This window comes from Enoplosus armatus, chromosome 3 (genome assembly GCF_043641665.1).
Source record: "Enoplosus armatus isolate fEnoArm2 chromosome 3, fEnoArm2.hap1, whole genome shotgun sequence".
Taxonomy (NCBI): Eukaryota; Metazoa; Chordata; class Actinopteri; order Centrarchiformes; family Enoplosidae; genus Enoplosus; species Enoplosus armatus.
Window position 1 is genome coordinate 28,223,683 of NC_092182.1, and position 72,089 is coordinate 28,295,771.

At 43.3% G+C, this 72,089-nt stretch overlaps 2 protein-coding genes and 1 pseudogene across 2 annotated transcripts in view; all 3 read right to left on the bottom strand.

The window, feature by feature from the left end:
• The window catches only part of ppp1r15b (protein phosphatase 1, regulatory subunit 15B), a 6,757-nt gene extending 1,570 nt beyond the window's left edge, over positions 1-5,187 (bottom strand). Inside the window, exons 1-2 of the mRNA XM_070903375.1 lie at positions 3,205-5,187; positions 1-996 (exon numbers count right to left, since the gene is read on the bottom strand). The exon at positions 1-996 is cut by the window's left edge and continues 1,570 nt beyond it. Of these exons, the coding sequence (XP_070759476.1) occupies positions 781-996; positions 3,205-5,187 (2,199 nt within the window). The 3' untranslated portion in view covers positions 1-780. The remainder of the gene's footprint in view (positions 997-3,204) is intronic.
• A 4,232-nt stretch (positions 5,188-9,419) lies between these two features.
• Positions 9,420-42,030, bottom strand: pik3c2b (phosphatidylinositol-4-phosphate 3-kinase, catalytic subunit type 2 beta). Its single transcript, XM_070902132.1, has 33 exons — positions 41,592-42,030; positions 41,173-41,555; positions 39,521-39,621; positions 37,870-38,030; positions 37,284-37,404; positions 32,919-33,030; positions 31,111-31,190; positions 30,838-30,901; positions 30,202-30,348; positions 29,941-29,974; positions 24,291-24,486; positions 21,599-21,721; positions 21,160-21,327; positions 20,467-20,581; positions 20,185-20,327; positions 19,860-20,048; positions 19,687-19,780; positions 18,629-18,723; positions 17,381-17,561; positions 16,444-16,551; positions 16,022-16,114; positions 15,799-15,928; positions 15,485-15,621; positions 14,960-15,129; positions 14,428-14,584; positions 14,027-14,136; positions 13,603-13,804; positions 12,589-12,713; positions 12,382-12,499; positions 10,966-11,041; positions 10,442-10,548; positions 10,084-10,212; positions 9,420-9,747 (listed from the first exon to the last, which is right to left on the bottom strand). The coding sequence occupies exons 1-33, from the start codon at positions 42,028-42,030 to the stop codon at positions 9,556-9,558; spliced, it is 4,800 nt and encodes a 1,599-aa protein (XP_070758233.1). The 3' UTR covers positions 9,420-9,555.
• An 11,093-nt stretch (positions 42,031-53,123) lies between these two features.
• Positions 53,124-64,182, bottom strand: LOC139283326 (protein FAM107B-like; annotated as a pseudogene).
• Positions 64,183-72,089: the final 7,907 nt, after the last annotated feature.

The window sequence follows — 72,089 nt, forward strand, 5'->3', positions numbered from 1 at the left end:
CTGACCCCAATCCAGGTGGAGCTGAAATGATCACAATAATCGATTCATCAGTTTTCTCAAATGTGAATATCTGTTTTTCTTGATTGATTAGTCGATTAATCAAATGACAGAAAATCAATCTGCAACTATTTTAATACTTTGTTTTGACTCATTTTTAAAGAACAAAATTCACTGGTTCCAGTTCGTCTTTGTGTTCTGACACTGAATGTCTTTAACAAAAAGTGGTCGAGACGTCACCTTGGACTATTCTTTGACAATAAATGATCCATCGATTAAATGTCTTTTGTTGATTTCGGTTTCATCTGAAGGATTCTGGAGGCCTGAAGAGGTGAAAGATTTTACGCCTCAGATCTTTCAGCAGCTGGTTTCTGAGTCAGCATAAAAACTGAAAGTGTAAAATGAAAGATTACATGAGAGGAACAAACTGAGGTGAGGAAATACTGAAACTGGAAGCAGCTTCTTTGTGTCTCCAGAAATAAAGACTGTCTGTCTTTTGTCCCGACGCAGTTCAACTAGAACACAGTGAAGCCACAAGGTAAGCCCTTCAAACCAGTTAGTGTTTTACCACACGAGTCAGATCTGAAGAGGCCCTGATTCAGCTGCAGAAACACAAACAGACGTGGACTCAGTCTGAACCACGTTAGTCAGTAAAGAGTCCAGCAGCTCTCAGTCTGTCCACCTGCTCTCTGTGTCTCTAGAGTGTGAAAGCTTTCTGTCCACACCTCAGCATGACTACGACACCTCAGGCGTCCCGGACGTAGAGGACGGATCGTCCCGTCCTCAGGCGTCCTGGCGGTAGAGGTCGGTGGCGAGGCGGCGGGACACCAGGCTGCGGTGCTGCGGCTGCAGGCAGTAGGCGATGCTCTCCTCTACCTCCTGGCAGCGCCGCAGGAATCGGCAGCGGTCCCGGGCCAGCTCCTCCCAGGGGCCCCGCCGATCCTCCTCCTCCTCGCCACAGCTGGCAAAGAACTCCTCCACATCGTCACAGAAACGAACCTGACAGGAAGAAGAAGAGTCCTGCGTCAGTACTGCTGGTGCACATATTCATATAAGGCTGGGAGGAAGTTTTCATTGTTTATTGAACTCTGGTAAGCGGGTACTTCAGAAGTCCAGACCAGATTAAAAGACGTACCCTGACACAGTTGAATGAGCAACATAAGTAAAATAATCAACTTGTAAATATATCAATACCTGTGGCTTGTTGAGGAGCAGCTCAGGTGGAGGGAACAGTTTTTGAAGTTTAATGGATCATCTGGCTGAACAGATTTCACCACTAAAATATTTCAGTCTCATCAGGATTTTGTGTCCATGACGTACTTATTTAAAAATATAAACATTATATTATATTATATTATATATACTGTCATTTTAGAAGCTCTAATGTGGGACAAGGCCAGTATAACTTGACAAATCAATACGTCTGGTTTAAATGATCAGTAAACATTTTAATGTAAGTGAGTCTATAACAGATGTTGTAGTTTTCAGTTGAGCCACAGGGGGACGACACAGGGATGAAGGAAATGTGTTTTAAATAATTTATTAAATGCTGTTCAACAATAAGAAATCAAGACTCTCCAACATCTGCTGAAATGAAACAAATCAAACATGTTTCCTGAGGTGGTTGTGACACATCTATTTATTAATTATTTAGAATTAAAGCTGCCATTGATCCCAGAAATCTGTTTATTTTCAGGTAATTGTGTTTCATAGTTTAAATCAGTCTGACCAACGTTACCATGGAAACTGATCCTTCAGATTCACCTGGTCCTGGTCAGGTTACTGTTCAGGTTCAGTTTCACCCCAGACTGACCCAGTTTTACAATCCAAAGTCAAATATAATCACATTTTCACACGAGATGAACTTGTATCTTCTCTACAGTCAGTGCATTAAATAGCATCTCTTTTACTAAAACAAACTGAAACAGACACCCAGAAATCCAGTCTGTAGTACTGAGATCATACATCGACTCTCACTTAGAATATTTATTTTGTTGCTACAATAACGAGTCACCTGTCTGAGTTTGTTATTGACTTAAAAACAAACATTAACAGCGACTTGATGGTCTCAGATCAGTCCAGGTCCCGTCAGTCTCCAGAAGTCCTCTTCTGCTTTGTTTGTTTTCTTCTACCTTTAAGAAGCGCTGCTCGAAGTCTCAGGTCTGTTTCAGTCATGAACGAGCAGCTTTTAAATAATGGACTGGACTGATCAGAGATCAGTCAGTGTAAAGGTGCGCTACAGGGCCTCGGAGCAGGGCTCAGCTCTGATTGGCTGCTGACTGTGTTTGAAAAGACAACAAACTCATCTTTATCATGTATGAACTGTTGCCCTGGTGACCTGCTCAGTTGTTTATTCTACTTATTTTATTGGTTTAGGTTTTATTAAAAACATGCGTCAACTCTCTACAGGACACGTGTGTTCAGACCGTATCTGGACTCAGAGTAGATCATCTGTCCCAGGAGGGTCCCAGGGCCTCTGTCCTCAGTCATTACAAACAACCTGGTCTGTAAGTTTCAGTTCAAGTCAAGATGTTTCATCACACAAATAGCTGCAGTAAAATGAGTAGCTCTAAATCCAGAAACCAGGAAGCAGAAACCCCAGAGACCCAGGGGAGGCGGGCTGTGTTTCAGGTTCAGGACAGAACTGACAACACGTTTCAGTTTGGATACAAGAACAACCTTCTTGTGTTGTTACTTTTTGACAGATCATTAGTATTGTTTTTGCAGTTAACACAACACATGACTAAAATAAAGGCTTTTATGAAATAAAGCACAATTCAAATGTCTAGTTTAATCTTGTCCTTGCTTTTCAGAGAAGTAGGATATGTGATTTCTTCCTGATGAAGATCTAAGAGCCACGTCTACTAAATCACAGGTGATCTCAGAGTGGACTAGAACTGAAACAATTAATCAATTAATCGATTAGTAGACTGACATAAAAATTAATCTGCAACTATTTTGATTTGATTAATAATTTTAAGTAAATCATCTCTGGTGTCTCAGAGTGTCTTTGTCTCCAGTTCGGATTGTTGGTCTGAAGACAAAAACACAGTGTGTGAATTCTGCTTTGTATGTTCTTCAACTTGTTGCTGCAGACACATTCACCGAGTTGTCTAAACTCGGTTTTCGTGTAGCACCTCCTGTGGTTACTAATATTAATATTAATATGAATGTGTCCTGGAACATGACAGAAGAAAACATACTGACCTTTTTGGTGGTGCTGCAGCTCTGTGAGGTGGAGGAGGTGGAGGGTTCAGAGAAGCCACTGTCAAACCTCTCCTCAGCCTCCTCCTTCCTGTACTCAGGTGGAGATGCTGGGTTATGGTGGGGGGAGCGAGTGGGAGTCTGGGAGGCCTTCTTGACCCTGGCCCTGGCCCGGGGCCCAGCCTCGACACGCTCTCGAGTCCTGAGCGGGGCCTGGAAGTTAAAGGGGCTGTAGGGGTCTGAGGAGCAGCTGAAGGAGCTCCAGAGGCGGAGGCTCTCTGCTTCGTCCACCTCGCTGGCTGAGGTCGAGTCGTCCCAGACGTCGTGGCCAGAGGGCGGGGAGGAGGAGGTGAGTGAAGGGGAGGCTGCGAGGGAGGAGAGAGGGAGCGGGGTGAAGTCAGGGGAGGAGGCAGGGGTGGACTGAGTGGAGGACGGAAGTGTGGAGGTCGGGACGGTCCTGGGTGGGGTGCTGCTGGTGTGCAGCTGAGCGGTGAAGTTTTGGGGGTTGTAGGGGTCCAGACTTTGGCACAAAGACCTCCAGAGTCGCTCCGCCTCAGAGTCTGCTTCGCTGTCAGAGTCTGAGGCTTCATCATCGTCTTCATCATCTTCATCAGTGGAGTCGGACAGATCAGACGAGCCTTCGCTGTCAAAGCCATCATCATCGTCATCACCGGACTCCCCACCTGATAGGCTGCTGTCGTCATCACTGCAGGGGCAGCCCATGATGAAGGCGATGGTTTTATTCTGGCACTGGGGGGTGTTGAGCACCGCCGCCTCTGCACACTGACCCTCCTGAGCGGCTGCTTCCTGTTCTTCCTCAACTTCCTGCTTCCCCTCCTCCTCCTCTACCTTTCCTGATGTAGACTCTCCCTCCTCTTCCTCCATTTCTGGTCTGACAGCGGACCCAGTTTCAGTCAATTCTGCCTCCTGCTGCGGCTGCTCTCCACCCGGGGCTTTCACCATGTACATGTGGCACATCTGGAAGTGTTCCTCCTCCAGACTGGAGTAACCATTGTCCTGATCAGGGGTCAGAAGTGCCACCTCACTGCAGGCGGCAGCAGCTCCTGAACTGTTCAGGTGGTTACCGATGCTGAGCCGGTGGTCTGGTGTAGACCCCTCTCTCTTCTGGACTATTTGAAGGCTTCCATTGTTGGCCGGCTCCTCTTTGTGGTCAGACGGTCCAGTGTTTTCTCCCAGTGTCGATCCTCTGCAGCCGCTCTGGACAAACACATTGGTTGTTTCGGCAGCAGGGGCTTTTGTCTCGGCCACCGGTTGTTGTGGACAAAGCCGGCCTGTCTCTGTTCCCTCCTCAGCCCAGGACACATCTGACAACAGCCCATTCTGAGAGCTCTCCTCACCGCCCCAAAAGCTGCCCCACCACGTCCTGCTTTTACCCCCGCTGCTCTTCACTGAGGAACTCACCGCCTCCGTCACCCAGTCCTTCCCTCCTGGGGGTTTTATTTCCTGAGAAGACACCGAGCTCAACCGAACATGGCCGAGGAAAGCCCTGGCAGAAGAGAAATATCCAATCTGAGTTTGCTGGCAGAGATTTAGGTCAATTTCTTCTGCACTTTGAATCCCTATTTCCCGTAGAGAATCAGCGGTGAGCCACGATAAAGTGCCGCCGCCACTCGGCTCCAGCGGGCCGGCGGCCCCGTCGTGCTGACACCGCAGGTAGGTCAGGTGAGGAGCCGGGTGCTGCGTTAGCGGCATAATGTCGTCCAGCTGTCTTAAAAACTCATTTTCTTCATCAACAAAGCTGGTTTTAAAATCCCCTCTGACCCACTCGTTTCCTTTATCAGACAGGGCCGGGTTTCGGGGTCGCCCCGAGAGATATTTTTGCAGAAATGACAACGCAGGCCTGGACACCACGGACAGCAGACCGATCCACGAGCTTTCCTGACTGTCCAGCACGGGAGAAGTGACTCCATGCTCGGTCGGAGAGGACGAGCTCTGCCCGCCGGATACATGTCCCTCCTCGCTCATACTTCTGAACATTTTCTTTTATTATTAAGTGCAAAATAGAAATGGTGTGACATTACCTGAGCAACAGTGACAACTCTGTCGGCAGGTACTTTATAGTTTATTTAAGTTAACTTGACAGCTGTCAAGTGTAGGAGGCTGCAGCTGCTACAGTCCAGGTCAACAGGAGCGGTTATTAGCGCTTTCCATGTTTACAAGTCAGGTGTTTTAGTGAAACAGTCTTTACTCTGACCGGCACACATTCCAGTTGTCACAGCAAGAGGGAACCCAGGAAATATCGTCCGTGACACGGGTACGCTCCGCGGCGTTGGCGCTCTGCTGAGGGTGGTGGTTGGACTTCTTTCTTGTGGAGAATTTCGTAAAGACGGTGACGGAGCTGGAGTACAAAGAAAGGCAAAACACACCAGATTCATAGTACGAGGATATATCCACGTCTGAAGATGAAAGAAGGGCCATTTTGTCTGATTTTAATCTCCGTGAAAAGGCTACCGGCGGCTGGGGGTCTCCTTCGGCTTTCAACTGTAGCCGGTGATGCTAGTAGGTTAGCTTAGCAGGAGCACCTAGCTTAGCGATTATTTACCCGGAGAGCGACGGTAGATTCAAAAGATTACATCCAAAAACACAATTTGTCGGCTTCGCTATCCGGTTTAGACGGGGTTCTCTCCTTCCGGTGTTAATACGGCTTCTGTTTCCCTCCAAAGTATAATTTTAACCGCCGTGTCGCTTCCGTCTGTCCGTCTTTATGCTTCAGTTTGAGATTTCATCAGAAAGTCAAGGGGCCGTCGTCAATTACTCGCATTTCCTTTTACGGTAAACCCGCGGCCAGGGAGCGTCGCGGTGTTACTGAAGCTTAGGGAGCGTGTTACAGCCCCACGTGCACTCTGCTGCTCAGTTTCATAATCAAAGTGAGTCCAAGGTCTGAGTCTGCAAACCGTCACTGCTGCCACGTGTTTATCAGCCTGTGTGTCCACACGGTCCCTTATTTAGACCGCAGGTCTGTAGGAAGCTGCAGGGCTCCAAGTGCACTGAGAGCAACCTGTTAATGACTTCCTGTTCAAATATGTACAGGAGGAGGAGTATACATTCATTCCACTTTTCAGTTATATTTTTATATTACTTGTTTAGCATTATAGAGAAGAGAATGAATGTATGAGTATATAAATAAAATAACAATTATAAAATACAGTTAAGGAAGGAGCTAATATTCTTATATTGAATAACAAACTGATATTTTTCATTTTGACTTCTTATTTCCCAGTTTGAGGATTTAGTGCAGTGGTTTCCAACTTGGGGTTCAGGCCCCACATGGAGTCCCAATATAAATCTGAGGGGTCACAGAATGATTAAAGGGACATTAATATTATCATTATCTTGTTTAAATGTTCAAATGAAACAGCCGTAGAAGGAAATATCACAAATCAAGTCCAGGTGAAGGTAAGAAGGCTCAGACGTATTATCAGTAAAATGTCAACGACAAACACGTATATTTAATTCATGCAAATAAGGAGAGAAGGTGTGAAAGGAGGAAAAAAGGAAGAGAGAAGAGAAAAAAGAAGAAACTGTAGGAAGGAAAACAGGAAGAAACAATAAAAAGAGGAAGGGAGTGGGAGAAAGAAATAAAAAAGAGGAAGCCAATTCAGGGAGAGAAAAAGAAAATGGAGGAAACAAGGACAGAGGAGAAGAAAAGGAAAAAGATGGAGGGATGAAGTGAAGACAGACAGGAGGAACGAAAGACGAGATGTTTCAGAGGAAACTCAACTTTTTTCAGTTCAAGTTTATTTTGTAGTGCAAATAATACAAAACATGTTTCAAAATCAAAGTTACACATTAATAACAGCCTGTAAGTCAGAGCGGTGGGTCAGACAACGCTGCAGTGGAAATCTAATCACATTTTCATTCACTTCAGTATGTACAGTCCAGATCCAGTTCACTTTGAATTTACATTCTGTCCCTGTGGTCTCAGTGTTTCACAGGGCTCAGGACTCAAACTCACCACCGTCACTGCACAACACTCCTTTCCATCCTGTGTGTTTCCACATCATGACAGATGTGATGTTGTCATTCAGACTCATCACTGAATTCCATTTAAAAATCTGCATTTTTTTTAAAAAAGAGTAACTTCAGTTAGTCAGGTGGGTGGGCGTGTGGTCTTCATTTGAATATTTACTATTGAAATAATACTTCACTGCCTCGAAAGCTTGCATTGTGTTCTGTCTGGACACAGTAATGGTATCTAACCAGCACTATGATTCAATTCAATTCAATTTTATTTATATAGCGCCAAATCACAACAAAAGGCATCTCATGACCCTTTACAGATAGAGCAGGTCCAGACCGACTCTTTATAATGTTATTACAGAGACCGGTTCCCACCACGAGAAGCACTGTGGAGACAGAGGAGAGGAAGAACTTCCTTTAAGAGGCAGAAACCTCGAGCAGAACCAGACTCTAGGTGGGGGGTCATCTGCTTTGACTGGTTGAATATCTATATTTAGTGCAGCTCGTCTCATAGAAACGCCCTGTCAACCGTTGTCAACCTTTGTCAACCTTTGCCATGGGAAATGCCCACTTAAAGGATCAAAGATCATGGCTCCACTCCCGATGTTATCAATATTTAAAATCAATGCTGTTTAAAGCAAACTGCAGCTCCCAGAGGAGTACAGGAGAGACTACGTCAATATCTCAGGAAAAACATTTAGACTTGAGTGTTTCTTGACTTTTCCTTCTCAGAATTCTGAGATGAATCTGAATTTCTACTCAAGCTTTTGAACATGTTTTTGGAACAGAGTGTTGAACGGATCAGTGGAGTTTGTTTCCTGCAGGTTCCTCAGTTTGTCTCGTCTACAGCGCAGAAACAAGCTGCAGGAAAGAGCTCGGCTCCCCTTCAATATTCACTGCAACCTGGATTATTAGAAAAAATGGCCACACATCTTTCCCCAAAAGTACAAAATTAAAGATGATTAAAAAACCAAGGAATGAAATGTAGAAACAAAGAGCGGACGGCCCACGCGGTGATCCATCCTTAAAGATACTGAGCAGACTATTAAGAGCTGAAAGAAACCAGAGCCTCCTCCTCCTGACAGGCACACTTTCAGAAGCTCTCATGCACCACAGATATAAAACCGAATCCACATCCTCACTATAAAAATATCCTGCGGCCGGCCTCCTGTCTGTACAGCGCTACATGTCAAGAGCTGAGCTCGACTTCAGCTACTTCCTGTTAGCAACATTTAGGCTAAAGCTCTGTATGTACAGAAACTCTCCCGCAGCTCACAAAGTTCAAACTCTTCTTCTTTACACTGTTTTTGTGCTCAAATCACAAGTTTCTATTTTCAGGACACAAAAAGCTGCAAAACATTTCAGCCCTGGACTCAACTGGCCACAAACGTTTTCACTTTTCTCTGACGTGATGCATCGCTTTGATCACTTTTGTATTAAAGAATGTTTTTAAAAAAGTTTCTTTCTCAAAATGATTTACAATAAAAATTGTGAACCAGCTTCTGAACAGTAAATGTGCATTTTCTCCATCGTCACTCTCTTCACCTTCAACCATGATAACATGAATTTGCCAGCATGCCTCTGTGCTGACTGAAAAATTATGAGATAGTAAGTCTTTTAATTGTTATTATTATTATTATATTCATTTTGAACCTCCCGTCCATGTTACTAGATGATTCCATCTTTCATGTCACAACTTCATTCATATCACAGTAAAACGTGCAGAGAGGAAGAAAAGACAGTGAATATTATTCTGAAACAGAAATCATTTCATCTCCGAATCACCTTAAAACATGAAGAAGAAGAAACATCAGAGAGTCTAAACAGGAAACTCCTTCATCTCTGTCTTCCCTTCAACATAAAGGCATGACTCTTTTCTTCATTTGAAAACATTAAAACTATCTGATATCTGCATCGTGTGGACGTGAGTTTAACACCAAGTTAACAAAACAACCAGTTAGTTTTAGTTTAACTTATTCATTCTCAAGTGACTTCATTGGACTAAAATCACAAATCAGGAGAATTTTACATTTTGAAAGTTTAAAGGACCTGATCATGAAAATAAATCTGCCTGAAACATTATTATTACTATAATTATTATTAATCCAATAAATTATCAATAAAATTCCAGATTTTGTCTGTTTCTGAGTCTGTGTTCAAACACTAACCAAACGTCTCCAAAACAACGTTATTCTCATGACGTCAGTGAAGTTAAACTGCAGCTTTAAACTCGACACTAAACCTAAACTCCCTCACACACAGAGGGAGGATCAGCCACACGGCTTTTACTTTGAAAGGATTTTCCTTTTGTCTTCTGTCCTCATGAGAACTTCTTCTCTTCCTCTAAATCCACCACTTCCTGTTTCCTGTCCATTAGTGGGCGGAGTCTGAGCCGGCAGCGCCCAGATGGTGCCAGTCCACCCAGTGCTGACCCGGGACCAGCCTCTTCAGAGGGATGAAGGTCTCTCCCAGCAGGGTGTTCTCCCAGAAAGCCCCGTCACCAAGAACCCGCAGGTGGATCACCCTCTGGTCCAGGTCCCCCCGAGGGATCCGCTCATACACCAGCTGGAGGGTTTATATATTATAAGATAAATAAAATGAAAAAATGAGACAGAAGAAGAAGAAGAAAAGAAGAAAACCCCTGGATCAGGTCTGTGGTTCTTAATGATCATAGTTATATTTCATTCAGCTGGACGTCATTTTATGACAACAATCTGAGTGAGTTGGGGTGTTTTTGTGTTACTCAGAAGAGCAGCTGATTTCTGATGGGCTGGCAGGGGCCAGGACTTCCTGTTTCTGTGGTATAAAGTTTAATATCATCTGCATAATAACAAACGGCTGCATACTGACTGATGAACCAATCAGAGCCTCATATTATCAGACAGGAAGTACAGTTTGTACCATCTCGTTGTAGGTGGGGTTACAGGTGCGTCGTGCTGCCTTGGTCTTCCTCTTGCCGGTCTTCTGGGGGTCTGGGAGGAGGTAGAGCTTCACGTAGGGATCTGGGTCTGTGCCGTCCTGAAGGGGCTGCTGCATGAACAAGAACATAAGACTCTCAGCTGGGTTCCACTAGAACCAGCTGATGTTTCCTACGAGCAGTTTGAACGCGATGTTTGTTATAATAAACATCTGTTTCAAACAACAACCCCTGTGATGTCACAGAGCAGTTACCTGGCAAGTGTGAATATACACTCAACACAACTGCACAAATACAAACACACACACACACACACACACACACACACACAGTGAGACTGACCAGTCCTCGTATGTGCATGACCATGATGAAGAGTTTATCGTTCTTGTAGGAGATGGACAGTTTGACCTCGCCGAGCTCTTTCCCTGAAGCTGGAGACCACGAGATCTCTGTAACACACACAACACACACACATCAGTTACTGAGCAAATATAACATGAGAAACACAGCAGCTCATTTCACCTCCTCTGTTACTTCACTTTGAATGAGTTTGTGTTTAAATAAAGCTGCAGTCAACAGATGAGCCGCTAACATCTTGTCTCACCACATTCACCTCCACTGTTGTGCCTGTGTGATACAAATAAAGTTTATCATCATTATTGTCCCCTTATATAATCAGTGTAACCAGTGTAACCAGTGTAACCGCAGACAGTGAAACACTCCTGTCTAAAAACTGAGTGTGACTGAGCTCCAGCCGTGACCTGAACACACTGATCTGATCAGACGCTGGAAAACACACTGGACTTTAAACCCTAACTGCCTAACTGTGTGTGTGTGTGTGTGTGTGTGTGTGTGTGTGTGTGTACCTGCTGGTTTGCTGCTGGCTGTTCCTGGTCTCTCATCTCGGGGCAGCGGGTGGAAGAAGGTGTAGACAAGGTCACACTGCAACACACATTTCATATTTTCAATGAAATGTTTAATTAGTTTCCATCTGAACACACAAAGATGGAAAATAGACGTCATATTTAGTCACGACTTTATTTTCTTGAGTGTTTAATGTTTTTGGTCATTTAAGGGTTAATGATAAGGGTCTGACATGTTGTTTCCTGTCATTTGGAATCATGTCTGATCTTTTATTGCACTCAAACATGTTTTATACTGTTGTCTTCAGTCACTTTTATTGAATTTTTTTTTTAGATCATTAACAAGCTGGACCTGCAGCATGAATCTGCTGTCAGTTACAGTTACAGTCATAAACCTGCTTTAGTGACTTCTGATTTGGACATTGTGACAAATTCAGTCAATAAAAGTTGATGATCAAAGACATTTAAATGTGTGTGATGTTACTGTGGACGTCCTGAAGGGTTGTTTCTACAGAGTGAAGCAGAAAGTTAAATAAACTCACTGACAATCAGTGACAATAACCTGCAGTGCAACATGTGAAGTCATATTTAGAGTATGACAAGAGTCAGCAGCAGAGAAAGAAAACTCTTCGTCCTGCCAAGTTTCTAAAACTGGAAAGACCTGATACAGCAGAACTGGTCCACACCCTGAGACAGAGAGAAGTGTGTGTGTGTGTGTGTGTGTGTGTGTGTGTGTGCGTGTGTGTGTGTTTCCTCACACTGAGAATATTTCTAAGAAACCACTGAGTGAAAATGAAACTGTAATGAGACGACAGAGACAGACACACTGAGGCTGACTGATTACAGCAGCTGCAGGTACGCAACACAACATGAAGACATGAGGACAACATGAAGACATGAGGACAACATGAAGTTAACATGAGGACAACATGAAGATAACATGAGGACAACATGAAGACAACATGAAGATAACATGAGGATAACACGAAGACAACGTGAAGACGTGAGGACAACATGAAGACATGAGGACATGAAGACAACATGAAGATAACATGAAGACATGAGGACAACATGAAGATAATATGAGGACATGAGGACAACATGAAGATAACATGAAGACATGAGGACAACATGAAGACATGAGGACAACTAAAATCGTACTAAAACCCTGCTGAGTTCTTCTTCTGTGCACAGTAAACATGTGTCTCCTCTCATAAGACAGGAGGAAGTCTCAAGTTGCCCTCTCGTCTTCAGTATGGGACGAAGATGCAAAGAACACGTGAGTGAAAAATGAAAAGATAATGAAGACATATGAGAAGCACCTATAATATCCCTCTAAAGAGTCGTGCTCCAGTTAAGAACCAGAACCTGTAAATACTGAAGGACACACAGTCCACCTTCATCACAGTTATTCATCACCTGAGCAACATCAGGGGCAGCGTGGATCAGGTGCCACACGTAACCGTTCAGCTCGTCTTTCCTCCTATCAGCCGTCGCCTCACCACGGGACCGACCAATCACAAAACGGCTTGGGAAACTGTGGGCGGAGTAAATGATGTTGAATTCTATAATAAAAATCTATTATTATATGTGTGTGTGTGTGTGTGTGTGTGTGTGTGTGTGTACCTGGGTAGTTTAGATGAGGGGAAGATGAGTCTCAGTTTGCTGTGAAGTTCATGAAACTCTTCAAACGTCCTCTGAACCAGCAGCGCCTCCTGCTGACCGTCACGCTCCACCTTCACTACAAAGGCCTGAAAAAAACACACACACAGCTGTACCTCTATACCTGTGAGGACCCTCAGTGACTTCATCCCTCTCCTGTAACCTTACCCTGACCTTAATGCTGTCTCATCCTTTAACGACCTGTCCTGTGTGTTAGACCATAGATTGTATATAAAGATGGCCGACATGACAGCTCCCCAAAAGTGAAGCCAAAACATCTCAATCGCCCCCTGGTGGCTGGCTGCAGTATAGGTCATAAGCCCCGCCCCCTCCATGTTAGCAGATGGGACATGAGCCAAACTAAAAAATCAAAGTACACATCAAACACATTTTTCCCAAAGATGGTTTCTGTAAGTGCAAGATGGCAGCGGCTGAATCCAGGTGAGTTTGGCTTCATTTTTGTGTAGTGGAAGGAAGTGGAGACACAGTGTCCATCTATACAGGCTATGGTGGAGACACAGCGTCCATCTATACAGGCTATGGTGGAGACGCGTCGGCCATCTTTATATACAGTCTATGGTGGAGACACAGCGTCCATCTATACAGGCTATGGTGGAGACACAGCGTCCATCTATACAGGCTATGGTGGAGACGCGTCGGCCATCTTTATATACGGTCTATGGTGGAGACACAGCGTCCATCTATACAGGCTATGGTGGAGACGCGTCGGCCATCTTTATATACAGTCTATGGTGGAGACACAGCGTCCATCTATACAGGCTATGGTGGAGACGCGTCGGCCATCTTTATATACAGTCTGTGGTGGCAACACGTCAGCCATCTTTATATACAGTCTGTGGTGGCAACATGTCAGCCATCTTTATATACAGTCTGTGGTGGAGACACAGCGTCCATCTATACAATCTGTGGCGGAGACGCGTCGGCCATCTTTAAATACAGTCTGTGTGTTGGACTCACGTATCCTTTGCTGGGGTTGGCGGTGCGGATGTGTCTGCAGATGTAGAGGTTTCTGATGAAGCCGTCGCTCTTCGCCGTGTGAACTCTGGGCGCGAATGACAGCGTGGGACGATCCTCCGACGAGGCGAACTTCATCTGAGCCAGATTATGGATGAAGAAATTGAGTTTGGTGGCGACGCTGCCCAGACTGGACTCAATCAACCTGCTCAGGTCACACAGACACAGGTAGAGAGGGGAGGGTTATAGGACTAGTTTGCTGATATTACACTCTGAATTAACTAACTTGTCATTTTTATTTACTTTCTTCTTCTACTGATTTCTAATATTTGTTTTGCTGTGGTGTTCCTTTTATTTTGTTATTTATGTGTTTTTGGGATGATTTTCTGCCCTGCATCCTTTTACAGGTAATAGACCCTCATGGTACCTGGTGAAGTACATGGTGGCATCGGCCTCAGACTCGTGAGGTCTCAGCGCATCATAGACGTACTTCAGATCCTCCAGATCAGACAGTTCAGGGATTCCACAGGACAACATCTGCACACACACATCCACTGTAGCATTACACGTTTGCTCTGTAACCATGGAAACAGCCAACTATCACTGGATTGCTGTTGATACTGAAGAAAAACATGATGATTCTCAGGCGAGATGTAAAGTCATAAGGAGCAGACAAGTTAGCAACATGACTGTCAGCAGGTTTAGCAGAACAGCTGCAGCCTCTGAACAGCTTCATGGCAGAGTTCAGGTCCACTGCAGGGGTGTACTGTACCCCCCCACCACCACCCACCGTGTGTGTACATGTTGAGGAGTGTGTGTTGTACCCACCAGGCCCAGCAGGTTGAGGAACAGGTGTGTGTGTTTCCTGATCAGGTTGTACGCCTCGCAGCACAGATCCACAAAGTCGTGGAAGCGACTGGATGGTTTGTCTCCTCCGTTGATGACGTACGCCATGTCGGAGGTGAAGACGAAGGGGGCTCGGTCCCTGCACACGTCACCCATATCATACACAGGTTAACAATAACATACAGGTCTCAACAACACACCTGCACTTACATATCCAGTATTATTGTTACTATGGGACTAGTAGTTTTAGAAGTAGAAGTAGTGACACTTTTTATTTTATACTGCTTGATAGTACTTAAATCACTATATAATGATACTGTATTGCTACAATATTTGATATTAGTGTGCTTTTATATTAATATATTATTATACCAACTGTAACTGCACTTTGCTTCTGTGAGAGGAGTCAGTTCTTTAAACATGGCTAAACTGATCCAGGTGTGACTGATGTTTGAACAGATGTGTCACAGCTCTTCATCACATGTAAACAGGAACATGACATCATGACTCTCACCGTTTGATGTTTCCGAACATCTGTGCGTGTCCCAGGAACTTCCCAAAGTCGATGTGGAACATGTGACCGCTGGTCTTCAGCATGATGTTGTCATTGTGGCGGTCGCAGATTCCCAGGATGTAGGTCGCCACGCAGCAGCCGGCACATGAGTAGATGAAGTTCTCCACCGCCTGAACACCGTTTATATTGTACAGTTAGTAAACGTACCGTGTGTTCATCATACTCAGTGATGAGGAGTTTCTCCTGCGGCTGGTCAGGTGCATCAGGTAAGGGTGGAGCTAGAAACACTGCGGCCCGGCTCCGGAGGAGTGACCCCGCGGCTGTTACCATCCAGTAACAACCACACCTACATCTAAGAGTACTGTCTGCTGTGGACAGGTAGGGTTTCAAGAGTGCTATACGGAAAGTGTCTGGAGGAAACCCGGCTTAATTCTAAGAAGTACCTGGAGCCAATTAATGAGACGATCCATGAGATATTTACTTCACAGCTGTAGTGTGTACATGTGTGTGTACAGATGTGTGTACCTTGTCGTACTGCTCGTCAGTAGGGTTGTGTTTCTGCAGCCAGTCGGCCAGCGGTCGGTCTTTAAAGGACCCAGTGACTCCATGTTCCACCTGGATCTTCCTCAGAGTGTCAGCGTGAGGAATCATCTCCACCATACCTGAGAACAGGTAACAACACACCTGTCAATCATAATTTTCTTTCTTTCATTCTTTTATTTCTTCCTATTTGCCAGCATTGTGAATAAGACTATGACGCGTTTCACAGCTCAGACAGAGACACCTCTCCTCCTGGGGTATATACCTGTCCTCCCCATATACACATGGTGTGTCCTCACCTCGTCCTCTGCCAGTGGAGAAACATTTGAAGATGACCATCCTCATGTCCAGACCCTCCTGGATCCAGATCTTGTTCATGATCCGGATCACCTGCAGAGTTAGCATATCCTGCCGCAGGTCGTCTCCTGACTGGACAGAGACATCAGCCGGGGTCAAAGCTCGGCTTGAACTTAAGATGTTTAAACCAAACTGAACAGATAAAAAACAGGTGAAACATTTTACCTTGAAGATGACGTTGATGTTGTCTCCCAGAGGGTCGAGGTTTTGGAAGGACAGTTTGAGAGGAACAGCGTTGGAGTTGAAGAAGGAACACGACTATAAAAGACAGAGAAGAAGAAAAATTTCACTGCATCTCCAATATATACATACACACATATATATATAATCAGTTATTGGTATGGGCGGGACCTCGATCCTGCAGCTCCACCCCCGATCACCACTGCACAGACTGACATTACCAGCGCAAGATGGCAGCGGCCGTATCCGGGATACAGTGGGAGGAAGTGGAGACACGTCGGCCATCTTTATACACAGTTTATGGTGGTGATGCATCTGCCATCTTTACAGTCTGTGGTACGGAGTGTGAGGTAGGCGCTCAGCAGGTGTGTGTGTGTTGTTACAGGTAGACGTGTCTCCTTCAGTACCTGGATGTGGATTCCTGTGACCAGCAGCGCCGGGTTGAGAGGAAGTCTACAGGTGCTGTTCACTGAGAAGAACTGCTTCATCTCCTCCAGACCCTCCCTGAGGACACACTGTAACACACACACACATCATTATTATTAAAATGATGAAGTGGTGAACTGTGTGTGATCGTTGATGTGTAGCTCATCATGGTGTCTCTGCTTGCTGAGGACCTGCTGCCCTCTGCTGGACTGTTACTGAATTGTTGCTCTACTTGAAGCTCAGAAAGAATTCACATTAAATCAAAAAAGAGCCTCAAAATCCCAGAAGAGTTCATGATTCAACACTCTACTTTTGATTCATTTATAATTAATCATTGAAGGACATTATGTATAAACAGTATATATAACATACTATATTACATAATAATAATCATCATCCCCACAGTCATTTGTTGTTTGCAAAAGAAAAATAATTAAATAGATGTGAAACAATTCATCGATTTGATTTGAAAATGAATCAGCAAATATTTTGTGATCAATTATTTGTTTAAGTCACTTTTTATTCATAAAAATGCCAAAAAAAGGTCTGGTTTCAGTTTCTCACTATTGAGTATTTTCTGTTTTAAGTCAGTAAACTGAATCTCTTTGGCTGTCGGACAGACACAAGACATTAAGGGACAAGGTGATGGATCGATTGTTACCTACTTAAAATATATTATAAATTATGTTCCAAGGCAACTCACAATGTTCTATATCATTTTCCAGATTTTTTCCAGAAATAAAAAGCAAGTGCACAATTTTTTTTTCCAGGGCGCATGGGAATCCTGGATTTATGACAATTTTCTCTTGGAAAAATACATGAAAATATTTCTCCGGGACCAAACATAACTTCCCAGGAAAGTTAATGTTTTCTATATTTAGGTGGTTTTCATTAACCAGTACTGGAAACCCTCCTCACCTGTCTGCTGGACGGCGTGGCGTCTCGGACTTTGTGAGCCACCTTGGCGAGGACCGAGACGAGCCAGCACTGACGGTCGAACTCTTCACGGAGACCTCGACCGACGCAGCAGAGTAGAGCGGCCAGAAGGTGCTGATACCGAGCGCTGAACTGGCTGTCCTGCAGGTTGTCCTTCAGCAGCCTGAGAGACAGACACAATCTGGATTAAACCTAAACTCCAGTCTAATCGGAATTGATAGATCTGTGTGGTTGAGGGAGTTATTCCATAAAGTCGTGATGAGGATAAAACTTTTTACTCGCTCGCTTCATAAATATGATTCCTCTATGATTTGAGTTAGCTTATAGATAGCTGTTAGTTTGTGGATAGCTGTTGGCTTATGGATAGCTGTTAGTTTATGGATAGCCGTTAGCTTATGGATAGCCGTGAGCTTATGGATAGCCGTGAGCTTATGGATAGCTGTTAGCTCGCTGCTAAACTGTTAACTATTGTTTTAACTAAAGTGATAACAGTAAGAAGTTCTTCTTCTTCTGGTGTTTTTGTCAGTTACCAAACAACTTCTGGTGCATCAGCACCTCCTTCTGGACTGGAGGAGGGCCAACCCTGAGCAAGGATCTACAGAGTCTCATATCAGATAATCCAGATGAGATTTAAGAATCTTTAATTAAACTCAGTCACATATCTGCGTCTCTGTTGGTCACAAATCTGTAAATCAGGGTTAGTCCTCCTCCTGATGGATGTTTGACCTGATCTGGGATCAGATAAACCCTAACAGCTAACAGTTGATGTCAGAGGGGACAGTCTCTCATGCTTATTGGATGTACTCACACTGAGAAACACCAAGTGACTCAGTGTAAACAGGGTCCAAGACTGATTGGAATTTGGATTTTATCTGACATGAGAAGCTTGAAATGAGAAGTCTGAAGGAGGTCTTGGTTTCAGCTGGACACCCTCTGATTAAACGACAGTTTACTACCAGCAGGAAACAAATCAACACATCAGCAAACAATAAATAAAGAAGCAGGACAGAGATTAAACTGTTAACTCTCCTGATCTGTTAGTCTGACAGTTAGTAATGTCACCAAATGTTACAGACTCAAACTGTAAAATGTGGGAAGTGACTCAGAGGCGACCACACTGATCCTTTAGTGGCTAACTGGATGTGTGATGAGCAAAACTATTGTGAAGCAACTCTGTGAGATCAGCTGTCATGTCCTCTGTCAGTATCAGTAAATCAGACTGCAGCTGACCAGAAGAGGTAGTGAGCGATGCGAACGTCTCCAATGGCCCTCCGTAGGAGGAAACGGACCAGAGAGCTGTCCAGGTAGCACTCGTACTTCAGAGCCTGAGACACAGACAGACAGACAGACAGACAGACAGACGGACAATATGAGACCTTTTACACTTCATCAGGATTCGTTCTGTAAAAGGAGACACTGTCAGTCAATTACTCTTCATACAGCTCAAAATCTTTAAATAAATGTAGATGTGTAATTATATATGTCACACAATTCAAACACTGTTCTCGTTCACTGTTTAACACCTGTTGATTCTACTTTCCACTGTTAAGCTCCCGTCAATGAAACTCTACACTTCCTGCACACATTTCACATTAAAAGCCTTCCTGGAAAATGAAGGATTGTGACGTTTGAGGCACTAGAAGACTTTTAATGTGAAACATCTAAAAGGAAGTCTTGAGTTTCACTGATGGCAGTTTAACAATAATTGAAAAAGTGACTTCAGTTAATTAGTGAATAAAAACATTATTAACGTCCAAACCATGAAAAACAGCCTCAGAAAAATAAATGAATTAATAAGGCGAGTACTCTGAAGTATGAGGACAGCGGTTAATATTAGTTAATAGATAATAATAGCTGAGAAACATGGATTAAAGATAAACATTGAAAATAAGAGCTCTTCTCATTGTAAAAGTTCACTGTACTTTGAGCTTTTACCCTCAGGGAGGCGCTATATACCATAATGTCTACAGCAAGTCGCTCCTGACTGCAAACTCAGCTGGATGCGTTTCAGGTGCGTTTTTCAGTCATCTTGTGTGTTCTCATCAGTCCTACACTTCAAACTGTACCTGAACGCATCATCCTGTGCTGCTGTTTGTTGTTATATACAGAGACTGAGTGGTGTCGAGACTCGACTCTGAAATGTTCATTAAACTGAATTTATGAGGACAAACAGGAGGGACTTTCACAAACATATCATCAAATGTAAACCAGGAGAAATAAGAAAATAAAAGTCTGGTTCTCTCTGCAGCTGACAAAGTAAAAGCCTCTCCTGTTAGTCGTCATCTCACCTGGACCAGCTGAGGCAGGAAGTCCAGCAGCTCTGGGTCTGAGATGGAGTCCATCCACTGAACAGCCGTCCTCCTCAGCTCCTGGTCCGGGAACCTGAAACACACATGTGATGATGTCACTCAGGTTATTATGATGATGCCGCTCAGGTGAGTGTCAGTGAGCGGGAACGTACGAGGCGTGGAGGAGTCCCAGGGCGTCCAGGTGACCCAGGCAGGTCCACTGTCTCAGCAGGGCGTAGATGTCAGGCAGACAGGCCCACTGCCAGCAGGGGGCGCTGGCCAGAACCAGAGGCAGAGCTGCACTCTCAGATTGACAGAAGGCCTTCTTCTCCCACAACAGACGCTTGTCCTCCGCCGTCAACCTGCACACACAGAAACCCTGCAGCGTGAAGATCGTCACTAAGTCGAAAACCAGACTGTCCTCGTCCCTCGAGAGTCTCCTGAGCTCAAACACAAGATAAATTGTCACATCTGTGTGTGTGTGTGTGTGTCTCTGACCAGAAGACGGCCTTCTTGTGGAGGACGTCCTGCAGCTGGATCTGACTGATGGTGTCCAGTCTGGAGAAGTCGTACTGAGGGCAGAAGTCTGCTGGAGGAGGAGTACTGAACCGAACCTCAAACGACGAGGTGGGAAAGTCCACCTGACAGAGACAGACAGAGACAGACAGACAGCAGTCAGAGGACGGACAGAGACACTTGTCATTTGGACCGATTTGACTGAGACTGATGATGTTTCACCAGAACCTGAGAACACAGACGGAGTGAGACCTCCTGTCTCACCTGCAGGATCACGCTGTCCGGTTGGCTGAAGTTGGGTGAGCTCGTCCGGGCGTTTCCGCTCCTCCCTGGAGCTGAAGGCCACAGGCCAAGTAACTTCCTGCCACATGTTAGGACACTGCAGAGACACACACACACTCCTATCAGTCCACACACACTTCCTGCTTCCTGTCTTCAACAGGAAGTGAGCTGCTGCTGTGGAGGAAATGACATCATAAAGGCTCAGCTGGAACCTGTCGGAGCTGACTGATACTGATTAACAATAATCAGCTGATGTTTTTAATCATCACAAACATGTTGATCCCTTTAATTCATTAATAAAGAAGAACCTAACGGCAACACTGTCACACCTGTAGCCAATCCCATTAGTGATCATCGTCACCTGTACATCACTGCAGCAAGGTGAGAAGTTAAACCACTGGAGATTTTAGTGAAAAGGTTATCTAAGCATGCGGAGTAATAATAAAAAGAGAATATTGATGTTAATAAAAACAAGACATATTATTATGTGATTACTTTACAGCTCTATGTGGATCTTTAATCAAGACTTACCTTTATTCACTTCAGTACAGCCTACGCTAGAACCTAGAACTTAGTCGGGTCCATCACGTTTAACACTGATGTTTTTAATGTTGGCCAGGCTCAGTAATGGGCCGGGAGCAGTGACTTCCTGTGTCAGAGCGTCATGTGACTCACTGTCTGAAGTTGAAGAGCGGCATGGTGACCCAGCCCAGAGCCTCGATGCTGCGGCGCTGCTTCCCCTTCTCCTCGGCTCCTCCAGGGGGCGGCAGAGAGCTGGCGTACAGAGTCACCGTCAGCTGAGACTCTCTGGGCAGCTGGTTGATCTGCACCGGGAAACAGACCCTGCAGAGTCAGAGAGACAAGGGAGGAGACAGGAGGAGACAGGGAGAGACAGGGGTAGACAGGAGGGAGACAGGTGAGGAAGAGCTGGACTGAGGAGTATAACAGTCTGTGATTCTTCATTCTACTGGAGATCCAAATGTTTCCAAAGATATCACATACTGGGAATGTGAATAAAATGATATCAACAATATTTCTGGGATGGGGAGTGTCCACACACTTTTGGCCATGTAGTGTGGCCATGTGTAGGTGAGGAGCAGGTGAGAGTACGTACCTCTGGTCCCACACCACCAGGTGAAACAGGTATTTGCTGACCGACTGTTTGCTGGTGTGCTGCGGCGCGCAGAGCTCCGCCCCTCCGTGAGTCAGAGAGCAGGACAGGAAGAAACCCTCGTAACTGACCAATCAGAAAGCAGGACAGGGACATGATGTCATGATGCTGTCAGAGATGAACTGCGAATCAAAGCTACAATAAAACATGATGACTCTATTTCCAGATCAGCTCTCAGCCTCTCAGGTGTGATTCTGCTGAACTGTTTTGCAAGATATTTAAAATCACCGAACAGAAGAAAGTAGAAGTCACAGTGAGAGAGGACAGGTCCCAACAACTACATGAGACAACACCATCGTACCACCGCAGGCTGATGCAGATCAACACGTCACGTCTTATTTCTCAGCATCAACACAAATCAGGTTTTCAGAGGAAGAACCTTCTGGGGACCACGAATGGGTTCCAGACTGAAACATCTCAACAGCTGCTGGATGGACTGTGATGAAATGTGGTTCAGACCTTCATGGTCCCCTCAGGATGAACTGTAATAACTCTGGTGATCCTCTGACTCTTCATCTACCGCCACCATCAGGTCGACATGTTCATGTGTCCAATACTTTGGTTTATGACCAAATACCTGCAGAACTGATGACGTTCATCAGCCTCAGCTGGACTCTGTGTTTACTGCTAACTAGCTAAAGTTAGCATGCTAACACGCTGAGCTGGTGAATATTATACCTGCTAAACATCGTGTTAGCACTGTCACTAGGGATGTTAATAATTAACTGATTAACCGACAACAAGAATTTTGACCGACTAATACCATCAGTTAAACAGTTAAAATACATTATTAATAGCTACGATGTTGCTCCTGGGAGACGACTACAGCCCCCCGTCATCAAGCTAATGACCCAGAGGCAGAGGGGGACACCTGTATGAGAGACAGCCCCCCCTCATTGGATCCTCTTGACCAGTGGAAAAGTATCCAGACGTTCTTCCCGAGGCTGACCGCTCTAGCAAGGCGTCTCTGTGTTCCTGGGACCATCTGAGCCGGCATTCTCAACCGCAGGTCTCACAGTCAACAGACAGCACACCAGACTGACCCCCCAGCAGAGAGAGCATTGACATGTTGCTATCTCTGAATAAAAACCAGCTTCTGTTTCTGTTCTGTTAACCTGTCGGCTGCTTTTGATCATGAATTAAACTATTACAAAAGTCTGGCTCCTGTTTGCTCGGCTATGTATTTTAATATGGTATAAAATATTTTCCTACACAGGAGATCCACGCTGTTATGTCTACTAAATGTTCTGTACAGCGGTCTCAGCGCTGGGGGATTCAATGTGTGAATCCTCATGTTCTGTTGCTGTTTGTGCTGCTACGGCACATATATAAATAAACCCTTTATTATAAAAAAACATTTGTTTTTATGGGCCACAGACATTCGTCCAATCTAAATAGTATGTTTAATCGTGTCTGTTATTGGTTAATGATTGGTTAACGAGGGTCAGCTATCTATCTAATCCAAATTAGCATCCCTAACTGTCACTGCATGTTAGACACAGTGGTGCTTCGAGCTACATGCTAACATAAGCGTGCTAGCATGTTGTTTAGAAAAAGGTGGAAGTGAAGAGGCTGCAGCTCCTCAGTTATTAATCTGACAGCACGGAGTTGTACTCAAGCCTCTAAACTAAAATCATGAAAATCAAATTCATACACTTTTATAGAATAAAGCACGAACCTTACAGGAAAACGAGTTCCTGTATTTAATGAGTGACTGATGAAGTGTGTCAGGATCTGTTTTGGCTGTTTCAATCTGTTCATACTCCTCTCTTAACGCTGAGCTGAGTATAAAACAGCAGGAAGTGAAAGAGGTGAAGAGACAGAAGCTGCAGAAGCTGACAGAGCTGGAAGAAAAGTGTGAGTCAAACAAAAAGAATTTACAAACTTCTTCAGTCAGAGCCAACAGACAGCTCAGCTAAACACCTGCAGGTGGCGCTACAGTCACAGCACAACACTTCAAACTTCGATAGGATTCTTTCAGTCATGTTGTTTGTCACCGCAGACTCTTCAGATGAGACCAAACCACCTGCCAACAGTTTCCACCATATTGGATTCTTTCAGTTCTGTTTGATTCTAAATAAAACCATGTGAGCAGTTTAAAAGGGGGGGCGTCTCTCTGGTGGAACAGCTGACAAACCAGGTTTTGAGCCGCTGTGTTAATCGACGACAGCGTGTTGTATTTGAAAAACTGGTCTGTAACTAAAGCTGAAAACTGTAGTGCAGTAGAACCAGTCATGTGAAGTACAAGTACCTCACATTTGTACTTTTGTACTATACAAACAGAGATGGTGCGTGTTGCTGACAGGCAGGTGTCAGGCGAAGTGGGCGGCCCTGCCTCCTCTCAGAGGTCAAAGGTCGGGTTTGGTTCCCAGGCAGTCAGCCCTTTGTCCCAGCAGAGCGTGTGTGTGTGTGTGTGTGTGTGTGTGTGTGTGTTACTGGGGGAGGGGCGGCAGGAAGCAGCTCCCATTCTGAGCTGCTTTTGTTTCAGGATTCAAACAGACCCTCTGTGCTGCTCTGAGATCAGCTGAATCATCAGTCTGTTTGTTCACACTGTGGCTGTAATGAACACTGCAGCCTGTAGGGTGCGACAGTACTGGTGTGTTATGGTTATGTGTGCGTGTTTGTTTCGTTGTACCTGGCGGCCCAGGTGATGGGGATGCGGTGAGCGGCGTGCACGTTGAAGGAGAGCACGTTGGTGACGAGGCCGGCCTCCTGCACCGGCGCCGTGCAGCAGTGACTCTGCGGCGTCGTGTGGAAGTTGGCGTTGAACGTGCTGCAGTACAGCTCCACCAGATCCAAGATGGCTGCCGTCAACTTCTCCACCACTTTCTCTGTGAAATGAGGAGATGACACAGTGGCATGTTAGGACTGAAGTGTATCATGAAACAAGCATCTCTATCCATTTCTATGCTTTTTATAAATACTCCACATGAATCTGATGACTGATCAAACCTCACTCACACAGTCCTGATGAAGCAGATTTACATATATATATCTGTTTACAAGCTGTGTAACCATCACAGTACACATTCTTATTTATGAGTTCACTGCTTGTCCTCAACCTTACAGTGTGTCCATTTTATCAACACTGTACACATGCCTACCACAGTACACACAGGCGCATCTCAATGAATTAGAATATTGAGGAAAAGTTAATTTATTTCAGTAATTCAATTCAAAAAGTGAAACTCATATTATATAGATTCATTACACACAGAGTGAAATATTTCAAGCCTTTATTTATTTTCATTCTGATGATTATGGCTTACAGCTAATGAAAACCCAAAATTCAGTATCTCAGAAAATTAGAATATTGTGAAAAAGTTCAATATTGTAGACTCACGGTGTCACACTCTAATCAGCTAATTAACTCAAAACACCTGCAAAGGTTTCCTGAGCCTTTAAATGGTCTCTCAGTCTGGTTCAGTAGGCTACACAATCATGGGGAAGACTGCTGACTTGAAAGTTGTCCAGAAGACAGTCATTGACACCCTCCACAAGGACGGTAAGCCACAAAAGGTCATTGCTAAAGAAGCTGGCTGTTCACAGAGTGCTGTATCCAAGCATATTCATAGAAAGTTGAGTGGAAGGAAAAAGTGTGGTAGAAAAAGGTGCACAAGCAACAGGGATAACCGCAGCCTTGAGAGGATTGTGAAGCAAAGGCCATTCAAGAATTTGGGGGAGATTCACAAGGAGTGGACTGAGGCTGGAGTCAGTGCATCAAGAGCCACCACGTATCCAGGACATGGGCTACAACTGTCGCATTCCTAGTGTCAAGCCACTCCTGAACCAGAGACAACGTCAGAAGCGTCTTACCTGGACTAAGGAGAAAAAGAACTGGACTGCTGCTCAGTGGTCCAAAGTCCTCTTTTCAGATGAAGGTAAATTTTGCATTTAATTTGGAAATAAAGGTCCCAGTGTCTGGAGGAAGAGTGGAGAGGCACAGAATCCAAGTTGCTTGAAGTCCAGTGTGAAGTTTCCACAGTCAGTGATGATTTGGGGAGCCATGTCATCTGCTGGTGTTGGTCCACTGTGTTTTATCAAGTCCAAAGACAACGCAGTCATCTACCAGGAAATTTTAGAGCACTTCATGCTTCCTTCTGCTGACAAGCTTTATGGAGATGCTGATTTCATTTTCCAGCAGGACTTGGCACCTGCCCACACTGCCAAAAGTACCAATACCTGGTTTAATGACCATGGTATTACTGTGCTTGATTGGCCAGCAAACTCGCCTGACCTGAACCCCATAGAGAATCTATTGTCAAGAGGAAGATGAGAGACACCAGACCCAACAATGCAGACGAGCTGAAGGCCTCTATCAAAGCAACCTGGGCTTCCATAACACCTCAGCAGTGCCACAGGCTGATCGCCTCCATGCCACGCCGCATTGATGCAGTAATTCATGCAAAAGGAGCCCCGACCAAGTATTGAGTGCACATACATGAACATACTTTTCAGTAGGCTGACATTTCCGTATTAAAAATCCATTTCTTTAACGGTCTTATATAATATTCTAATTTTCTGAGATACTGAATTCTGGGTTTTCATCAGCTATAAGCCATAATCAGAATTAAAAGAAATAAAGGCTTGAAATATTTCACTCTGTGTGTAATGAATCTATATAATATACGAGTTTCACTTTTTGAATTTAATTACTGAAATAAATTAACTTTTCCTCAATATTCTAATTCATTGAGATGCGCCTGTATACATATGTTATATTCCTACATTTACTCTTCTGCACTTTTACGTCTTAGATTCTCTTCTATTTGTGTGATTTTTTTGTGAATGTTTTCAATTCAGTTTTAAAAGCACACCTGACATGACTGGGTAGGATGTTCCAGCAGTGATAAAGCTAAAGGCAGTTTCACCAATGTTCTTGGAGACCAGGGAATGACCAGACGGCCTGTTACAGATGACCTGAGGGGTCTAGCTGGTTCATAGCTCACAAGCATGTCAGAGAGATATTGGGTTGCCAGACCATGTAGGGCCTTAAAAACAAGCATTAAATATTTTAAAATCAATTCGAAAATTCACTGTGTAACAAGCTCAGCACAGGTGTTATATGGTCGTATTTCCTTTTTCTAGTTAAAACTCTAGCAGCTGCAGTCCATCCAGATGTTGTTTAGTTAGTTCTAGTAGTAAGTTCCAGTGAGCAGTGCGTTGCAGTAGTCTAACCGACTGAAAATAAAAGCATGGACGAGTTCTTCAGCGTCCTCCTGGGATAAGAAGCTCCTTACCGTCGCAATATTTCTGAAATAATAAAATCTGGTTTTAACAATGCTGCTAATGTGGCTCTGGAAAGTGAGGTCAGCATCCAGATTTCTGACCTGTGTGACGCAGAGACAGTTGGGATCATTTCAAAGAGATCTCCTGTTAGCCTTTCTCCCGATAACCAGGATCTCCATCTTGTCACTGTTTAACTGCAAAAAACTATTAGACATCCAGTTATCAATATCCCTAATACATTTTGACAGTGTGTCAATAGGGCTCAGATCGTCGGAGGACAGGGAGATACCGTTGTGTTCAAAATAATAGCAGTCCCACATCACTAGCAAGATAAATCACTGTTTTTGTTAAAATTTCAACTTCTACACTGCAAGTAAGTTTCTAGAAGGTTTAGTAAAGGTATAGAAAACCAACAGACCCAACAGGCATGGTGTGCATGCTGCTGATTCTGTGAAACTGAATCATTAACTGAAAGGGGCGTGTTCAAAAAAATAGCAGTGCTGAGTTCAATAAGTGAGGTCATTGATAATGTGAAAAAACAGGTGTTAAACAGGTGGCCCTCATTTAAGGATCAAGGCAACTGACGCTGCATATGCTGGCTGTGCATTTGTCCTTGAAAAACAGAGTAAAATGGGTCATTCAAGACACTGTTCAGAAGAAGAGCGTTCTTTGATTAAGGAATTAATCAAAGAAGGGAAAACCTATAAAGAAGTGCAGAAAATGATAGGCTGTTCAGCTAAAATGATATCAAACGCTTTAAAATGGCAGCCAAAACCAGAAAGGCGAGGAAGAAAAAGAAAAACGACGATTCAAATAGATCGGAGAATAACCAGAATGGCAAAGGCTCAGCCAATGATCAGCTCCAGGAGGATCAAAGAAGATCTAAGGTTGCCTGTGAGGACTGTAACAATCAGACGACGTCTATGTGAAGCCAAGCTACCAGCAAGAAGCCCCCGCAAAGTCCCGTTGTTAAAAAAAAGACGTGCTGAAGCGGTTACAATTTGCCAAAGAACACATTGACTGGCCTAAAAAGAAATGGCGTAATATTTTGTGGACTGATGAGAGTAAGATTGTTCTTTTTGGGTCTAAGGGCCACAGACAGTTTGTCAGACGTCCTGCAAACACTGAATTCAAGCCACCGTACACAGTGAAGACGGTGAAGCATGGTGGTGCAAGCATCATGATATGGGGATGTTTCTCGTACTATGGTGTTGGTCCTATTTATCGCATACCAGGGATCATGGATCAGTTTGAGTACATCAGAATACTGGAAGAAGTCATGTTGCCGTATGCTGAAGAGGAAATGCCCTTGAAATGGGTGTTTCAACAAGACAATGACCCCAAACACACCAGCAAGCGAGCAAAATCATGGTTCCAGACAAACCGCATTCAAGTAATGGAGTGGCCAGCACAATCCCCGGACCTTAATCCCATAGAAAACTTGTGGGCTGACATGAAAAATGCTGTTCATGAGGCAAAACCAAGAAATTCAGAGGAATTGTGGAACGTAGTACAATTGTCCTGGGCTGCAATACCTGTTGACCGGTGCCAGAAGTTGGTCGACTCCATGCACCACAGATGTGAAGCAGTTATCAGAAACCGTGGTTATGCAACTAAATATTAGTTTATGATTCTCAGGAAAGTTGAATCTTCAAGCATTTCTTAGTTTATACAGTACATTTGAGTTTGTAAAGACAGATGTCAACGCTGCTATTTTTTTGAACATTATATTTCTTGACTTTCTGTAAAATATTATCAAATTCAATTACTTTTTCCAATTTTCTTGCTTTGAAATAGAAAGTGCTGTGTCCCCAATGCATTTGTGTTCATTAAAATACAATTTATTTGAGGGATTTTGACATTTACTCACCTTTGTAATCACACTGCTATTATTTTGGACACAACTGTATATAGTGACGTGTCATCAGCATAATCATGGTCACACACATTGGTTTGGAGTTAAAATTCCCGAGACGAAGACTAAAATCACGTCCTTTGAGGTACGATAACAACCAGTCCAGTGCTGACCTAGATAAGTCAACCCACCTCTCAAGCCCCCCCATTAAAATCTCATGATCGATAGTGTCAAATGCCACACTTAGATCCCATAATACTAAAATAGAAACTCTACCATTGTCAATATTTAAGTCATTAAAAACCTTGACCAAGGCTGGTCGACATGCTCTACTTTGTTGGTTGCCAAGTGGTCGATTAACTGCTTGCGGACTACTTTTTCAAAAATTGTGCTCAGGAACGGGACGTTAGAGACTGGTCTGTGGTTACAAATAATAGACGGGTCTAGAGTGGGCCTCTTTAAAAGTGGTTTAACAATTGAAGATTTGAGTGAGCTAAGAAATATACCAGATTGTAAAGAGGTGTTTACAGTGGTTTAAATATCTTTAGATAAACAGTTAAACACCAGGGGGCGACAAACAAAACCTGACCAGAAGGAGGCCAAAGACCAAACATGGCTGCACGCTCATATCTATTCATGGACATACTTTATCGCTGTTATACAGTCCCTGTAAAGAAAGTACTCAAGTATTAACTGAAGGTTGAATAGAAACCATTTGATTCCGCTGGCACAGTATTATTTACTCAAATGTAGATTTTTTTAGGGTGTGAAGCATTTAAAAACAATTGGCCGACTTTTTAAATCCTTGACGCATATTAACAGTAAAAATGAATTCACAACTTTCCTTTTTAATTTAGTTATTTGCTTTTATCAGTATTAGCGGCAGTCGTGCTCTCAGCTGTAATGAACGAATGTCATGTCCTACAGACGCCTGTTTGAACATTTCTATTCAGCAAACAAAATAAAACCTTCAAACTCGTCCGACGGCGCCTAGTCTCAAAAACCGGGAGGTGCACAACCATGACCCGCGACGGGGAGGCCGTGTCCAGCATAAACAAAGCTTTACTGTGAGGGGCAGATTGTCCTCAATTAGGTCCTCAGGGGCACGTTGACCACACAAGGTCGGGCCAGATACCAGGCTCCCGCCTAGTCTTGTTTAGTTGTCCTGATATGTTGTGTTGTGTTTGCTGTTGGTGCGTACCTCTGTTCTCTCTGACAGCCAGCACTGAAGCATCCTGGGAGGACAGACAGAGAGGAAACCATGAAGAGAAGATGATTAGAAGAGTGAACAAACTGACACATCAACATCACTAACTCTCAACATGTGATGTTTAATGAAATGAAAGTCCATCAGGCAGCATGTTGAACACCCCGACTGACTGACTGACTGACTGACTGCTGGTCCTTCAGGAAAATAAAGAACTTCATGTGATATTTCGAGGACACTGTCAGCGTCTTTCACCTTGAGGACTTTGGGCTGCAGACGACAGGGGCATGCTGGGAGCTGGCTGAGGGCGGAGGTCACGTCAGGTGTCTCCACGGCAGCTAACGAGCTGCAGAGCGCCTTCACTGATTGAACGAGACGCTCCACGTGCAGCGGCAGCTCCACCTTCAGAGACAAACAGGAAGAGAAGAAGAAGAAGCACAAGAAAAAAGAAATGTGGTTTAATTTGGTCGACAAACTGAGTACTTGAGAGGACTCATTTGAGTTTTGGACCTGGAAAGTGAGGACATTTCTTAGACACTACGAACATTTCGTCTGGTCGTCACCGTCCTCCTCATTAGTTTTAAGTATTTATCTCCCTGTATATTTTGTCTGCTTCAAGTGTTGACTTCATTTAAGATGTTTTATTTCCAATATTGTTTATGGTTGTTTTTCTGATGTTTGTTTTGTTTTTGTTTTATTAGAATACTAATACACATTTGTCCCCCAACACCCACTTCTACTGTAATTTAATATAAGAACAGAATACAGTAAATTACCCCGAAAAGGACCACCTGCTTAACCCCAAAGGTTTCATTTTTAATCATATTAATAGAAGATAATATTGTGGTTATACATATGAGGACGTTATAGATGTACAAGCGTGTGTGTTACCTCTGACAACAGGAAGGACTCGGCTTCATTATGAAAAGTATCCAGCAGCAGAGTCAGAGCCTCCCTGATCACACACACAAACAAAAACGTTAACAAAACATTTGTCGCCACCTGAGAATTGATTTATTAGTGCTGAACATCACAAAGTTTAAATTACAACCAATCATGTGGAGCATCAGGATGGGCCCATTATTATTATTATTATTATTAATGTTATTAAAGTTCTCTATGGTCAACCAGTCAGACCTCTACATTAAGGCTCTGCCCCCTCACCTGGTGACGGTCTGTTTGATTGGACGCTCCTGCAGCAGGATGCTGTGGTTCATGGTGGACAACGTCTCATCATCTTCTTTCTGTTATTAAAAAGATTAAAACAAAATGTCTTGTTTACTAATCTGCATTTCTCTCTCTCTCACTCTTAATAACCCACTTTCTGTCCTGCACCAGACTCCTGTTTAAAAATCAACAAATCTCACATCTAATGATGACAACCAGTCTATTGAATTGGTTCACTGCTATTGGACTTTCATAGAAAATGACCTGACTTCTCACTTGATTTATGACCTCAGTAAACATTTTCCTCATGAGTTTATGGTCTCAGTCGCTAGTCTTCTTCAATACAGCATGACATTCATTCAGTAAATTATGGTCCCATTTAGAGTGAAATAGACATAAAGCAGGGTATGCTTTAGGGTGGGGCTACCTTATGATTGACAAGTCGCTACCATGACGACCTCTCAATCAGGATACAGGCATTCGGTTGTACTAAAAGACACTCTAGGAGTTGGCTGTTCATTTTTCCCAGTAAGTTCATTTACAAGCTAACTTTGTTAGCATAGCCAGGAGCCACTAAGCACGCCTGCCTACACCTGCAACCTGACTGCACTCAGGTTGCAGGTGTAGGCAGGCGTGCTTAGTGTCCTCGGGTTCTCAGACACCCAGCTCCACCCTCTTGTCCAAATATGGTCACTTCTGGTTCCAAAAAAACAAGATGGTGGTGGCCAAAATGCCAAACTGGAGGCTTCAAAACGGTAGTCCACAAACTAATGGGGGACGCCATGGAGGCTACGTCCACTTCTGTTATACAGTCTGGTTATGACACACTAAAAGACCAGATCACATCAGCCCGTTTCAGCCTCCAGTCCCATCCCGTTCCCGTGTTGTGTTTTTTTAGGGAGGATGCAATGATTTTGATGAGATGTTCAGGTCTTACAAACTGCGTACAGAGTTTTAACATCGTCACTCTCGACTCAGTCAGTGTAGATCAAACCTCAACCATCGACAAGACAAACAACACATGTTGTGGTTTAGTTTGTAGGACTGAATGACAGCTATTGATGACGTGCATGCGTGCGTACATCTGCACAGTGTTTATTCGTACGTCCTGTTTGTGTTCAGTTGTATTTACACTTGTGTTACGAGGCTACAGCTTTTGAGCCTACACATGAAGCCACCTTAACTGACGTGTTCCTCCTGAAAAATGTAACTCCAGTTAGGTATATGTCGCTGGCACACATCTAACATCTTCATGCTGCTCATTCCATCTTAAAACAACTTGATGCAGTTTCAATACAGGAGATAAACTCTTTAACTCGTGCTGAAGCTGCCTCAGTGTGTCATCAGAACTGATTGCAGGACAGTTCACTCTGATATCCCACCAGTTAACACGTAAACAGGCTTCCTTTGAATCTACAGAGAGATGTGTGTGATGCTGTTCTCAGGTCTCTCTGGAGAAGCGCAGCCTTGATCTCAACGCCGTGAATGAAGTGATTAAAGGTAATAAAACAAAGGCGTCTCCACTGCAGACCTTCAGCTCTCTGAACAACAGAAGTTACCTGATGTACCTGTACAAGCCCGTAGACTTGCGGGGGACTGATCACATCTTACCAGAGACTTACCAGATAAATAATACTAATAATAATAATAATAATATATAAATATGTGTGTGAGAGTGTGTGTTTGTGTGTGAGAGACAGTGTGTGTGTGAGTGCGTGTGCGCGCGTGTGTGTGCGTGTGCGCGCGTGTGTGTGTGTGTGTGTGTGTGTGTGTGTGTGTGTGTGTGTGTGTGTGTGTGTTCAGACCGTGCGGGACAGCTCTGTGTTGATGGCAGATCTGTTGGTGAGAAACAGTCGGACGTCCCAGTCGAACTTCAGACACTGTTGAACAAACTCCAGACCGGCCAGAGTCTGAGAGCTGAGAGAGAGACAGACAGAGACAGACAGAAACAATGTTATTATATACAACCAGTGATGCTAATGCTAACATAATGCTAATTGTGAAACGTACAAATCACAAAACAGCATCAGCTTATGTCACCAGGATGTTGTTAGAAATGATGTTGTCTACAAAACAATGTAATATTTTAACCACTAATAATCTATAATCATTATTATAATATATTGTAGGCACACCTCAGTCTTGTGAGTGAGTCTAAATAAAAGCTGTGCAACTGTTAATGGTTCAGGTGGAAATGAAAACTGTTAGTGGAAAAAGACAGAATCGCATTGAGCCATAATGTATGATTTTATTTAAAAGGAGACTGTACATGCAGATGTTGGAGATCCAGATGAAAATAAACATGTTAGTCTCTGACTGTTGGACTATCCTGGCCTGTTGGAGTCAGGCAAAGCCTCATCCTGTCCTTGGCAGAGGTTGCTAAGATAGTCAAGAAGCTCCTCAGCGGCAGGGCGCCAGGTGTGGATGAGATTTGTCCTGAGATGAAGGCTCTGGACGTTGTTGGGCGGTCTTCAGAATCGCGTGGAGGTCCGGGACAGTGCCTGTGGAGTAGCAGATCGGGGTGGTGGTTCCCATTTTTAATAAGGGGGACTGCAGGGTGTTCTCCAATTATCGGGGTATCACACTGCTCAGCCTTCTCAGGAAGGTTGACTCCAGGTTGCTGGAAAGGAGGTTCAGACCAGATTGTTGAACCTAAGATACAGGAGGAACAATGCAGTTTCCGTCCTGGCCGTCAAACAGTGGACCTGCTCTTTATCCAGTTCCCTGGGGGGCACTGTGGGGGGTACAACAGGAGTATGGGGTAAGGGGGCCATTGCTGAATCAGAAGTATTTCTGATTCTGACTAAGTCAAATATGTTTTCGGTGGGTGTTGGCCTCGACCAGGGTTGACCCTTGTAACCGATTCTGTTTGTGATCTTCATGGACAGGATCTCAAGGCGCTGCTGTGAGGAGGACAGTGTCCGGTTTGGGGACCTCAGAATTGCTTCTCTGCTTTTTGCAGATGATGTGGTTCTGTTGGCTTCAGACCGTGACCTACGGCAGGCACTGGGGTGGTTTGCAGACAGACGGGATGAGAGTCAGCACCTCCAAGTCTGAGGCCGTGGTTCTCTGCCAGAAAAGGGTTGATTGCTCCCGGTGGGTTGGGAGGGAGTTACTGCCTCAAGCTTGAAGGAGATACTTGAAGGAGTTCAAGGGGTCTTGTTCACGAGTGAGTTTAAAATGAAGCGTAAGATCAACAGGCGGATCTGTGCAGCGTCAGCAGTAATGCGGGCGTTGTACCGAACCCTACCGCTTTCACAATGTTTTTTCCACGCTGTCCTTTCCCCCCTTTGGCCTCACACTTTCTCCCCCACTGGCTCAACTCAGCAATGCTGGTAGTGTTCCCGCCTGGTGGTGTCATTTTGTAAACTTAATACAACCTCTGACAGAAAACATACAAGCTAATACAAACTGAACATGCCCTCCCTCCCAGGGGTCAGGCTCCATCAGTCCCCTCCTGAGGGCTCAGATGGACCTCTGAGGCCGTCTGATCGGAGTCAGGAGCTTCGGTCGAGACACGCCAGGTGCCTGCTGGAATCTGACTTTTTGTTGCTGTTGTTATTAGTATTTATTTCATTTTACATCTAACACACAGTTACCACTTACACGGCATACACACACATCTTACATTACACACGTGAAACATACAGTCCATCTGACTGCTGTGTCTGCTTTTAAACAAAGACAACATTCATCCAGTTTCAATGTGTTACTGTTGGTCTGTTTTATATGTATGTTAACTGTAGTGTATTACTAACTGATACAGTTACACTGTATGTATTTACACTGTAAAACATAAAGCAAATGAAGCAAAGACAGTAGAGTTCAGAGTTATTCAGTTATTGTTTCTCTACAGGAAGTGCAGTCGACCTCTCACAGCTACAGCTTATCAGACTGAAACACACTTCCACTGACAGGACACACACACACACCAGCTGTACCCAGGTCTTTTAATATATGAATCCCCAGAGAAGCTGCAGTACTGTACTTTATATGTGTGTGTGTGTGTGTGTGTGTGTGTGCTGTGGTGTGTCTGGTGTGTGCACATTAGTGTTTCTGGTTTAGCAGCAGCCCCAGCTGAGCTGCACTCTGTTATTATGAGGGTTAGAGTCTGAACCACAGACCACAGATGAGTGTTGCTGTTATTTTATTATTCTGGTGTTTCCTGGTTGGTTCAGCTGACTAGTTTCATACAGAGGCGGGACAGCAGCTCGTCCTTTATTGGACAGGACAGAGACAGACAGGCAGGGGAGAGACAGGTAGGACATGCAGCAAAGGTCACTGGTTGGGATCAAAGGGAGGATGCTGCAGTCAGCATGTGCTTTAACCCTCCGGCTGTCAGGACACGACTGGTTAAAGCGCGATTCCTTTCAGATTCGTAGAAGATAAGAATCACCATTTTTATGTGATTTTGATAGTTTGCTGTTTACATTGAGCTGAAGTCACGTTTAGACAAATGAAAGCTGAATGTCCACCAGAGGCCACCGTACAAACAATAAAGCCTTTGTTTTAGGTAACAATACACTTTCCACTTGTTAAGTTAGTGGTGTAACTTTAAAGAACAGAGGCACCCCCCGTCTCCTCAGCTGTCACAATCTAATAAAGACATTACAGCCTCATATGGGCACTATCATATCTACAGACATGTAGTCTGTGAAACTGACTCTTTACAGAAATTATTAAAAACAACGAGTCCAGCCACAGACCCTCAGTTGTTTTACTGCTGAGTCACAGATACGATCAGAGAACAGCAACAACTGTTGTGTCATTCAGATAATAATTATACATTTTAACTTCCTTTATAACAGTGAGAAGACTAGAGCAGAAAATATACAAGGAGGAATTGCTAAAAAATTAAATCAAAATCTTTCAAGCAAATTTACAATTTTGATTATTTTTTCTGCAAAATGCAGCGACACTAAAATATGAATAAAACATATTTCTTTATGTCTTCATGTGTAAGACAGTTGGATAATAATATATATATAATATATAATATAATAATAAGCACCACCTGCAAGGCCGTCATCATTGTTAATATTTAAACCAGACTAAGAGTCTACATCACGCTAGCAGGTCTGTGAGGCTGTACTGAGACACAGCGCTGCTTTCAGCAATCAGAATCAGAGTCAGAAATACTTTATTGATCCCCAGGGGGAAATTACACAAATGCTAACTAAACGCTAACTAAACACTAAATCCTAAATGCTAACATTAACATGCTAACATGCTCCAAATGACAAAGCTAACATGTTGATGTTTAGCAGGTATAATGTTTAGCGTGTTAGCTAACATTAGCTAGTTAGCAGTAAACACAGAGTCCAGCTGAGGCTGATGAACATCATCAGTTCTGCAGGTATTTGGTCTTTAGTTCTAAATTATGCTATTTTTCTACTCTGGAATGGGAGCACCGGTACTGTACAATTTCCCCCCGGGGATCAATAAAGTATTTCTGATTCTGATTCTGATAAACCAAAGTATTGGACACATGAACATGTTGACCTGATGATGGCGCTAGATGAAGAGTCAGAGGATCACCAGAGTTACTATAGCTCATCCTGAGGGGACCATGAAGGTCTGAACCACATTTCATCACAGTCCATCCAGCAGCTGTTGAGATATTTCAGTCTGACCAAAGTGGAGGACAGACAGACAGACAGACAGACTGTCCACAGAGCTGCTAGCATGGCTAAAAACAAACGCTTATTCCACACACCTACAGACTGTCAGCACCAGGTGAACCAGCTGGTAGCAAACGTTAGCTAATGTTAGCTAATGTTAGACAATCTGACATCACACCCTCCTCACCCAGTGATTGGTGCTGTGTGGTGGTGAGAAAGTAGGTGGGGTTTGAACTTCTCTCTCAGTTCTCTTTTCACTTTTCATGTGAACATCAGAATCAGAATCAGGTTTATTGCCAGGTACATTTACACATACAAGGAAGGTCGATACCATGAATGTTGCTGTCTGAACATGTGACATGTGATCTCTATATTTAAAATAACATCATGACTTTGGGCTGGGTGCATAAAGTTGGCTCGACAACAGCTGCTTATTTGGCCAAAGATTCAAGAAACCAAAGCAGATCCTGAGATAAATGACTAATGTGCCGTCTCCTGGGGTTTAAATCAGACACAGCTAGGGGACTCTAGAGGGTTTGAGGTTCTTACTTGTTGAGGAACTCGTCTTGTCCGCAGACCTTCAGCAGGTAGTCGTCCACGTCCATGTGGTCCAGATCATCCTGAGCGTAACACAGAGTCTGATAGATCAGCAGATCCACGGTGGACGAACCTCGAACACAAGGAGACACAGACATCTTTATTATCACAGATCGTATATTATATTCATATTATATTATGACTGTTTATCGTTTAATTATAACTTTTTAATATATTATTACAATATATCCACACATATACATATTATATATACACATATATATACATATATTATATATAAAAAATTATAAAATATATATATATCATAATATGGCTTTTTACTGTAATAACTTAATTCTGATGATTTGGACTTTTTCTAGTAATATTACAATAATTTTGTAATAATATGACTTAATTCGATAAATATAACATTAAAAAAAACTCTCTAAATTAACTTTCTGTCATAACATTACGATTTGTTTCTCAACATATTTTAACTTCATTCTCTCCAATAAGACTTTTATTTTTAAGTAGTAGTCAGCAGTAGTATTGTGGTAGTGACTTAGTGGGCTCCAGTCACATCCTCCCAGCGTCTTACCATCACAGGTAAAAGTGAGTGGCTCTCTGAAGTGCTCACTGATGACGGTGACCTTCACGCTGACCCCCAGACCCTGATGCAGCTCTTCCTGACCGACGGACGGCGACCAAACAAAGCCGCCGTTTGTCGAGCGGTCGCTGTGCGGGTATGCCGAACGTAAACTGCAGAGAGAGAGAGATTTACTCAGTACTGTCAGCAGAACTACTACAGGTACGCAACAGGTTTGATGTGTACTTCAGCTGTGAGGTCAAAGGTCAGTATGAGTTTGACACAGAGAAGAAAATAATCTTAAAAGATTAAAAGAGTTTTCATCAGCAGTGTGTCACCAGAATGATTCAAAACGTTTACAGTGTTTGATTATGTTCAATAACCTGAAACATTCAAAACAGAGAAGTCTCACAGATATTAAAGGGACCAAGAAATGAAAGGTGTAAATGTTACAGCAGGAACTCATCAACCTGTGTGATACACTTGTGATGTGACTAGTATCAGTAGTACAGTACAAGTATTCTCAGCTTCATGTAGTTAAAGTATCAGCAGTAAAAGTCATTGTCACATTGTCATACTTTATGTACAGTTAGCTAGTTTAACTACTTTATGTACAGTTAGCTAGTTTAACTACTTTATATACAGTTACCCCTTTACATTAGTCCTTGGTAGAGCCACCATTTGCTGCAATGGAAGTCTTCTGGGGTAAGTATCAGTACACATAAGTATCTACCAGCTTTGCACACTGTTGTGCGGGTGATTGTCTCCAGTCTTCCTGGCAGACGCTTGTGGACCGCAATTTTGAAATAGCGCCACAGATTCTGGATCGGACTGAGATCTGAACTTTGACATGCAAAACTTTTTTGGCCTTGTGCTTGGGGTCATTGTCCTGCTGAAAGGTGAACTTTCTCTCAAGCTTCAGTGTTTTAGTGGACTGAAGCAGGTTCTCCCTCAGCCTCTCCCTGTACTTTGCTCCACCCTGCTGAGGAGGAGCACAGCACCACACTTCTCTGTGGGGATGGTGTCTGTTGAGGTATCAGCAGCGTGAGGTTTACATCACACATAGCATTTTGAATTTTGGTAAAAAGCTCTATCTTGGTCTCATCTGACTACAAAACCTTGTCCCACATGTTAGCTGGGCCACTCTTATGAAGTCTGACAAACTCCAGACCTGCTTTGATCTGGTTCCTCTTGAGTAATGGCTTCTTTCAAGCATCCAGTTTGAGGCAAAGCTCTTGATATGGTTGATGGTGCACCTTCATTCACAGTCACTGAACTCTGCAGCTCCTCCACAGAGACTGGTTTGGTTTGGTCTTTAAACTTTATTACACTGTTTGTGTCATCGTGTCATCAGTCAGGCTGAAGGTCAGGAGGTGTGTGTGGGCTTGTATTGCTATCTTTGTGAGGACCAGTTTCAGTTTTAAACCATTATAGTAAGGACATTTCTGCAGTGTAAAGACATTTTGTCCGGTCCTCACTACTTCAAAGGACTGTTTGAAGGATCAGATTTGGTTTTAAGGTTCAAGTCAGAATCAGGTTTAGGTTTAGGTCAGGGTTAGGGGCTTGGGGATGCATCATGTCAATGAGGGTCCTTACAAGTATAGAAAGACAAATGTGTGTGTGTGTGTGTGTGTGTGTGTGTGTGTGTGTGTGTGTTACTCACACATCCAGCATGTGACAGAAAGCTGCCACCTCCTCGTCTCTCTCCTCAGACACCTGGAAGAGTTCATATCCAAATCCATTCATCCTGGAGCCCAGAGACACCTGTCAGTCACACACAGAGTCAACCAATCAGAGGAGAGTCCCCCAAAACGACCAATCAGAGTTCAGTAAACTGATTATCTTTGGGTTTTGGACTGTTGGTTGGACAAAACAAGATATTTTAATTTGAGTTTTTTTTTTTTTTTTTTTTTACTGTTGTCTGAAATTTTACAGGCCAAACCATGAATCACTTATTCCATAAAAAAGTTTGCAGATGAATCAGTAGTGAAAATAAGTGTTTGTTAAGTGTTAGCCAAGTGTTAGTTGCAGCCCTAGTGTGGACATGCAGCTGTATGTTGATCACAACAATGTCATGTTTCACAAGTGTCTGAGATATTGCAAGGTATTTGTACAATAATTATGTTCTACAGAAGTGTTGTCGCTCTTTTAATAAATATATAAATAAATGTTATCAAACTACTTCCACTCAACTGAAGCTGTTCCATTTTTGAAACAGACTTATCATGATATGACATATTTACACTCAGTGTCCAGTTTATTAGGAACACTGAGCTAAAACTAATAAATCCTCCTTCATGAAGTTATAATGTTCAGTTTGTGTTCGATCATCGTGGAGGACGGAGTTTGTTTTACTGAGGTGTCTCCATTATTTTGTCCACCCCCTTTATATCAATGAGGCCGACAACATGGACACCGTCACTGTTTATGATTAACATTCCTTAGAGGAGGTCATCACATGTGACAGAAGGGCATTTGTCTCTGTAAAACATTTAATATGAGTGAGCCACTGTGATGGACATGTTGTCTGATGTTTCCCAGAACAAACAATTCATCGAGAAAAGCCTCGGTGGGTTCATCAATAATGAAAATAATTGATCAATATTATTAATCATTATTTGCAGCTCTATCAACAACGTGCTTGTCTCTAAACTGATGAGTGACTGCACTGAAATATGTAAATTGAAATCAGTTTATAAGAAAATAATGTCAATCAGACAGACTTGGATTTTCTCTCTTTTAATTAAGCCAGGCTAGCAGTTTCCCTCTGCTTCCAGTCTTTATGCTAAGCTAGGCTAAACACGTTCTTGGACCTGAACACGAAGAGATGACTCGCTCAGGTCTGGACTTATCGTAAGATGCTTGTATCCCATTTGTTGCCACAACTACCACAGTCTAACTGGTTCGCACTGATGGTGTCACATTTTTTGTAAGTTATTATTATTTTTTTAAGTTATTATTGTTTTTAATCCAAATTAATATGTTGAATTTAAAACATTTATTATCACAATGTCCTGTGACATCAGCTGCGTTTTGACTGCTTTAGTGTCAGGGGGTCACGTTGGATCGAGAAAACCAAGAGGACTTCCAGAGAATCAGACAGATTAAATGTGCGTTTAAGAAGTTAACACGACTCCCACGGCCCCCCGGCAGACATTGGGACATCGTTTTTTGTTGATGTGCCCTGCACATAAAAAGAAGACCAGATGCACACACGATCCGCCTCATAATGACATCACTCGATTAGCATATCATACAGGTAACAGGAACACCTCTTGGTCATTAAAGTGACCAGATAAATCCACAGGTTCTTACCGGGTCTGCAGACACCCGCCGCTGGTTCTTGTTGCTCTTGGGGACAGGTATGTACGTCCTGGGCGGGACTTGGGGGGGGAGGGTCTTACTCCGAGCCACTGGCTTCCCTGATTGGTCCCCGTTGGCCCTCCGACCTCGAGGCCCCTGTCGGCTCCCGTTGAGTCGAGACAGCGAGTCATTGATGTTGTCGTAGTTCAGCTCTCCTGAGGTAACTTTGGGCTGATCCACATCGGGCGTGAACAGGTTCACATCGCGGGGCACAGTGGACCCTCGAGAGGGCAGGAGGGGGTTCTCTGACCCTGACAACAGGGGGATGGGGTTTCTTGGGGGGATGGCTGGCGGGACATCATCTGGAAGAGAGGGGAAGCCTTTGGGAGGAAACCCTGACCCGGATCCAAAAGAGTCCCCTAGGCTGGAACCTGAGCAGTCTCTGAACTTGCTGACCTCCGGACTGTCCAGAATGTACAGGGACTCTTTAATGTAGCCTCCCTGAGGAGGGAGTGCCCTGGCTGGGATGTAGGGTGGAGACTGGGACCCTCCAGGCTGGTTTAGGGAGGAATCGGACCCAGAGAGGCCCCTCTGCAAGCTTCCTCCTGTGGGAGCAGGACTGGGCTGGCTAGGGGTGGGTCGGGGGTGTTCAGTGGAGGGATTCGGGGTCTTGGAGCGGGTTTGGCTGGGAGCTCTAGAGCCGGTCTGGCTGGTTTCTATACCGCTCTTGTCCTGTTTGAGTCTGGAAAGGGCGTCATACTCCATCTGCAGGGCCTCAGCCAGGACCAGCTCCTTCTGACTGAGACCCAGAGCCTCCAGACAGCCCCAGCCCGCCTCACTGCTCTCCTTCTGGGTCTGAGCCGCCGACATGATGCCTCCACAGCAGAGAGGGAGCAGGAAGGAGGGAAGAGCTCGGCTGAAATGCTGCTAGAAGAACTGGCGAGGACACATGGAGCTGCTGAGGACAGAGAGAGGACGGACAGTAAGACATCCATCGATACATCACTATTTCATCTCTTGTGTTACTATTTTGAACTAAATTTGGGATGATTTCTGCTGAAAATCTAAAATGGCGATGTTCAGTGTCCATATCTCCTGTTGGGTTAATTGTTTCAGGGCAAATGTTATATTGAGCCCCATGAAGTCCAGCAGACTGCACATGGCAACTTCATTATTTGTCCAGAGACTAGGTCTGGGTGATGAAACGATATGAAAACTGTTGCATTATTTAACTTAATGCATTAAATACAAACCGCCATGACGGGAAATAACGTCCAGCTCATTAACAGCCTATCAGATCCCTTGATAACAGAGCTGAGTGACACGCAAACAGCCAATCATTGAACAGGTGTGTTGTTCGGTTGCACCATCGACACGTGACACAACAACAGAAACAGGTGGAGAGAAGATGAGTGCAGACAGCGAGGAAAATGTAAAATTCAAAATAAAGTGTTTAAGTTGAACCTTTTGAGGTTGACCTCTAACATTATACTGAGAAGTGTTTCTAATGTTTTGCAACAGAAACACAGTAGAGTGCTGTTCAGTTCATCACCACTGCAAATATAGTTACCTCTCTGACAGTGTCACTCAAGTCTCATCAGTCTATCAGTATGTCCAAAAGTTCTCTGTTCACTCGTCAGAGCTTACCTCGTCGCCTAGGCGATGAACGGATGGAGTGTGTGTGGTGTGGAGGGAGGAAGGAAACACAAAAACACAATCAGGAGGAAGGAATGAAACAGGAAGTGATGCAGTGAGGAGGTGAGAGAGAGAGAGACACAGAGAGAGAGACAGAGAGACAGAGAGAGACAGAGACAGAGAGAGAGACAGACAGAGAGAGAGAGACAGAGACAGAGACAGAGAGAGAGAGACAGAGAGAGAGAGAGAGACAGACAGAGAGGGAGAGACAGAGAGAGAGACAGAGAGAGAGCCTTGTTCTAGCATGTCCACTAAATAAAGACTGACACTAAATGAAAACAGGACGCAGGACAACGTGTCCTTGTGTAGAGATTAGTGCTTCACACTAAAAGGTCGATGAGGTTGATAGACGTAGACCAAGTGTTCACAAACCTAAACAGGTCAGGTTGGTGTAAGATCAGTAGTTCCAGCCTCATGTCAGCTCACACACAGACACAGCACTGACGTCAGATCAGCACTCTGTATCAGCAGACAGAAGCTGGATCAATGCATCTATAATGCTGGTTATATAGTGGAGGGAGGGGTTACCAGACTGATCCACCCCTGATGACGTATCGTAAAGGACCGAGTCATACTGAGCTTTCACTATATTCCCCACAGTCACTGAGATTATATTCAGGTCACTCGGCGGTGAGCTGCACGCAGGCTGAGGATGAGGATGTATCCTTCACTATGTCTCATCACTGCTGCTTGTTTACTCAGAGCAGGTCTCTGTTAGATGTGTGTCTCCCTTCACGTCGTCTTCCACCTCAACAATCTCCAGAAACACGAGACCAAACTGACCAATCACAGCTCTTGTTGTGTCCATGTAGCCCCAACGTGGAGTTACGACTCATACAGAATGGTGATGGGGGGGGGGGGGTCATCATCAACACACAGAGGGGGGAGGGGAGGAGATGGATGATGGGGGCAGGGAGAGACCTGCAACCCCCCCCTTCCCGTCATCATGTATCCCCCCGCAGAGGGAATAAACCCTGATATACACACCACAAACCAGCTGTGTCCCACTTCCACACTGACATGTACCAGTGTGGACAAAGAACTGGTCTGACTGGTTTCAATGATGGACCAGCTGGTACCAAGAGTTAATGATGCCAACACTGACTTTAGAGGATTAGTGTTCGGGCTGTTCTGCTGCTAAAGAAGGCGTCTCCCTCTGAACACAAACACTTTGTCTCAAACCATGTCAGACATCTTGAAAACAGACTGATCATGTGACTTCTGTAACGCTGTCAGACCCTCCATTACCCACAAAGCACCTGACGACGGTTGGGGTGTGTTATGCTAGTAACAGCTAATGTCGCCTGGAGCCTCCAGCCTGCAGCAGAGCTGAGCAGCAGCTGCAGATCTCTGGTCAGCTCTCTGCTTTAACTCCACACCAACAGACTGTTTTCACTTTCAGACTCGTAGTCTTCAACCGACGCTGACTCCAGTGACATCACTCGAGGACATTAATCAGACGTCAGCTCCCTCTGAGACGCTGAAGACTTTATACTACTTTAAAACATGCAGAGGAACTTCAACACCTGGAAACACCTGGAGACACACTTAAAGGTTCCACTTTGAGGTGGAAAATCACTGGAGTTCATCTTTAAACAAGCTCGGGTCTTGGAACCAGGTCCTGGAGAGGAGCCCACCACAGAGGGCTTGGAGGCTAGTAGGGTTGGGTATCAAAAATCGGTTCCGAGTTGGACCGTGGATTTGATAAGACACATGCATTTCAAGCTTCTTTTTTTTACAGTCCATAAAAGTTGCACTGCCAGGACCAAGTCTACGAGGAGGTAACGTCACATCATTTGTTACGCAGTCCGTCAACAAAGCATGTGAGAACAGACGCTTGTGTTTACACCTTGGATCATGGCTGACCGCAGCAAACACTCCAAAGTTTGTCTTAGCTTCACTAAAAAAAGGTAACGACACAGCAAAATGCAGCTCCTGCAGTGAGGACATTTTGTGCAAGAGAGGAAGAACCTCCAGTATGATGACGCATTTACTTTAACACAGGTGAATGTGAAGGCGTGCACCGTGCTGAGGTGCTGCGGTCGCACCAGAACACAGCTGACGTTAACATTAGCAACGTCTCACGCTCAGGTACAAAACACAGACATTCGCCTTTTATATAGAAGGTAAACAAATGATGTCTACAAATTATTGTTCTAGTATATATTTTTCTTAAATAGAAGTTCAGAGAGCACCCCTCCACCTCCAGTGGTTCCCCAGAGACCCCCCCTCTAGTACAGAAACTCCTTTCACTATAGCCATGAAGGGACAGATGAGTAAGGAGAAAGTGGATGATTTGTGATGAAGGGGTTACATCCCTTTGCTGTGGTCCAGTCTCCTCCATTTAGGTATGCAAAACACATTATTGATATCTGGTCATTCACAGCAGTATCCATCGACTTCAGGCTTCTTTGATATTTTTCTGTGTGACAGCTCATCAGAAACAGCTGAAAAATATTGGAATCGAAACTGATAAAATTGAAATGATACCCAACCCTAGTGGCTAGGCCTAAACCCATGAGTCCCATTTGGACTCCACGGGGCCTCAAACTTGGTGGTCCCCCACCTGCAGGGCCAGGCGTAAATTCGAGGTGTGTTGTGGAGACCCCAAGTTGCATGCAGGGAGTCCTGAGCATGTGTCACCTGCACCAAATCACTTTCCACTGACGGTTCAAGGCTCCCATCCAGACTAAAGCTGGATTCATGGGCTCAGCCAATCACTATGGACCGCTGAAACATAAAACACTAGTGAATTTTATATTTTTCAGTTTTACAAGAGAAGAGGCTTCAGTGATGAAGACTAACTGGTTGTTTTGGATCACAGCAGCTTCACCATCCAGGACACGGTCTACCTGAGGAGGGAATCACTCCTGTCCAACAAACACTTTCAGTCTCCTGTCTCTACACCGGACAGACCTGAAGTCAGCTCACTGTGGAAAGCTAAAACTACTGTAACTCAGGTAATACCAAAGACCAAGAACCGTCCTGCATCAGGTGCAGGTCTGGCTGTGATACACACATTCCTGCATCTACCAGGAACTTTGTAACCTGAAAACTGAGTGTTTCTACAGGTTACCTCTTTCCACAGGTAACCTTCACCTTACACCTTCACCTGTGATGGACACCTCAAACAGGAAGTGACGGAGATGATTAATCATCAACATTATGACACAGCTGCTGTACGCTCAGATCGCCTGTTTCTACTGTCTGACTCACTGCTGTTTCTATGGTGATGTACCTGTGATAACGTTGATTATTGATTTTAGCAGGACCAATAAAACATCAGCATCCTGCAGTGTACACACACTCAGAGGGTTTGACCAGTCTGAGAGTCTGAAGGTCGTTCACTCCTCCCTGTACAACAGGCTGTTTTCATCATCATCCATTAAAGAGCGACGGCACAGCTGGAAAAGGTTTCTAGGTCGTCTACGTAGTGCAGACTGAGGTCGGGCGATAAGCCGGCCACCGTCAGCCCAACAAGCGGACATAACAGATATATTCGTGCTGGGGCTGAACGATAAGAAAAAAACATTCGATTGTGATTATTTTGACAGATTTTGTGATACGAGTCATGATTTTAGTGAGAATGATCATTTTTACATTTTCACTGAAAAACATAAAATGATGATGATGTGATTTTTGCTGGGGTCTGTACCAAACAAGCACGTTCCCTGACATTACAGCCTACAGGCAGCTCTTTCAAATAAAGTGACAAAAATTGTCCAAAAAACAACCAGCGATGGACTATAATCGTCCAACCCACACAGGTTTCACAGGTTTTCAAACTGTGACGGTGATGTAAAACCAATGGGAGGTTCGTTATTGTAGTTTGGCTGCTGATTTCAGAATCAGAAATCAGAATAAGAAATACTTTATTGATCTCCAGGGGGAAATTATACATACATATTGATGAAGATACTTTAAAACACAAAAAAATCACACTCATCCACCCATCGTGAAAAACGTCCATAAATCCACAAAAAATACACGCCTCATAACCGCAGAACCTGCCTGAGAATCCTCCTGTTTTTAGGTTTCCTTCAGTGTCACAGCGATCCAGTGACAGTTGTCTGTACGTCCATGAGGACACTGCAGACAGGAGCTGCTAACAGCTGATTCAGCTGCTGTAATGGAGACACTTTGACTACATGGCTAACAAAAATGCAAAATAACTCAAGGTACAGCCCACAGCTAACTGACTGGTTCCATGGCAATATTATACTTCATTGAAGCTGGTTCTAACTCAGAACTTGTATGAATGTCCCGTATGAACTAACTGGGAATGTGGATCATCTTCAAAATTAACCACATTTAGAAAAAAACTTGATCGTACTGTAGTTTGTTCCAGTTTCCTTCCACCCAAACAAAACACAAGCATGCTTTCTATCAATAACAGTATCGCCGCTGCCCTCGAGCAAGGCACTGGCCTCAGAGCTGCAGTTTATCGCTGGGTGCTGCACCGTGGCTTCTGCCAAATATTTAAGACAGATCAGAGGGAAAACTTCACCGCAGACATCCATTAATAACAATTGACTGCAGGGACAGAACAGTGATTTTACCACACTGACCACACCCCCTGCAATGACATCATAACAAAAAAGAAGAGAGGAGGAGACCTGTGCTTTAAGGTGATCAAGGACTGGTGCGACAGTCCCGTTCCTGCTCACCTGATTGGGAGTTATTTCTACATCGGTCATTATCACAGCAGCCCCACCACAGGCCAGGGTTGTTCTTTTAGAGGGTTCAATTATGCCATCGGCAGCCAACAAGCAAAACAGCTGGGGTTCATGGGTGGGTGGGGGCACCTTTCACACCTATCAGCCTTTTTGAGCCCGACATCAGGGGGCCTTCAAACTTGTGAATACCAAGAAAGCAGCAGGACCAGCCGGCATCAGCGGGCGGATCTTAAAACTATCTGCTCGTCACAAAGCTCAAGGACCTGGGATTAAACACCTCACTATGCATGTTGACCATGGACTTCCTGAGGGTGGGCGGACACACCTCTTCCACCCACATCCTGAACACCGGAGCACCCCAGGGCTGCGTTTTGAGCCCCCTGCTGTACTTCCTGTACACAGGACTGTGTAGCCACTGTCAACTCCAAAACTATCATCAAGTGTGCTGCAGTCGTGAAGAAGGCTGAGAGGCTCAGGAAGAGCTTCTACCCTCAGGCCCCCCAATCATACACATATATTATTATTATCTAAATTTATTTATTTTTTTAACTATTTTTAATGGACTACTGGCGGGATTGGATTTCACTGTTACTGTTCCTTGTATGATTGCATGTGACAAATAAATTGATTGATTGATTGATTGAGAATCCACTTGTTTTTCTCCGTGTTTGTGGTTTCACAGGTGCATATGACGTCACAATGCACAGACAACTGTGATAGGTCATTGTGCCTTTTAGAACGCTTGTTTGTTGTCACTGATTAGTGATCTTAGTTACGCGTTATTTTACTTTTTTTCTTCGGAAACAGAAGTTTAGGAGTCAAACAGGAGAAGCAGAGACACAAACAGGTCACACACACCCTTAACTATAAAGTCAATGGAAGAATCATATGAGTGGAACTGTGTCAGAACATCTCTGAGACAGCTGCTGCTGCAGCTGCCAGCAGCCTCCCGACTGCTGCAACGTTTTCAACCAACACAGCCCAGTCCCATGGAGAGAGCGTCCAACCAAACTCTATTCAGAAACCCGGCACTTTAACATGGCCTCATTCACCGGCCAACATCCACACCGCTAAATACATAATATAAGCACCGTTGCTGTCTTTTACATCCTGACACTTCCATTATATCAACTCGTGGTTAGTTTTTAAATGCTTTACACTTTAAATATGGGAAAACTTAAGTTCCTACTGGGGTTTTTCCACCCACAGCCTGCCATGGAGGGCGGTGGCGAGCAGCCCGAACCATTTCTAAAAGGTTAACTAAAATCATTTACTATTAACCTGCAGTTAGGTGGATTACATATGGCCCGAATTTACCTGTAGACCATGACGATTTGCACAAAGTCATCAGCCATGTTCAGTCAGGAATCCAAGTTTACCAAAAAGCGGGATTGTTTTGATTGTCAGATGTTTGAATGGAGTTTGGTTTGACCTTCTCTCCAAAGAAAGGCACGTCTCATGAAGCAGTCCTACAGCAAGTGAACAAGCTGCAACTCCACCCGCCGCTGAGAGAAAAGCGCCACAACATTTTCATAACCAAAGCAGTGTTAGCTAGCTAGCAGCGACTTCGTACCTTACCTGGCTCTCGGTCTATGGTCGCCGGGAGCGGGCGGCGGTTGCCATTTTAAAGCGATTTACTTTTCTGCCAAAAATTACATTTATCTCCCTCAACTGTCGATTCCTTGTTGATGGCGTATATCCAAGTACATTTGCAGCCTCCAGTCGCCGGTACGGACGGTACTCCACACATTCAGACGGTAAACCGGATCACCGGCTCCGTTGTGTCAGCCTCTGTTGGCTGGTTAAACAATGCAGCCCGCTGTACGAGGCGGCTCCGGCTGCTCTGGAGCCCGGTATCTGGCGAGGATTTCGGCTTTGCGTCAGTCTCTCCGCGGCAGCTGCCGGACCAGCGGCGTCAAGTCGGACACCAACAACAGAGGCAGCTTCCGGTCACCTTTTCAAATTAAAAAACTTAACTTGACTTCACATTTTTCAGAGATTTAAACTGCATCTCACGGTCTTCATCACTGGATTGAATGTATTTTGCGTAGAGTTTTTTTGTCTTCTTTTTTTCAAACTCCAAGAACAAGAATGAACTTTCATGTTTAATTTAACCACATTAGATTAAAACAAAATAACCTAAATTAAATTACATGGAAAGTTAATCAAACTGTAATTTCAAAGTAGATGATAGAAAATGAATCAAACATGAAAAATATTAAATGTGTCACATTTTTCAAAATACAATAACATCATTTGTCAGCAACTGTTCCACAAGTGAACTGTAGAGTGACTCCCATGGCAGTCATTAATTAAAAAGAATAAGTTAGTAATTATTTAAGTAATGTGATTTCTAACTCCTTTTTTAAAGATGTGAACACAAAATAAATGTACTTCCGCTACAAGGCTGATTCTGTCTGACTTGACTGAGCTTCAGCCCAGAGAGAAAAGAGGAGAAACAGCGACATCTGATGGCTAAAACCTTCATCACACAGAGGAGCTCTGAGGTCAGTGAACATAATACTACCACAGAAGAAGAGCGGTCACTTAACACCCAAACAGAGACAACTAAATAAACAGGACATTCGAGGTTTTCATATGATATGTACATCAGAGTTAAAGACGCCTTTTTTTAATGGAATTTTATAATTTTATTCAAATTGTTCACTGTACTTGTACATTTTAATGTTTCCTTGTGTTCAGTTTATAGATTACTGCTGCTGGGATTATTTTGTTGACAATGTACAGATGTCATGCAACAAATACTAATAATAAGAATAAATAAGGGAAATAATTGCTCCTGGTATTGCAGGTTATGAAGACTTTGTATCACATGATATTAAATCAAATGTAAAATCTGAACACTTTCAATATCTCCAGGTCGTGTTGTGTCAGAGAGCAGTGCACTGTCCTGGATAATGAAGCAACAAAACAGCAGAATTATTGTCCTTTATTTGTCTTCATGTCAACAAACACATTTATGCAGCAGGTTCTAATTTTATTCAGCTCTGAATCTGAACATGTTAATCACAACGGTTGTCGCTTTAAAAGCCACAAAAAGGAAATACAAATAAAAATAAGTCTGTTTTAGATTTGAATGTTAATTTATACAGTTAAAGTCTAAAGTGCTCTATAATCAAGAAATGTATTGATTTCATTGATTTAAATGATTGTACAATTCACTATCAACAATAAAAACCTGACCAAACGTAAGGCTTCAGTTCCACTTTGATGTGATCTGTGAGAGGAGGTCGGGGGGTTCGGGGGGGGTTGGAGGAGTGTCTGTGAGGAAAAGTTAAAAACAAAACACAGCAGTTCTGCAGTTGGCCGAGTAATGACTCTTTGTTCCGTGTACCATAATAATAGTATCTCATAATTACAAGAAAAGATGTTTTCTTGTAATTAGGACTTCTGTATCTCATAATTTTAAAGAATATCTTAAGGTATGGATTTTGTAATTATAATTTACGTATAAAATAAATATATGTAACCAGCATCTCGTAATTACAAGAAAAAGAATCCTGTATCTTGTAATAATAAGATAATTATGAGAAAAAAGATACAAATCTGGTCAGTATAAGATCTTTTCTCGCCATTATAACTGTTGAATATCGTAATTATGAAGGTGATTAGAACTGAATACAGAGGGACAAATAATATTAAGCACAAGTTTCCTTCTCATGTTATAGAGCAGCTCAAGTTTTACATATTAATAACTAATATTTCCTGAAATCCTGAAGATGAGATTTAGGCACAAGTGCAGTTTGTACGAACAGACAACATTTTCTTCATCATTAAAGGGTTTGACACGTCGAGGCGACCACGTCTGCAGCTGTAGTCCAAGTCCAGTCTCCATTGTTTCCAAGCACATTTCAGTGTTTTGGTCTGATTCCCGACACTTTTTCTCACGATTACAAGACACTGATCCTGGAATCGCAACAAAGTTCAACCAATCCAGATACAAGATACCGCTCTTCTTTTCTCATAACTTCTGCTGGTTATGACATCATTAATAAATTATGTTAATTATTCATAATTACAGAATACTGAAGTCGTAATCATTAGATCTCATAATCACCTCTTCTGTATCATATAATTATGACTCAGCATTTTGCATTTGAGATACGAATCACGTAATTATGAGGTATTTTCTTGTAATTTTGACTTCTGCATACCACAATTATAATTAATTAGCATCTTGTAATTAGAATAATGACTATTGCTATTATGATATCTGTAATTTCGACCTCTATGTCTCATAACCATGAGTTAGCAGACATATTTTAAAGATATTTTCTTGCGAAGTATCTACGAATCTGATAATTACGACATAATTATAAGTTACACGATTATTACACATAATTGCGAGATATGTATCTTGTAATAATGAGATGTACTTAGCTTGTCATAAGAGTCTTTCTTTGTCTGGATGACTTCTAGATGTCATGATTATACGCTATTAGCACTTTGTAATTTCAAGAAAGAATCTTCTATCTTGTAATTAAGAGATACAAATATCATAAGAATGAGATCTTTTCTTGTAATATTAACTTCTATATATCTTAATTTTGACTCAGCATTTCGTACTCATAATCACAAATGACAAATCTTATAATTATGACAACTTTTCTTGTAATTCTATATATTTTTGTAATGACGACTTCCATATTTGTAATTATAATTTAAAAATAATGAAAATATCTGGAGAATACTGAAATATTTTCTCATAACTACGGCTTCTGTATTTCGTAACTGTATGTCATACATCAGCATTTCGGAAGTACAAGAAAAAAGCCTCTTTCTCTAATTATGAGAGATATATAATTATACGATATGAATTCAATCTTTTCTAGGAATTACGACTTCCGTATCTCGTAATTAGACATAATTAACCATCTCATAATAACAAGGAAATCGTGTATCTTAAAATTGTGACTTAGGAATCTCGTAATTATGACTTCACATGTTGCAAACACAAGAAAAAAGGATGTTGTCTTTTTGTTGAATGCAACACATTTCTGTAATTCATCATTCATCAGGTCAAATCTTTTCTGTCTTTATCATCGTCCTTCCAAACAGGAAGTTGTTGTTCGTCTCCATGGCAACAGTCGTCTACCAGCTGTGACAAGTCAGGTAATCTGTCCAAAAGAGGTCACTCAGTGTGTCCTCAGCTTGTTCCAGCTTGTTCCAGTGTGTCCTGATCATGTCCTCAGTGTGTCATCATCATGTCCTCATTGTGTCCTGATCATGTCCTCAGTGTGTCATCATCATGTCATCAGTGTGTCCTCATTGTGTCCTCAGTGTGTCCTGATCATGTCCTCAGTGTGTTCCAGCTTGTTCCAGGGTGTCCTCAGCTTGTTCCAGTATGTCCTCATCATGTCCTCAGTGTGTCATCAGTGTGTCCTCATCATGTCCTCAGTGCATCATGTCCTCAGTGTGTCCTCATTGTGTCCTCAGAGTTTCCTCATTGTGTCCTCAGAGTTTCCTCAGTGTGTCCTCAGAGTGTCCTCAGTGTGTCCTTAATGTGTCCTGTAAACATGTGGACTGTCTGGTTCTCAGTTTGCTGTCTGCTGCAGGACAGCAGCTCTGTCTCTACACCTCTTTCTCGTCTTTACCATGAAACGACGTCCGTCTCAGATTTTCCTTCACTTTGACGAACTCTGGAGCTTTCAGGTTTTCCTCCTGCTCCTTCTCCTGCTCTTTGTCCAACTGCAACACGAAGACATAAAACGTTCAGGAAAACAGGAAGCTGACAAAACACTTACAGCAGATGTGTGTCTGATGTGTGTCTCTGTGTCTGTGTGTGTGTGTCTGATGTGTGTCTCTGTGTCTGTGTGTGTGTGTCTGATGTGTGTCTCTGTGTCTGTGTGTGTGTGTCTGATGTGTGTCTCTGTGTCTGTGTGTGTGTGTCTCTGTGTCTGTGTGTGTGTGTCTCTGTGTCTGTATGTGTGTGTCTCTGTGCCTGTGTGTGTGTGTCTCTGTGTGTGTCTCTGTGTCTGTGTGTCTGTGTGTGTGTGTCTCTGTGTCTGTGTGTGTGTGTGTGTGTGTGTGTATGTCTGTGTGTGTCTCTGTGTCTGTGTGTGTGTGTCTGATGTGTGTCTCTGTGTCTGTGTGTGTGTGTCTGATGTGTGTCTCTGTGTCTGTGTGTGTGTCTCTGTGTCTCTGTGTGTGTGTGTCTCTGTGTCTGTGTGTGTGTGTCTCTGTGCCTGTGTGTGTATGTCTATGTGTGTGTCTGTGTCTGTGTGTCTGTGTGTGTGTGTCTCTGTGTCTGTGTGTGTGTGTGTGTGTGTATGTCTGTGTGTGTCTCTGTGTCTGTGTGTCTGTGTCTGTGTGTGTGTGTGTGTGTGTGTGTATGTCTATGTGTGTGTCTCTGTGTGTGTGTGTGTGTGTGTGTCTGTGTCTCTATGTGTGCGTGTGTGTGTGTGTGTGTGTGTCTGCGTCTTTATGTGTGTGTCTGTGTGTGTGTGTGTGTGTGTGTGTGTGTCTCTATGTGTGTGTCTCTGTGTGTGTGTGTGTGTGTGTGTGTATGTCTATGTGTGTGTCTCTGTGTCTGTGTGTCTGTGTGTGTGTGTCTCTGTGTCTGTGTGTGTGTGTGTGTGTGTATCTCTGTGTGTCTCTGTGTCTGTGTGTCTGTGTCTGTGTGTGTGTATGTGTGTGTGTGTATGTCTATGTGTGTGTCTCTGTGTGTGTGTGTGTGTGTGTGTCTGTGTCTGCGTGTGTGTGTGTGTGTGTGTGTGTGTGTGTGTCTGTGTCTGTGTCTTTATGTGTGTGTCTGTGTGTGTGTGTGTGTGTGTGTGTGTGTGTGAGTGTGTGTGTCTCTATGTGTGTGTCTCTGTGTGTGTGTGTGTGTGTGTGTATGTCTATGTGTGTGTCTCTGTGTGTGTGTGTGTGTGTGTGTGTGTCTGTGTCTCTATGTGTGTGTGTGTGTGTCTGTGTCTGTGTCTTTATGTGTGTGTCTGTGTGTGTGTGTGTGTGTGTGTGTGTGTGTGAGTGTGTGTGTCTCTATGTGTGTGTCTCTGTGTGTGTGTGTGTGTGTGTGTGTGAGTGTGTGTGTGTGTGTCTCTATGTGTGTGTGTGTCTGTGTCTGTGTCTGTGTCTTTATGTGTGTGTCTGTGTGTGTGTGTGTGTGTGTGTGTGTGTGTGTGTGAGTGTGTGTGTGTGTCTCTATGTGTGTGTGTGTCTGTGTCTGTGTCTGTGTCTTTATGTGTGTGTGTGTGTGTGTGTGTGTGTGTGTGTGTGTGTGTGTGTGTGTGTGTGTGTGTTACCTCCTCCAGCTTCCTGTGTCTCTTCAGCAGCTCGGCCTCCAGAGGTGAAATCTTCCTGCGAGCTTCGTCCTCCTGTTTCCTCTGTTTGATCAGCTGATCTCTCTTCCTCGACTCCAGAACTCTCTGCAGCTCTGGCTTCGTCTCCACGCTCCCCCCGCTCCCCCCACCCCTGAACAAATACAGACAACAATACTTTATGTTTACCTGACAAACTCTCACTGACCCCCCCCAGAACACAAACACAAGCTATACGTTATATTAACGTACATCACCCCTGTCCCCACTGCGTTACATTAACGCACTCACCCCCTACTGGACACTTTATCTGGACACTTTACTTTATTCTGGTCACTGCACTGTTGTTATTTATCTTATCTTATTTTTATTTTTATTCTTATTCTTATTTTAGCTTTTATATTCTACTTATTTGTTATCAAAACAATAGCACCTTCAGACCACAGCAAATTCCTTGTAATGTATGTTACTTGGCAATAAACAGTTTCTGATTCTGATATATATTAAGCTATCGCTCGACTGATACTGGAGTCAATATATGGAGTTTTTATTGAACCTTTATTTAACCAGGAACGTCCCATTGAGATTGAGAATCTATTTTTCAAGTGAGAGTTGGCCAAGAGAGTCAGCAGCGTAAATAAACACATAGTTACAGACACACAGATACATGATACATACTGAGCGAACAGTATATCTACAATCAGCTGATACCAGTCAATATATCGATCCAGCTCATACAACAACACACACACACACAAACACGTCTGTATAATCGTACAGTTTTAGTTCATTGTGTGTGTGTGTGTTTATTTGTTTGTATGTATCTGAATGAATGATGAGTGTGTTTGTGTGTTGTAATCAGTGTTTCCTCCAGTAGAGGGCAGTCTGTTATATCAAGAAATACAACTAAGAACAAACACATCTTTTCCACCAGCTGATTTCAATTACACAGCTGTGTGTGTGTGTGTGTGTGTGTGTGTGTGTGTGTGTGTGTGTGTGTGTGTGTGTCTGATCAAAAATCTGGCCCTTACCAAACAATGCATTTGAATTCATCATGTGTTGAACAATCACAAATACTGTAGACATGTGACATTCAGGAATGTCCCATGTGAACAACATTTGATGTGTGATAAATTCACACAAAGACATTTCACACACACACAAACACATTTTAGATTTATCATCTACTATCATCAATTGTGTGTGTGTGTGTGTGTGTGTGTGTATGCATTGCACTGATGAATATAAATAGAGAATAAAGAATAAATAATGAGGTAGTAGTATATGACAGGTGAAATGGGTCCAGAATCCGTCTGTTTATTCTGAGTGTCAGACATTCAGAGTGTGTTAATGTTAATGTTAATGTTAATGAGTGTGTGTTTTATTAGTGTGTGTGTGTGTGTGTGTTTCTGGGCCTCCTCCAGCTTCAGCCTCAGTTTCCTCCTGAATGATAAAACTGAAGAGAAAAAGCCGGCCTTGCTTTGCCCACAGTGTTGAAGCTCTGAGTGTGAATGAGCAACTTTGTGTGGAGGTGAAACTTTCCCAGCGTCCTCAGCGGTGCAGGCCTGTGAGGTGGGAGGCTGTTGCTTAGCAGCGTCGGCTCGTTTCTTCAATAACACACTCTGAACTCGATGAGAGGACATGCAAGTCTGATTCTATTCACCTAGTTTAAGATATGCTACCAGAAAATATTGCTCTCTGATTGGTCAGCAGGTTAACCATGTCCAGACCAAAAACATGTATTCATCAGAAGCTGCATTATTAACGTCATTAACCCTCGATAATCTGGACCAACAGCTCATCTTACAAATCAGTCCAGCTTATCATGTTTCCCTCAGTAAAAGTTAGAAAATCGGTGCAGACAAAGTGAGACAGCAGCAGATCCTACCGGAATATTTATGGCTGTTAAAGTCGTGATTTAGAAAGCAGCATTCTGCTAATTGTTACTGAGAACTTATGTTTAGTGACAGCATGAGAGTTTCTCCATAAACATCCTCACTCACTAAAAAATGTGTAATTTCTAAAACACATCCTAACTTCTCAAAAACAACCTTTATAGCAAATTTCCTTCATTCCTAAACTGATGTCCCCACTTTCTAAAAATAACAATATTTTTTTATTTTAAAATAATTTAATTGAATTTTTCAAAATGTCCTCGCTTCTTAAAATGTGTTCTCTTTCTACAAGATGTCAAAACTGTCTTTACTTTCCAAAATACATTCGAAACATATGCCCCAGACTCCAGAATGTCCTTTATAAAATGTGTCCTTACTAACAAATATGTCCCCACTTCCCACTACCATCCTCACATGTGTAGTAGTCAAACACACACACGCACACACACACACACACACACACAGGTACCGTTTGCAGCTGCTCATCAGCTCTCGGTGAAGCTCTTGATGACTTTTTGAAGCTTTGACAGGATTCACCAGTTTCTTGGGTTTGATGAGGTCTTCATCCTCATCTCCCTCCAGGTAGTCAGGCTGGGGGACATAGCTGGACACCGGGGACGGTTTCCTGTGGACGCCCTCAGACCGGTGCTCCTGCAGGTCTGCATACGCTGAGGCTACAGACACGAGGACACAATCATCAAAACATTCAGTTTAAATGGACTAAGAGTCAAAAATTGCGCTTAAATTTCTAAAATCTGACATCAAACTTAACTTGGAATTCAAATTCTGACTTCCTGCGAGGGTGAACCCTTTAGATTTGATTGACTCCATGATGTTTACTCTAGGGCCACCCTCAGGACAGCCCTTACATGTTTAGTTGAGAATAAGTTAATTCTTCAAGCAAACGATGTGGGCTTCATAGATAATTGGCGGACTTTCTGGAGGAGACCTGGTCTGATGAGGAGAGACGGCATTCATCCCACTTTGGATGGAGCGGCTCTCATATCTAGAAATCTGGCCGACTTTATTAGTGAACCAAAACAACAACCCAGAGTCCAGACCAGGAGGCAGAGTCGCAGTCCTACAAGCTTCCCTGTGCTTCCATTAGAGCAGTTACCCACCCAAAACCCCATAATGACTGTGTCTGCCCCCCCACCACTTAAATTAATTCAATCAAAAATAAACAGGAGAGGAGTCATAAATAAAAACTTAATAAAAATTAAGACCACCACTGCTACAGGCCAAAACAATAGGAAAATGAAGTGTGGACTGTTAAACATCAGATCTCTGTCATCTAAAGCTGTATTAGTAAACGAGTTAATATCAGAGAATCATATTGATCTACTGTGTCTGACAGAAACCTGGCTGTGTCATGAAGAGTATGTCAGCCTGAATGAATCCACTCCGCCCAGTCATACTAATACTCACATCCCTCGAGGCACCGGCCGAGGAGGTGGAGCTGCAGCCATCTTTGACTCAAGCCTGTTGATGAACTCTAGACCTAAACTGGATTATAACTCATTTGAAAGCCTCGTTTTGAGTCTCTCACTCCCAACCTGGAAAACACTGAAGCCAGTCTTATTCGTTATAGTCTATCGCGCTCCAGGTCCATACTCTGAATTCTTATCTGAATTCTCAGAGTTATTATCAGGTTTAGTCCTTAAAACAGACAAAGTCATTATCGTAGGGGATTTTAATATTCATGTGGGCGTTGATAAGGATAGCCTTGGTACTGCATTTACCTCTTTATTGGATTCGATCGGCTTCTGTCAGAGGGTACAGAAACCCACTCACTGTTTTAATCACACCCTCGACCTGGTTCTGACATATGGACTTGAAATTGAACATCTAATTGTCTTTCCACAGAATCCTTTGTTATCGGACCATTATTTAATAACTGGACTACACGCCATTAGGCAAAAAAGTCTACACCAGATATCTATCTGATAGTGCTGCAGCTAAATTTAAGGAAGTGATTCCATCGGCATTTAATTCAATGCCATGTCTCAATAAAACTGAGGACTCCTATGCTAACCTTCGTCCCTCCCAAACTGACCGTCTTGTTGACAGTGCTGCAGGCTCAATGCGACTGACACTTGACTCTATTGCCCCTCTTAAAAAGAAAATAATAAACACAGAAAGTCAGCTCCATTGTATAAATAGGAAATGGCGCTCCACCAAACTGGAAGAATCACATTTAATTTGGCAAAATGGTCTTAGAACTTATAGGAAGGCCCTCTGTAAAGCCAGAGCAGCCTATTACTCATCTTTAATAGAAGAGAACAAGAACAACCCCAGGGTCTTCGAATGTCCTTGGTTCTAAAAACGCAGATCGTCACCATATGGATTATCTCATGAAACGGTTGTGTCTCCAAACTGCATCTTGTGCCCAGATGGACTTACTGGTTCTTAGATGCACATGTATTGGGAATGCAAGGATGTGAGGTTATTTTGGGGTGATGTACTGGATGTAGCGGTGCCATGCTCTTCCACTCAATGGATTAACACATATATTGATATAATTAGCATGGAGCTAACAGTGGCGAGAGGTCACTAGGTTTATATTATGTGTTGTGTTTTGTTTGTATATATCTAAAGCAAAAGAACAATAAAAGAATGCTGCAGCTAGCACGTACTTGGCCATGAAGGTGGTGTTTTTGAACACTTCACGCTTCACAGTCTAAAGTACAGAGTTCGTCCCTGTTTGTCTGAAAGAAGAAAGGACAGATTAACAGGCATCTGATCCGAGTCCTCGGATATTCTGGGAGACAGAGATCAGATGTCATACAGTTCACTTCACACAATGACCTCTTTCTCAAGTGCAACCAGAGACCAACATCCACTGCTGCTTCATATTTCACAAAAATGAAATGAGCTCTGGATGTTTGGTCATCGGCTCGTCTCAGTCAGAAACACAGGGACGCCTGCAGTACATGGCCAAAAGTATGTGGACAGCTGCTCTAACAGCCTTCACTCTGATGGTTTTAGGTTTTCATCCAGATGTTGAACCTGCTGCAGGGATTTGCTCCCGTTCAGACACGAGAGCATTATTGAGGTCCAACACTGATGTTGGCGATCAGGTCTGACTCCCACTCCAGTCCATTTCTGCTGCTTTAGAGTCCGACATACGTGGCATTTCACATGGTGATCTTAAAGGCAACACACACCTGCTGTGCTCAGTTAATTAACAGAAAATGAATTGGCAACTGTTTTGATAATTCATTAATCGTGAGTCAGAGAACCTCAGATTATCCTCTGGTGTCAGTTTCTTTGTTTTTGGACTGTTGGTCGGACAAAAAATAATATGATGTGAAACTGTGATGGACATTTTAAACTACTCTCTGGTATTTTATATACAAAGATTTTATATCTCCAGAATAACTGGCAGATTGTTAATGGAAGTAATCATTAGTTGCAGCCCTGTTTGACAAAAATAGACCATTTTAAAGGTTTTGCTGATGCACAGACACAAAACAGGACAGTATCCCAACAAGCTGACATGTGCTGACTTGTTTGGATAGATAAATAATATCTGAGCAAAGAAGATGAGTTCAATGGTCACTGTGAAATATTTACCAGTTTACACAGAAATATGACACAAGCCGTTAAAATGTCCAGACTACATTCAAAAAGTAAAGCGAGTCGCTGTGATTGTGTGTGTTACTGTGTCTGACTGCTATCTGGACTCTGACAGCTACTGTTGCATCTCTTTGGTGCGTGGTAGCTCCAGACTGTGATTAGCTGCTGAGTTCAACGTCAGTATCAGGACGGCCGGTTTGATATGATCTTAGTCCTGAAATCAGATGTCAGGGAGATAATTGACACCTTGTTCTTGTCTGTTCTGGAGCTGACCCTGCATGTAACAGACAGACATGCTTCTATTTTAATCAGTACAGCTGCATTCTGCTTGTGCTTCATAGCTGCAACCTGAAGCATGCATAAAGCAGCAGTGTCCACAACGTGGACGGTGTTGAGACGTGTTTGGCTCATGTGTTGCAGCCGTGGACACAAAGTCATGAAGCTCCCATCATGAAACTTGCACCATGCCAGCTCGGCTCAGTGCGACAAACCCTCCCACTATAGAAAAACCCTATTTTGCGCGTTACAGCCCTCTGCAGTCCTCTGGCCCATTTCACCAAATCTGCAACATGCAAACAGCGACTAGCAACATGAGCTAATTTCCTCTCGCATTAATTCTGACACATTTAGCTAATCAAGAGAAACACCATCATTGCTGAGGGACAATTATTCATGAAACTGAATGATCTATCTATCTGCTGTCAGCACTCACATCTGACTGAGTAAATATCTGATCTCTGACTCTCACAGCAATACTCTCTGGGACTCGGAGACTTTACTTTATCTCAGAGTTTCAACAGGAGAGTTGAATCAGAGGACTGATGCGGGAAGTCTGGAAGGACTTTGAGATATTCTGTGGTTTCATATTGATTTGAGACAGGACGTGCAAACTAAGCCTCTCTATAGTTTATCGATGTCTCTATGAGTGCCTGTTATCTGGTTACAACTAGAAGCTGTGTTTCTGCTTCAGTCTGATAACTGTGAGAGGAAGACTGTCTGACTCCACCTCAGCCAGGAGACAATGTGATCATGTTACACAGTCAAGTCAGAAGATAATGTCTTTTCTCTTTAATTCATTCAAAAGGAAGTTATGAAATCACATCAAACCTGCAACTGCAAAGTGCTCAAAGCACCTGAAACAAAAAACTCTTGTATCATCTGTAAATTGAGGACTAAAACTAATCCTGCACATTCTGATTTGACTCCAGGATCAGAAATTTCTGACATTTACCAAGTTTTACAAGCTACAATACTGACGCACATAATCTGCACTCACACCCCATATTTCTAAAGTTGATTGACCAGACACAACATCAACAACATGATCAACAACATTAATAATAACAGAAAAAATAATAATTACTTCTGGCCCTGCAACAAAAACTGAAAAATAATTACGCATTTCATTGAAATTAAACCAAATTCTAACAAAATAAATGACATTTCTCTTTCGGTCTTTTGCTTCAGACTGAGTAAAAACTTGGTGATCGTTGTAGAGATTTTACAGACTTTACGATTTGTCGATTAATCACACAAACAGATGTGATAACTGTTCAAACACAGCGGGTTGAAGTCTGCTTTCCTCTTACATAAACACTCAGGTCACAAACTGTTTGAGTGTCAACCGGTGCAGCTATTGATCAGCTCCTAGAAAAACAATCCTGTTTTTTACCTTTAAAAACTGCTAAAAAGCTCTTTCAGTTTGTGAACCTCTTAACTGTAACTAAAACACCAGAGAGTACTGGACCAAACAAGGACTAAAACACCAGAAATTATTGGACCAAACCAGGACTAAAACACCAGAGAATATTGTACCAAACCAGGACTAAATCACCACAGAGTACTGGACCAAACAAGGACTAAAACACCAGAAATTATTGGACCAAACCAGGACTAAAACACCAGAGAATATTGGACCAAACCAGGACTAAATCACCACAGAGTACTGGACCAAACAAGGACTAAATCACCACAGAGTACTGGACCAAACAAGGACTAAAACACCAGAGAATATTGGACCAAACCAGGACTAAAACACCAGAGAATATTGGACCAAACCAGGACTAAATCACCACAGAGTACTGGACCAAACAAGGACTAAATCACCACAGAGTACTGGACCAAACAAGGACTAAAACACCAGAAATTACTGGACCAAACCAGGACTAAAACACCAGAGAATATTGGACCAAACCAGGACTAAAACACCACAGAGTACTGGACCAAACAAGGACTAAAACACCAGAGAATATTGGACCAAACCAGGACTAAAACACCAGAGAATATTGGACCAAACCAGGACTAAAACACCACAGCGTACTGGACCAAACAAGGACTAAAACACCAGAGAATATTGGACCAAACCAGGACTAAAACACCAGAGAATATTGGACCAAACCAGGACTAAAACACCAGAGAATATTGGACCAAATCAGGACTAAATCACCATGCAGGTCTGCATGACTCCACATTCCTTTAATTCTGTTGATTAGAAACTGTCTGAAAATCTTTTATTATATAACAATCTCAGCATAGTAAGTTGATCTAAACTCCCACTCAAATCAAGTTTCCCTGCCAACAGTGACTTCATCTTCATCATCCTACGCTCAACTCATCCACACCAACCTCACGCTGTTTTATCAACAGTTAGCACCACGTTGCTCTCCAACACATGACTCAAGACTTGAATTATTCATGAAATGTACATAAAATGAAATATATAAAAGCAGAATATCCTGGCAATACAAGTTCACCGCCAGTGGTGGAAAGTGAGTATTACTCATGTAGTGTACAGGTACAGGTATACTTCCATTTTATGCTACTTAAAAAAAAACATTTAAATATTGTACTTTTTGCAGCTACCGTTAGTAATAGGAAGTAACATTTCACACATACAACCAATAATAAGCTCATGAAATATGATGCATTGATGCAGATTATCTAACACCTCAAAATTGCCAACTACAATATTAAAATGCACCTTGAATGTATCAGCAAAATGATCCAGTAATATACTACATAGTAATTTGACACTCACAATGCCAATATTGTGCATAATTAGTACTTTCACTTTTGTCTAAGTAACATTTTGATTGCAGGACTTGTACTTGTAGAGTATGTTTACACTCTTGTTACTTTTACTTGAGTTAAGGATCTGAATACTTCCTCCACCACTGTAACCCCAACAAATCTGTACAAGCCTCACTTTCAAGGTATATAAACTAATGACTTCTTAAAACTGCAAATAATCTCCACCTTAAGTTCTTTATTCCTAAATATGTAAATGAATGATTTCAATTCCAGTTCCAAAATAACAATAAAATAAATTGATATTCATTAATAATCTTATTTGACTTAGTTTATGCTACATATAACACATATTCACCAAAAGACAAGAAGAGTCAATCCAACATAAAACATTGACAAAATAAACCTGATTATAAACAGCATATAAAATGAACAGTGTTCTGCATAAAACTGAAGCATGACAACACTAAAAGTTAAAATAACTTATTTCCACAGTTTTCTTGGGTGTTTGGACAGATGACTAAATCTGAGTAGTTTGCCCAGATGTTTCAAAAGGCACCCTAAAGAAGAATAAAACAACATATCTCACAACACAATAAATACACACAACAGTCAACAATGCATCAGTATAACACGTTAGTCAGCTACAATCTGTACTAAATGAGCTTCAGGAGGATCCAGGATCAGAGTCAGTCCTTCTCTGGTTCTTACCAGACTTCACCATCCCCTCCCTGGCTGTGGTGGGCTTTTCGGGGCTCGTCCTCTGATCCATCTGGTCCACGTCCTGATGATCCTCACGTGTTTCAGTCTGTGTGAACCATCATGCTGTCTGTACGAGCAGCAGCGCTCCTCTCCTCCCGACTGAATCATGCCGAGTGTAAAACATCAGTCAGTGTTTCCCTCCTGCTCCTCCTCCTGCTGTTCCTCCTCCTCCTGCTGCTCCTCCTCCTGTTCCTCCTCCTCCTGCTCCTCCTCCTCCTGTTCCTCCTCCTCCTGCTCCTCCTCCTCCTGTTCCTCCTCCTCCTGTTCCTCCTCCTTCTCCTGTTCCTCCTCCTCCTGTTCCTCCTCCTCCTGCTCCTCCTCCTCTATCTAACCTGCTCTCAGCCTTTTACACTACCTTCAGCTTCTGTTCATATTTCAACTTCAGCAGGTTTCATTGGTTTGAGATTAAACAAACAGTCAAAGGCTGAACGTGTGAAGCCAGCAGAGGGCTGATATCTTCTCATGACCTGAAGGTGGCGCTGAAAAATCACACTTTCTTTCACATATGGCCACATTCCTTCAGCAGTGTGAACATGAATGCGTCCTGAGCCACATTGAAGGACTCTGTGTAAAGTATGAACTCACTCGCTCATTAAAGTGTGAAACAACAACAAGAAGACGTAGTGTAGTAGTGTGATGACCCCTCCCACTCTTGTTTGTGGCTTCTGGTGTGTTCTCTTGTGTTTCCTATTGTGTAGGATACAGAGTGGCAGAGGTGTGTCAGGAGGATGAGCCACATCTGAATCAACTCTTCTTGATTGCTCTTCCTGCTTGCCATATAAGAGGGCTGGATTTGGCAGTTCTCTCTCTCTCCCCAGCTAGAAGGGTTTTGTTTGGTTGTGGTTTGGGTTCTGTTAGATTTGCTTTATGTTATCCATTTTATTTACATTACTTTTGCCCACACTCATGCACTCCCTACACCACTGAGAGTACTGATTTACCAGTTTCTTTGTTCTTTTGTGTATAGGTTAGCATCGGTTAAATACATTTGTTTTGTTTAAACCGTCATTATCTGTATGGTCTCCCTTGTTTTGTCTGAATTCTGAGCTCTGAATGTGAATTGTGAATTCGTGTAGTCAATTCACAGGTCAGGTCAGTGCCCACAGAGTGCAACTCAACACTGAGATCAGATGTTAACAGAAAGGACACCTTCATCCTGCCAGAGAGAGATGCATGCTGGGTAAATGACCCCTGACAATGAACTACAACTGTTGTTGAGGTTATATATACATATGTTGACGTTTTTTGACACTAAGGTGACAGGTGTGTCACTAAGTGAGATCACATGCTGTGTAAATTGCTGCATTATTGAGGCACTAATGAGTTTGATTTTCCATCTTCCAAAGGCTCTGACCTTTACTGACTTATATTTGAATTTTGTTCAATTTTAGTCTTTTTAAATTTTAAGTTTTGAAATGATGAAGTCAGAGGGTCACCAGAGTTACTACCATTCATCCTGAGGAGAACGTGACATCACACTTCATCACAATCCATCCAGTAGTTGTTGAGATGTCACATTTTCATCCCTAAAAATCTTGTTTATTGAACAGGTGCAGAAACAGAATGTAAAACTGAGACATTGTGGTTTTAGCAGCAGTTACAAGCTGTTTGCTGCAGTGGCTGAACACAGCATCTCTAAAGTCCAGAACTCAGAGTGGAGTTGTTGGCTCGACTCGACTGTCAACAGGATGTTTAAAATGCTCGTAAAAACACATGTGGAGAGTAAGAATTTTGCACCTCAACTGTGTCTGCGGCTTTAAAACTTGTCACATATCCTCGTGTTGTAATCAGAGCAGACGGCAGAGTCAAGAAGCAGCTGGTGGTCCAGTGGTTCCACAACAGGCCCATTACAGCTTGATGCACACTGAGAGGGCAGTGATAAGCCGGGGCAACCATTCACGGGTCAGGCTCGACTCCCAGAGTGCACCATTGTTCTCTGAGTCGGACGGTAACCCGAGAGGGACAAACTTACCTCTGCCGTTTTTCACACACTGCTGCTTAGGTGGAGGCTCGTGGTCGATGCTGTACGCCTTCTGGAAAACAAAGAAGAAGAAAAAGATGTAAATGCAAAGTTATGCAAAAATAGGCAGAGCAGAGGACACATGGAGGCGGGAATAATCTTCCCCCAGTGTTTATTTCACCAAATAAAATAGCACATGAGATGGTGGATGAGACCGAAGCCCTGAAACTGGTTTCACTCCTCTGAAGGAAACCAGCTGACTTTCAAACGTCTCTTCAGAAACATTCAGTTTGACTGTTTGACAGTTTAGCAGATAAACGAGTCGCATCCAGTGACGTGGCGTGACCTTTCCACCAGGGGGGGGGGCTAGTGAGTCGAAGTCTATCCGCCACACTGGTGGATAAATGAACCAAAGTAGTCATGTAATAAAAAACTATGCTGAGAGTGTCGACCACGTTTTAGTGTCAGTTACAGAAGTGCTGCTTCTGTCTCTGCTGTGTGTGTCGCAGTTTCACACTCACACACACAAACACACACACACACACTGTTTACAACCATGAAAAACAAGCAGGCTGAGAAACCAAACCAGTGAAACTATCGATCCACTCCGCCAGCCTCTGGTGGTTGTGACCACGTCTCATTTCCTTACAAACATATTTGTTGTTGAAGATTAGATTTAGAGGAACGTTTAGGAGCAGCATTTCTTAAAATGTTCAACTGTCCCTTTTAACTCTAACGCCCCCCCCCCCCCCCCTTTCCGGGTGTTTCTCAGCCGCTCGACTCCTTTCAGACTCCGGGTCAGTTGGACGGCGTCCCCTCTGACTGAATGGACTTTGTGTTGGTTGCTAGGAGAGACTTCATCAGGCCTCAACATGGTGACAAGGCCCTCACTGTCTCACAGACCCTCCCCAGCCCTGAAAGGGGGGTCTCTGGAGGTGACATGAATGTTGTTTACTGCAGGATGAAGTCTGATCTGAGAAAAGATTTAATGAATGGTCCTGTTCTCGTCAACTGGTCCCAGTCTGTCCACCAGGATCCACCAGGAACTTAGGAGGACCTGGTCAACATGTAGTGAAATCATCTTCTTCTCTTTCTCTCTGTGAGTCAGACGTTCAGATTGATGCCATCTCATGTCTGCAGCCAGCAGCTAGTTATCTAGATTAGAACTAGATTTTACCTTGAGGGTCTAAAATACAGAGCTGCAACTTTAGGTGATGATGCAGGTGTCGCCTGAAGGCTCCTGTCTTTAGAATTTTGAGTTGAGTCACAGGCAGGAACCACTGATCTGCATCAAACTGATCTGTCAGGGGCTCTGCGACCCTCTGTTGTCTTTCTCGGGTTGAATCATTTCAGGCTGCAGGAGCAGAACTGACCTGGGGACAGTCTGACCTCTGCTGGACATACAGCAATATTACACCTCACACAGGCCAGTGGAAAGAAAACAGTCGTCTGCGGGCCAAATCTGGCCCTCTAACAAAAATATTAGACGAAAGTTGTTTTCCCTGAAAATAATGTTGATTCATATTTCGTATTTAATCTGTACAAAAACCTGTTATCAGTTATCAATTTCTATACAACTCTAACAGAGAACTGGAAGATTTCCCAAAATATCAAACTATCAATTCATGAAATAAACAAAACAAACTATACTGACACAGACAGACCTGCGTTTCCACTGCGCCTGTAAACTGTGAACTGTGAGTTCACAATGAAGTAAGAGTTGAGTTGTATGGAGCCTGGCAAGGGTCAGATGCTACAAAATGGTGAAAAAGTCTGTGTGTATCTGGCCTTCAAAATAAAAGTGGTCATGTATTATTCTTATTAAACAGTTCCTTAGTACAGTTATACATCATTTAGTTGTAAATAATAGTACAGACTAATAACTGATGTCAGAGAAATGGTGAAAATACTGTAATATCTCATATGTTGTACTAAACAGGCGGAAAACAATCAAGTCACAGCGTGTTAACATTTGTATAATTCTTCTTTGACTGTTGAAGCACAAAATATATTAAATAATGATGCATTAATAATCATACACACAATGCTGTCATTGCTATTTCGGGTGACTTCAACCACGTCACCATGGCTTAGACACTTCCCACCTTCACTCAGTATGTGAGCTGTCCTACTAGAGAGAAGAGGACCCTGGACTTGCTGTATGCTAACGTTAAGGATGCATACAGCTAATCTCCCCTCCCCCCTCTGGGTAGGGCAGACCACAACCTAGCGCACCTCAACCCCTGTTATGTGCCTCTGGTGAAGAGCCAGCCTGCAACCACGAGGACAGTGAGGAGATGGTCAGAGGAGACACTTCAGGGATGTTCTGAGGTGACAGACTGGCAGGCGCTCTGTGAGCCACATGGAGAGGACATTGATGAGCTCACAGAGTGCATCATGGACTACATCAACTTCTGTGTGGACTCCACTGTCCCAGCAAGGACTGTCCATTGTTATTCAAATAACAAGCCATGGGTGACAAAGGACATCAAGGCCATACTGAACAAAAAGAAGAGGGCTTTCAGAGCTGGCAACAGAGACGAGGTGAGAACGATCCAGGGGGAACTGAAGGTAAAGATCAGGGAGGCCAAGGAGAAGTACAGGAGGAAGAACATCAGAGAGGTCTGGAGTGGAATGAGGACCATCACGGGTTACAGGCTGAATCTGTTTTTCAACAGATCTGACTCTGTGGACCCTGGTCACCCCCCCATGACTCTTCTGCTGTCTGCCTCCAACCTTCACCTACACTGTGTGTCAGACAGAGTGGTCAGCAACACCGGGGCCCCGCAGGGGACTGTCCTCTCTCCCTTCCTCTTCACCCTCTACACCACGGACTTCAGCTACTGCACAGAGACCTGCCATCTTCAGAAGGTTTCTGATGACTCAGCAATAGTTGGATGCATCAGTGAGGGTGATGAGGAGGAGTACAGGGCTGCTGTGGACAACTTTGTCACATGGTGCGAGAAGAACCACCTGCAGCTCAACATGACAAAGACAAAGGAACTGACTGTGGATCTGAGGAGGACCAAGGCGCCGATGACCCCTGTTTCCATCCAGGGGGTCATTGTGGACATTGCAGAGGATTACAAGTACCTGGGAGTCCACATTGACAATAAACTGGACTGGGTAAAGAACACTAATGCCCTCTACAAGAAGGGCCAGAGCCGTCTCTATTTTCTGAGGCAGCTGAGGTCCTTCAACATCTGCCGGACTATGCTGAGCATGTTCTATGAGTCTGTGGTGGCCAGTGCTATCCTCTATGCTGTTGCATGCTGGGGCAGCAGGCTGAGGGTGGCGGACTCCAACAGACTCAACAAACTGATCCGCAAGGCCAGTGACGTTGTGGGGGTGGAGCTGGACTCTCTGATGGTGGTGTCAGAGAGGAGGATGCTGTCTAAGCTGCAGGGCATCTTGGACAATGTTTCACATCCTCTCCATGACGTACTGGTCAGACACAAGAGCATCTTCAGTGGGAGACTCATTCCTCCCAAATGTACAACAGAGCGACACAGGAAATCATTCCTGCCTGTGGCCATCAAACTGTTCAACTCCTCCCTCTGAGGGTCAGACACTCTCCATATACTACCTCACTATTATTTATTCTTTAAACGTTTCAGTGCAATACATATATAGTCATACACAACAGTGCAATACATACATATATATATATACAGTGGCTTGCAAAAGTATTCAGCCCCCTTGAACTTTTCCACATTTTGTCATGTTACGACCACAAACAGAAAGATATTTTATTGGAATTTTATGTGAAAGACCAACACAAAGTGGCACACAATTGTGAAGTAGAAAGAAAATTATACATGATTAAAAAAAAAATTTACAAATAAAAAACTGAAAAGTACAGTGTGCAAAAGTATTCAGCCCCCCTGAGTCAATACTTCGTGGAACCGCCTTTTGCTGCAATTACAGCTGCAAGTCTTTTGGGGTATGTCTCTACCAGCTTTGCACATCGAGAGACTGAAATTTTTGCCCATTCTTCCTTGCAAAACAGCTCAAGCTCAGTCAGATTAGATGGAGAGCGTTTGTGAACGGCAGTTTTCAGATCTTGCCACAGATTCTCGATTGGATTTAGGTCTGGACTTTGACTGGGCCATTCTAACACATGAATATGTTTTGTTTTAAACCATTCCATTGTAGCCCTGGCTTTATGTTTAGGGTCGTTGTCCTGCTGGAAGGTGAACCTCCGCCCCAGTCTCAAGTCTTTTGCAGACTCCAACAGGTTTTCTTCCAAGATTGCCCGGTATTTGGCTCCATCCATCTTCCCATCAACTCTGACCATCTTCCCTGTCCCTGCTGAAGAGAAGCACCCCCAGAGCATGATGCTGCCACCACCATGTTTGACAGTGGGGATGGTGTGTTTAGAGTGATGTGCAGTGTTAGTTTTCCGCCACACATAGCGTTTTGCATTTAGGCCAAAAAGTTCAATTTTGGTCTCATCTGACCAGAGCACCTTCTTCCACATGTTTGCTGTGTCTCCCATATGGCTTCTGGCAAACTGCAAACGGGACTTCTTATGGTTTTCTTTTAACAATGGCTTTCTTCTTGCCACTTTTCCATAAAGGCCAGATTTGTGCAGCGCACGACTAATAGTTGTCCTGTGGACAGATTCCCCCACCTGAGCTGTGGATCTCTGCAGTTCGTCGAGAGTCACCATGGGCCTCTTGGCTGCATCTCTGATCAGTGCTCTCCTTGTTCGGCCTGTAAGTTTAGGTGGACGGCCGTGTCTTGGTAGGTTTGCAGTTGTGCCATACAATTTCCATTTCCGGATGATGGATTGAACAGCGCTCCGTGAGATGTTCAAAGCTTGGGAAATCTTTTTATAGCCTAACCCTGCTTTAAACTTCTCCACAACTTTATCCCTGACCTGTCTGGTGTGTTCCTTGGACATCATGATGCTGTTTGCTCCCCAATATTCTCTTAACAAACCTCTGAGGCCGTCACAGAACAGCTGTATTTGTACTCAGATTAGATTACACACAGGTGGACTCTATTTAGTCATTAGGTCAACATTCGATCATTCAGCAATCATCAGGCAACTTCTGAAGGCAATTGGTTACACTCAGAGAAAAGGGGGCTGAATACTTTTGCACATCGTACTTTTCAGTTTTTTATTTGTAAATTTTTTTTTAAATCATATATAATTTTCTTTCTACTTCACAATTGTGTGCCACTTTGTGTTGGTCTTTCACATAAAATTCCAATAAAATATATTTAGATTTGTGGTCGTAACGTGACAAAATGTGGAAAAGTTCAAGGGGGCTGAATACTTTTGCAAGCCACTGTATATATATATATATATATACACACACATACATATACATTGTTATTGTATATATTTTTTTACTTTTATTTTTCACTTAAATACTGTAAATGTGTACATTTTTATTTTCTATTTCTTATTTTTATATTTTGTACATACTTTTAGCTCTAAATTTATGCTACTTTCTACTCTTGAATGGGAGCACCTGTACTGTACAATTTCCCCCCGGGGATCAATAAAGTATTTCTGATTCTGATTCTGATACAGGATTTTAAATCAGAGCTTTCATCCAATGGGTATATTTAAAATATGATATTTTACACCATCTAACCCACCACTGCTTTTACTCTGGAGGTCTGATGGTTACCATGAACACGACCCAAACAGTGATCATCCAATCACAGCTTAGCAAACAGAACTAGTCGCTAGTTACCCAATCAGCAGCAACGTGCCGTATTCCAAAAGAACATCTTTGCAGATTTATATCAGTAATTAAAATATTGCAGACATTGCAGAACAGGAGCCAGAGCCTTTAGCTATCAAGCTCCTCTCCTGTGGAATCGGCTCCCAGTTTGGGTCCGGGAGGTAGACACACTCTCTGCTTTTAAGAGTAGGCTTAAAACTTCGCTTTTTGATAAGGCTTACAGTTAGGGCTGGCTCAGGCCCCGCCTTGTTTCTGTATTTTTAGCTGCAGGATTTTCTCTGATCGTCTTAATCTGTCTCTCTGGTCCAAACTGGATTTAATCCACATCAAGACCACAAACACACAAACAGGTT

Excerpts from the sequence above, each read along its gene's own strand:
- pik3c2b (XM_070902132.1), bottom strand. The coding sequence starts at position 42,030 with ATGTCGGCGGCTCAGACCCAGAAGGAGAGCAGTGAGGCGGGCTGGGGC. Across the intron at positions 13,805-14,026 it reads GCCACCATGTACTTCACCAG|GTTGATTGAGTCCAGTCTGG; the intron begins GTACCATGAGGG and ends TGACCTGAGCAG. Across the intron at positions 9,748-10,083 it reads ACCCCACCTACAACGAGATG|CTGGTGTATGAGCGGATCCC; the intron begins GTACAAACTGTA and ends TAAACCCTCCAG.